The sequence below is a fragment of the Pipra filicauda genome, unplaced genomic scaffold (assembly GCF_003945595.2).
Source record: "Pipra filicauda isolate LSUMZ 115617 unplaced genomic scaffold, ASM394559v2 scaffold113_size4260070_pilon, whole genome shotgun sequence".
NCBI lineage: Eukaryota > Metazoa > Chordata > Aves > Passeriformes > Pipridae > Pipra > Pipra filicauda.
Genome location: NW_024103585.1, coordinates 2,172,450 through 2,244,538, shown reverse-complemented (window position 1 = coordinate 2,244,538; position 72,089 = coordinate 2,172,450). Strand labels below are relative to the sequence as shown.

The following is a 72,089-nucleotide window of genomic DNA, read 5'->3' as shown; positions in this document are numbered from 1 at the left end:
TTTGGATTCTGCAGTTATTGCAGACAAAGCACAGGGGAGGTTGCCAGCCCCACAGTCTGTCCCTCACACGTGGGATAAACACACAGGGGGGAACCTGCCATACAGAGTTTCTGGTTTCCATCTCTCCAGCCAGGAAAAAAAGATGATCTTCTTGCCTCAGAGAATACTGGACTGATACAAGGAAGAGTGGAAGTATTTTTTCATGGAAAATATAGTCAAAGTGGGCCAGCAAGGACTAGTAAAAAGGTACTGTACAGTGAGATATTCTCCCTCTCTTATCTATCAGGAAGGCGGAGACACAAGGATGTTTCAAACACTACCTAGTTCTCAATCGCACAAATGTGTCTTGAGGGACTGAAAAGAGGGATGAACTTCCAGATGAAGGAGCTTATCTGGTTGCAAAAAAAAAAATAAAATAACAATTTTGAAGAAATTGGGGGATGGAATAGCAAGGCTTATATGCTGTGCCTGCAGTTTTTGTGCTGTGTGCTGTCTGGACCTCCCCATATCACTGAGAGGACAATGTCCATCCTGTTTTGGAGAGGAACATTTAAACAGGTGTGTGTGTACCTGCTTTGGACTTTTTTAGAGTGACCAAAGAAGGTAAGCCAGTGACAGGTGTGACTGGGAGGCAAGTTCATGACTGTATTGAAGTTGCCAACTAATATCCATACACTTAAAAGATGGCTTTGACTTTGAGCTATTTTTAGGGTAATAACTAGCTCCTAGTTTTGATCTCATAGGTCCTTTCCTAATATCACTTCAAAGGAGATATTTATCATATAATTTCAGAAAAATGTAGCATTCATTATGAATTCTATTCAGTTAATTAAACTATTTAAATAAATTTCCACTATGATGCCATTTCTTATTGTCATTTTCAGAATATTATAAAACAAAGTTCAAAAAATTTTTTTAAAAGTAAACAGAAATACTATATCATAATTTATTTTAAGAGTTTTTCAAAACTTGGCTACCCTGGGATGATCTATTATGTGTAAATTGCATAATATTTTCTCTCTTTTGATAGAATTTGGAAGAAAAGGGTTGAAGTGGAAAGCTATATTCAAGAATGAATGCACTCCCCCTCCTCCTTCCCTTAGCTTTTATATCTAAGCTGATTCATATGGTATGGAATATCCCTTTGGTCAGTTTGAGTCAGCTGGCTTGGTTGTGTCCCCTGTCAGGATCTTAAGCACCTCCAGTCCCTTGATGCAGGGGGAATATTGAGAGACAGCACTGATGCTGTGCCAGTGCTGCTCAGCAGTAGCCAAAACACTGGGATGTTATCAACACCCTTCTGGCTACCAATGCAAAGCATAGCGCTGTGAGGGCTGCTATGGGGAAATGGGCTCCATCTCAGGCAGACCTAATACACACTGCATATAATTTCATGAACCATACTTTGACAAAGGAAGAGCTGCGTGATTTAAAGTGCTAAATGTGATTACTGTGATTACCGTGCACAAGTTATTTGTGCCTCTGTTTCCCTAGTCAAATATAATTGCAGTTAAAAATGCAACTAAAATACTAAAATACACTTCCATAAACAGAAGGGAGAATTGTTTAGGTCATGCGCTAACGGGTTCTGTGTTTGGTGGTAAGCACCTACCTATTTTATTTTACAGTATTAGCATTTTTGCAGATTTAAAAGCCACTGAGTCAGACAATGATAGTCGTGTGGATTGATTATAACCCCAGGCTATGAAACAGATGAAGTAAATAATCTGCAGTGGTCTTAATTTTGATCTTGCAGAAATACCTCTTCCAAAGTGAGCTTTACAGATATGAAAAAGAATCGTGTCTCACAGAATGAGTTATGTTTGGACAGGGCATGGTGCTTCTGCTGGAGCTCTGAGACAGGCCTTGCATCCTGTCAGCTGCCTGGGTCCCTCTCCATCCTGCTGCAACATCCCTGCAGCTCCCATCCTCGCTCCTCTCCCCACACTATCTTCCTCCATCCCAGCCCCATAGAAATCCTTCTGTGTGTCCTCCTGCAGGCCATGGCTTTCACATAACTGCTTTTCGTGCTTCTGCAAAGTATCATCCAGGACCCACAGTTACTACAGTGCTATTGCAATGTTACCTAAGTATACAAGGAAGATATTAGGTCCACCTGCATATCTGCATGTGGGACTCTGAATCTGATAGAGGTTGCTTGTCACATCTCCAAGACAAAAAACTAGCCCCTTAAGAAATTAATGTACTCAATGAGTTCTACTTTTAATTGCTTTGTAAGGACTTAATTCCTGTCAATGTCAGAAAGTATAACTGATAATTCTAATTCAGTTTACCACAGGAAAATATGTAGTCTAGTTCAAGCTATTTGAATGGGAATTGGGTTTATTTTCACTGCTTTGAGAGATCTTTTGCTATTGTCAGTGCAAAACTATTTTGCAAACTACTTTAGCCAATTGAACTACCTTGCTCTACTTGCTTGCTTGCTTTTCAGTAATATAATATATATGTAGAAAACAGGAAAAAGAATACAAGGAAAAAGAATACAAAGAAAAAGAACAAAAAGAGAGAAGTCTCAAAGCTTTTTCAAATTTCCTGAAAACAGTAATTGTTTATATTTAAACCACATTTTCTTAGAGAATGGCCACCCAATGCATTAATGATTACTGTGGAAAACTTGCATTTATTTTCAGTTGATTGTGTATGCTTTATTTCCAAAGTTAATTTTACTTAAAATGCCCCACATATACAATATATAAGTCCAACCAATTGCCAACCATTGCTGTTATATTTAATTATAATATTATTTAAGTGAACCTGTCACTCCTACGCTGTATTATTGTAAGACATCACCAGTACAAGCCTCGCAGACATGTCAGTTCCCAAGACAGAGTAGTGTCATAAGTCTTAGGAAAAAAAAAATAAAGGAGAAGTTACTCAAGAGCTTGGGGACAACATTAATAAGCTGTATAGACATATAACAATTCTCTGAAAATTAAAAACTCTTTCAAAGTAGTAGGTGTTGCCCACAGCTGCATGAGCATGGAGCCTGCACTAACACTGGAGACCGTCTGCAGTAGGGATGAGGAAGGGTAGTGTGTGTCCCTGTAGCTGGTGAGCTGGTATTTTTCAGCACAGTATGAAAGTATAGCCTAAGTGCCAGCTACTGATAAGGAACCATGGCTCTGGATTACCCTCTAAGCCTGTGGCCCAAAACCAGCCACCAGGCTGCGGATGTCACCTGCACATTCTTTCTGGGCACAGGCTGCTAAGCTCCCTATTCTTTCAAATAACCGCTGAAGCAATGACATGGGGGCAAGGTCTTGTCTCTGTGAAGCAAAACAGCACTTTTTATGCACAGTCCATCTTAGATGGACTTATAATTTTAGATGGACTGACCTCTGGATCTCGAGGTCTACTTTTCTGGCTTAGGTTTCACTAGAAATATATTTTCTGCTAGCTTAATCCAGTGATGAATTTTACTGATGCACAAGCCAACGTGAACTTACATCTATTCTAGTTTATCTGTATAGTCTATCCAAAGGTATTTGCTTGTATGTTCCATGTCACACAGTGCTGTCAGTAGAAAAAAACAGAGGGCAGAATTTCTTTTACTCTTGGGAACTATAACATGGGATAAGGCAGAAATCACAATAAAACCTCCCTGATGTTCTCCAAAATGTGCTGGTGTTTCATTGCTGACTAAAGGAATGTTTTTCTCCTGTCCCCTGAGTAAGCAGATGAGACTCTGAATACTGAGAGAAGTGGATTACTTAGATTTAAAAGAGACTTTAGTGAATAAAAAGGTATTACAGCACAGCTTGACAGAGCTACAAGCTGAAAGGAAAGAGAGCATGTAGTTGTCCTATGAGTATTTCTGAGTTATATGACCCCTTAGGCAGTGCTCGTAGGGAGGAAAATGGGTAAAGCTCTTTCTCATGCACCCCTTTCAGAATAAGAAATGCAAAGGCTGTGCAGCATATCCCTCATGGCATGGTTGAGGACAGAAATGCTGTTTCCAGTACTGAGCTATCTAGTCTAAGCTTATGGTGTCTGGTGGTGTGAATGTTTTATTACAGCTGTTAAGACTACAATGACTTCCTTTCCCCTCAACTTCATTATTGTTTGAAAGAGATGTGGTGGGAGGAAATGTGAACAGAAGCAATCTTGTTTTCATGCTTCTAACTTGACACAAATGCTGTAGCACAAGGTCACTGGCTGGTGCAAAGATTGGCAACATCTTTAAAAGATGGTTATTGTCTCCAGTATCAGAGGGCAGGGGTTTTCTCTCTCTTGTTCTTTCTCATCACTCATTTTTGAATTAATTTGCCATAGAAGGTAGTAATCCAGGAAGCCTCCCTACTTTCTGATATTGTTTCCAGCATCAGTCCTTAGATGTCTCTTTTGTTATGACAATCTCCATATCAGGTCAGCTGGCTGCTTTTGCTGTGGTTTAATGACAGAAGAAAAAAGCAGCATCTCTTTTCTGCCGGGCACGTGCTGTGTGATTCTTGACATGCATGTCCCATCAACCCCACAGGGCTGCTCAGCACATCCTCTCCAGCTAAACTGGGGAGCATTTAGTCTCTTTAGGGACTGCAGGCTCAGGCTTCCCTATTGGATGTTTTTCAGGCAGGAGCACAGCAACATTGCTGTTTCACTCCAATGAGCTGGAACATGGTTGGTGTGTACCAGGAGCTCCTGAGCTCCCTGCTCTGCATGTAGTCAAGAAGCCTGTGATCAAATAAGAAGTGTGTTTGTCCATTAGAAGACAAGAAAAACTGAGAGGGTTTGGAATTTGTATTTCTCTATCCTATTTTTCTTTGAAACTTTGTTTTTAAATAATTTATACTGCATAACATGACTCATTCTTTAGTGCAAGATTGGACAATCTGATTATCAAACTTACTGCTATGTGGGACTCTAGTTCCCCGAGGGTCTTCATCTGCCAATAATCTTAATTGCTATTCTCTGTACTTGACATCTTATCTATTTTCTCTACTATTTCCCACTTAGAAAATTTAAAATGATGACAAGTTAGCTCTAGTATTTGGTGAATGTAATAATTAAGGAGGAATTGGCAGCCACTTCATTGTCAGAATTTTTAATTTTTAATTAAAACTACATTTAAGCTTTTAGTGAGGCATAAAAAGAAAACTTAACCATGGCCAGATCTAAAGCTATGCCCCCCAATTTACAGCTGCCAACAGAAGGTAGCTCTTCTCTACTGGATTACATCAATCAGCTGAAAATGGGATTCATTGATCTTTCCAAAAAATGTCTGGAAAATTATATCCTTCCTCAAAGACTCCAAAGGATTTAAAAAATGAGCCTCTAAATACACTTTGGCCCTGGTCCTGCAGTTTATTTAGATTCTATAGAAATATTTATATTTTGTCTCTTACAATCTCAAATGGATAGATGATGAACTCTATAAATACATGAGACTCCATGTGAGCTCTCTCTCTTCTTCTGTTGCAGCCTGTACCATGTGAATCATCGAATTTTGGTGGTAACTGTTTGTGATAGTTTCAGTCTAGGCCTTCCTGGAGACCAACTTGTAACCAGGAAGGAACTAGGGAAGTGACCAAGGAAGTATCCCATGCTATTCCTTTACGTAAACTGAGGTATAAATAAGCTGGTCAGAGAGACCTTGCTCTCTTCTCTTCCGGCGAGGTTTGGGAACAGTAGGTTCCTATGTTGGTCTTGCTTATCTGGAGCTGAGCCTGCAGCGACTGCTGTTGTCTACCACGCATGAGGGGAGAGTGCTGGGCCAGGTCTGGCTGTCCTGCTTTTCTCAAGGGAAGTGGTAGTGGTGAGATTTTGCTAGTTCTTTATTTTGCTGGTTACCGGATTTTTCGATTGTGCATACCTGGTTTATTTTTGTCCCTTTCTGTCCCTTTTCCTTTACCCTCTTTCCCTTTTGGGAGCAATTTGGGGTTCCTGTGTTCATATGTACATAGTGCCTTAATTGTATTTCTGTGATATATGTAAAATATATATATATATAATATAGCTTTTGCTATTCCATTTTTTTCTTTCTTCTGGGAGGTTTTCTACTGTAGTCTGTGGGGTTTGGTGGAAAGCCAACTACAACCAGCTACGCTGTTTTTCTTTCTTCTCTCTCCTTTTTTCTTTCTTTCTTTACTCTTTTAATCTATTTTCTTTTCCTTCTCACAAATGAATTGTGTTTTACTAAAGCCTGTATATTGGTTGTTTGTGGTACATGTTTTCTGTGGAATGGGTCTCTGTGTTGGGTGTTTTAGTAAGACCCTTTTCTTCAGTTATATGTTACTTGATGTATGTTATATGTAAAACCTTTTACTAAAATGTCTTCATTTTCTCACCAAATTAAAAGAATTTCTCTTAGAGAAAAATGCGTAGTTTATCTCCAGATGTGAATTTGAGGTTATGGCGAACCAAAAGGCATTTAAAAAGTCCTAAATAAAATGTAACCGCTCTGGGCACCTTATGGCTTAAAATCTGGAGTGTAACACCTTCTTTCACAGTTAAATATTTATGCTATTTCTAAACTCTGTAGTCTAGATGAAAAAAGTGTATAACACTTTATTCTTCTGTGAATTTTAGTTGATTTAGCTCTTAAATTAATGACACCTTAGTTGTGGCAGCCTTTGCTCAGTTGAACCTTTGTGCCAATCATTTGGAGCAACATGCTGGCTGTTGATTTATTACTCCTCTTTGCTTCACTGTGAATTCACACACAGTAGCACTGAAGATATAGTCCAAAAAATACACTTTGAAATTGTGTGATAGAGATATATACAAGGTCAAATGAAAGGAAGAGGTACTTCACCCTGTGCCTAGTTAGACCAGAACTTGTTGCTCTGGAATATTTTGGAAGTTTGATAAGTGTTCAAGGTGAACCCGTGTTGGTTCATGGTAGAAAAGTACAGTAAGAGTTATTAGACATAGAGAAGTTGCCTTTAGTGATCTACAGAAAATCTCTATTTCCTCTAATGAAATTTGGCAAGATAATATATACTTTTTGCCAGACTTTTGCTTTCAGGTACTCTTGCAGGTTCCTCAAGCCCTGGTCATTCCCTGTGGAGTTAGCGATAGTCCAGAAAAAAATAAAGATGATGACTGGGAATGATCAGGAAAATAGTATTCTGTTAGAGGGGTTTGTCAAGAAGTCATGATGGATCACTGCACCAAACTAACTTTTAGGTTTTATGTGGTAATTTACACTTACGTTACAGCAAGAGATAAAATCCCACAGATGACTCAAGGAGAGGATTGCAAATAAGGAATACACTTATGGGGACAGGGGAATAAAGAGGAAGGTGACTCAGAAGCAGCCAAATTCTGATGTTATCCTGAGAAGGGATGGGCTTTGCTCCCTTCCTGAGAAGGGAGGGTTGCTTTTCTTCATAGGGGCAACTTGTGCTTAAGGGAAGCTTAAGTTTAATCCATAAGCATGCCTTTGTACAATAGAAAGGAATAGTTGGGAATCGGAAAAGAGATCTGTACTGCCTCATGGTGGTTCATGCAGTAGAGGTGCTTGTGTGTGTGTGTTTGTGTATTTACATTTATTGCATATCTACTGTGACTGTATATGCATATATATAGATATATGTAGGTTTGTGTACGCACTGTATTGCACTTGATATAGAAAATCAAATGACATGAGAAAATATCCAAAGTGGACTGGATCCAAGGTCATCTCAGATGTGAGCTATGCAACAGGCTTGAGAGAAAGGCCAAGGCACAGTGTGTTGGTAGGAAGAGGATCATGTTCTTTCCATCATGCGAAGGCCTGTCCAGTCTGCTGAAAAACAGAGTGGCTAAGCCTTCAGTGATGAAGTTTAACATCCCTTCTTACATTTCTGTTTTTTGTGATGACATTTCTGTGTATTACTGCAAATAATGCTTACTATGTATTTAAATGCTTTGTTCTGCAATCTGATTCAGAGATGCTTTCAAGTGTGCGGCTTGATGAGACTGGCAAAATGAGAATAACCTGTCCTTGATAAGGGAGGGTCAGAGAGATAGGGCACAACAGTCTTTTAAAATGGGAAAATTCTTGCTAGTTTCTACAGATGAAAAACAGTGGCTCTGTAACCATAGAAACATGATGGGCCAAGGATGATGTTGAACTTCTGATGAATTTCTTTTGTTTAGAACAAAATGCAGTTTGGAGGAAGAGATATAGTGTAGATAGGGTGAATTAATAACAGTGCTTTGTGTTCTGTACTTCCTTCCCTCTTAGATTTTGGAAAACTTTATATAGTTATTTTTATTCCATTTTACAGGAAAGGAAAGAGAGACCCAGGGAAACAAAACTGAGTTCCCTGAAGTCACAATGCAGAAACAGGAATAAAGCCCAACTCTTCTCAGGTTGAAGATGAATTAACAGTAATAACTAAAATGCTTGCAAGCAGCTTTTCGAGGGATCCAGTAAAATTTACATGAGATATGACATGATTTCCTGCAAGAAAGACAGTATACTCAGCCTTGCTCTTTGGTTACATTCATACAAGGGGAGATGTGTTATACACCTCTGAACTAGCAGCTCTGATATAGCCAAACTCCGGGGAACTGCTTTGATTTCTTGCCTAAGAATAGGCTTCACTTTCTGCCTCAATGACTTCTTTGCTTTTGATATCCCACATATATAGATATACCTGGGCTAATTTGATGTCCCTACCCTGCTTCAGTCACACCATTAACAGCATGGAGATGTAGCTTGAAACTTTTACTCTGTCCATGACAGCAAAAGACAGGCTATAATCCAACTTTCCAATAGTGTTTGGGGTAGTAACTCTTAAATCTCACCGAGGATTTAGGATAATACTCCACTCTTCCATAAAAGTAATAAACTCTATTTACTTTCTTGTGTGTGTGAGTTCGAACCAAATTTGTCAAAATAGAAAATTGACAAGATAACAGGAACACAGTGAGCTAGTCTGAGCAAGGAGATTTGTAGAAAGCTGGCCAGTTTTGCTAACTGTCAGCTGTCTTACAAGTTGATGTGAAGCAATATTCTCATTAACATAAAAAAAATAGATGGCAGTCTTAGTGAGCACTGGAGATCATATACTGCATTTGCAGAAAATAAATGGAACACTGTGTTGCTTGGAATTATTTGCCAGGAATTTGATCTGTATCCAGTTTCTGAAAATACCAGCGATGCAAAGGCATTTGGTTTCTAAAACCATAATAATTGCACTTAATCCATGTAAGAAATTCCTTCTGTGAAAGAAAATGTTGATCAATGTAAGACTGTAAACAGCCCCTCTCCTGAGATGAAAGAATATGTACATATGCATAAATATTAAGGGTACTCACCAAGCATCCACAGATATGACATATGATAAGATACAGCAATTACAGAAGTAAACAACAAGCTTAGATCCTACAGTAAGTAGCCTTTCAGTCAGTGAAGGAAATAATTTTTCATGCCTTCAGGTAAAAAAGGAGACTTTTTTCTTTGGAATTGTGCCTACTTTAAAGAGTAGCAGCGGATGGTAATTTGTGTTCTTGACAAGTTGTGGCACCCTCTCAGCACCCTCTCGGACGTTAGTTCTTGCAAGGCAGCATACCTTTCCTGGCTGCCTGGCAGATGGGTGCCTCAATGTCCCTTAGCAGAGGGTCACCCAATACAAGCACTCCATGATAAGATAAGAGTCAGGTGACAAAGGCAAGACTTTCAGAGCCAAAATAGAAGCACTTGATGAATTTTAGATTCAGCAGCAGCTCACTTTGGATGATTTGATCTTAAGTACTGGATTGGGCCTTATGGCCACTTTAAACACTGTCCTAGAAGAGTGTGCAGTTTTTTATCTCATACTTAACCTCTGCGGTTTTGTTACTGCTTTATAAGATTCTCTTGAAGTGTTATGGTTGCTAAAATAATTAATAGCTAAATAATCAAATAGAATTTCAAGTATTTTTTGTCATATCCAGACTTACAGTAGAGATCAGGGGTATCAGCCCATTTAGATTATATGCAGTACACTGCTTTTCTTTTGGATCTTAATTTCAAACAACTGGATGCTGCATCTAGGAAGAAATAGATTTATCATTTTTTTAAAAACTACATGTGCCTGTCACACTCTCTTTGAAATGCTAACGGCAATAGAATTGAGAGCTCATTTTCTATTCTGACAGACAAATGATTAAATTGGCCTGTCTATCCCTTTCCAGCCTTTGTTTGAGCTGTCCAGTAGCTATGATGCTCTGGCAATGAAATATGATTTCAGAGGAGACAACTGATCATGGGGGAGCTTCCCTTTGTGCAGACACACATGTGAATCATTATATAGCAAAGAGAATTGGCTCTGGGATACTGCATGTAGCAAGCTAAGAGGCTGATAAGGTCTTTTGTGATCAAAGAGTTAAAATTCTCTAAATAAAATGTTATTTATTTTCTGTCAGGCATGAAAATATCACTCTGTCTTTTCTTTATCAGGTCTGTGAACATGTATTTCCCAGTGTACATCAGATGTCCACTCTGACCCAGCATTTTGACTCAAAGGTCATATTTCCTCAGGGTAGTGAACCTTTTCTACTGTTTTCTAAGAGGCTTTCCTTGCTTTTGTATAATGTCCAGAGTTTTGGCAGCAGTCCTTGAAAACAAATTCGTCTTTTAATGAGGAACATAGGTAGCTGATGCCAAATTTCAAACAGCATATTGAAAAATGAACTGTTTTAATAACTGTTCTACCTATGGAGTGCCACATGAGACCATTTAAATTCTGAGCATAACTGCAGAACTGGACCTTGAATTGTGCAGAGCAGGAAATTCCTTCTGCTCTGAAGATGCTGTAAGGGTAAAAAATGAGCTTGTTTGAAAAACTGTCTCAGTAATAAGAGTAACTAACACACCTTGAAAATGTAAATTAATTTAAGGTAGTTGCTATGAGTTTAGAAAAGATCAGCAACAAGATGTGTGTGTGAGTGCATATGTGTAGGAGGCAGGCAGAAAGAGGGCAACAAAGTGTAATTCATACTCAGAAATGTAGGTCTGGAGGGGGCCTGTTAGACTAATGACTCTCACCCATCTTTACCTCATCTTACTCAGTGCAAGCACACAAAAAATTCTCAAGTTCTATAATAGATTTAAGACTTCTGATATAAAAGATAAAAAATCTGAAAAATGTTAACTGTGCCAGGGAAAGAGTGCAGGGGACCTCAAGTAAGTTTCCAGTGTTATGGCATAGCATCCCATCATCTCCGTTTACTTGGCATATATCTGTCAGAAATACAAGTAACTGTAGTTTAAATATGTTTGATTTTGTTTTTTGTTTTTTTAAATTCTGTTTTAAAGTATAGACCAGTAGGCATTTCTGTACATTTCCTGTAGATTAACATCCTGCAGATTAACATCCTGCAAATTAACATCTACAAAAAGCCATGTTTTATTTATAAGTTTATAGGATTCATCTTGGCCGTGGCACTGATAATTTTCTGTGAAAAATTTTTGCAGGAAGTCTTTTGGCCGGCTGACTTATTTTTCATGAATTTTTAGATGCTTGAAATTTCTGTTCAGTTGTCTCCTTACAGCTTGCAAACATACAAAGTGTTATGTCTGGACTATTCACCAACTGATGCAGTGTTTTCTCCAGCCCATCAGTGCTTTCATTTTCCAGTGCATTGGCTAGTTTCACGTAACTTTTCCCAGTAAAAGAAAAACCCATTAGAAATGTTTTTACTTTTTGTAGCAGACTGTGTCACGTGGTTTCATCAGCCTTGATAATTTTGTCCACCTTATTAACCCAATCAGGATGTGGCCATTTTTTTCTCCTGTTTTCTCCCTTAACTGTAAATATCAGTAAGGAGAGTGTATTTAGTTAGTTCAGTTTTGCTCTGAAATTCTTAAACTCAAAAAATATTTATGTAAAGTTGATCTATTATAACTCTACTTCTGATTTCAGATCTTGGCATTTAGAATCAATTTGATGTGTAATGCTTTTAAAAAGAGCATCAATGTTTTCAAAAAGAACAGTATTATGAAGCAAGGCAATGGCTTCAAAGCTATTATGACAGCATCCATAATCCAGGGGCAATTTCAGTTTGCTTGTATTGGAAGCATTTTAGTACACTGGAAATTCTAATAAAACTCTTGTATTTGTTATTAATCATATCTAGACCCACATGAAGATCTAATAATTTCTGTAGAGATGAGTAAGTAGCATACACAGCTGTGTTTAACCAGTACCATGGGTAAAGCATGTACATAAGACAGGGACACTTTGAACCATCATAACAATCTGAGAAAGACATCATCATCTTGGTCATATCTGTTCTCAGAATAAAACAAACACACTTGAGAAATCATCTGTTTTTACTTAGGTAACAAAACCTTAGACTTCAAAGTGTAAGCTAGTTATCCTCTGCTGCCTTAACGATCTACACAGCAAACATGCAACCAGAGCAATTCAGCTTATTCTGAGATATATCTTTAGTATCAACCTCATATATCATCAACAGAAGGTGCATCTTTTTATCCCTCAATTAGAAACAGAGCACAACATCAGTAAAGACTGAGGCATCTAACATAGAGATGTCACAAATAAATGAAATAAACTTTACCCCTAGTGAACACATTTATGAAAACTGCTTTATAGTTCTAGGTCTCTGATATACAGTGCATCCTTCAAATCTAGATCTTCAAAATGTCTTCAGAAGATCAGCAACGGAATTCATCTTTAGTGTCTTAGTCTATGAGTGGTTTAAATCGCTGTCTACCAGAATATGTGTCTAAATGTAGAACTGATAAAGTCTTAAATTGTAAAGGTATTAGTGATCTATCTGGCATTCCGATTCTTAGTCTATTTGTCCTTTGTCTTATTTTTGAGAAAAAAATGTGGCCAGGCTTTTCTTTCAACTTTTCCAGGAAGTAAGCTTTTTCATGCCAAGAAAGTTGTTATGCTATTAAAAGAATTTCTTTTCCAAGTTCAGGGTAGACTTTTGACATCTTGAGTGTTTCTGGCACAATAATGATTGTATTTGTGTTTGCTTGTGTCAATCAAGATACACTATTGCAATTGACTTTGAATGGTTTTACATATTAGTTCATTTTTAATATCTGTCTTGTTATCTGTCTTAAATTATGAAGCTAAATGTAATTTCAAACTGGGAAACTGGAATTTGTATTTTTGTAAAAGAAATTGGATCAAAAAGTGTAAATACTGCTCATTTTCTATGTTTCGATTTCAATAAATTGCTATTTTTCTGACAACAAAGCCCATCATTCCCAAAATACCCAATCAGTTTCACTGAATATCTTGTTTTCCAGCGTGCAGGTGTGTGACATCCTCTTCTGAGCAACAGATAATAAGAAAGCTCTGTCCTACTGCCCTGTCTTTGACAGTCCAAACAAGGGCTGTGTGACAGGAACAGACACCATCTCTTTATATGACGTCAGTGTACCCTGTGAGGATGTACTGCCTGCTAATGAAGGGCAGAAAGGAAAAATAGACAAGAAAACAACAATAAAAGTTCTCACTGGGTGCGGAAATGAAATCACACAGCAGATTTGTGCAGAGATCAAGGATCTTACAATCAGATAGAAAATCTTTCATAAGTGCTGGTTATTGCTTCTCCCATTATCAAACAGGCAGATATGCAAAAGAGACTTAGAGGAGCCATATATAAAGGATAAATCTAAACAAATCTAGCTGGGCTTCATTAGATAAGCAAGGAGACAGATTATTTTATAGTCTCTGATGTCCTGAGGTTTTTATAGGCAGAAACTATTCAGGCAGTAACATGCACTCAAGGCATTGGTAGCTGTGCACTGAATTGTGGTCTCATGGATATCTGGAATGCATTTTCATGGCCTGACACTTGTACCTCACTGTACAACATTAGGTTATCTAATAGCCTGACCCTCAGAGAGAAATGAATTTGATCCCTTATATCCCTTATATCCCACTCTGTGGGAAGTTTGCAAGAAATTTAGCAAAACACAGTGATAAAGGCCTTATAAATGAAGTTAGAGATATGTAGATGAGATAGACTGGGTTTAACTGTAGCTGATGCCATAAGAGATTTTCAAGGGCCAAGATAATATTTTTTTAAGCAATATCTGTGATCATCTATGCTGAGAGAAAAAGTATCAGGACCTGACAGGGAATATAGTCTGTGAAGACACATCATAATTGACTCTCAACAGTCAAAGCAAAAGGTATGCTCAGTGTCTTTACAGTGATGAGTAGGTGACATGGGCCCTTACCCTAAAGCTAGCTTGGTATGTTCAGGTTCAGGTCTCATTTCAGGGTGAATATCATTCAGGGGAAAAAAAAATCTTCAGAACACAAGCATCACTTGGTAGTATTTCACAGGGGAACAACACCTTATTTAATTCAGTGATCTGGGTAATTCCTCACTCTTATCTCTTTAAAAAATTTTAGAAGAGCAAAAACTGTAAAAAACTTGAAAAACTCCCAAAACAAAAGAACGTCTACAAATCTCCTCTGCTACTTGTTTCCTGGCTTGTGTAATTTTTGTGGTTTGTTAATCATTAGCAAAGGTTAAGTATGTTTTTGTTACTTAGCAACCATGATTGGTTTTTGAAAGTTTTATTTCAAAATTTATCTTGTATTTATCCATGTTTTTGTCTGCTCCTTTTCTCCTCATTGTAATTCAAACTCAATAAAATTTGAATACAGCCACACATCTGGACTCATGATGTTTATTTTGCAATAAACATGCAAAATGAGAACTAAAAACCAAACTGGAACAAGAGAGCCATTGCTATCCATTCTACGTGAGGATCTATTCTTAGTTGGTTTTCAATTTGCTCTGTGATGGCTTAGGCAAATAACCTAGAGCAAAGGAAAAGAGTATTTTTGGTCTTTGTCTTATTTATTTTCCTTTTCAGTGTTTTTGTTGTGGTGGAACTTTGTGGTTTATCAGCTTCAACCTAAAAATGGTAGCCTAAAATTAATTCTGAAAAGTGTTAATAATTTGGGAATTAGTTAAAATATTAGCCCTACTATGTTTAGATTCTGTTCATGTATATTTTAACTTCAGAAGAATATTTAACCTCGTGCAATATCATCATAAAGCTTATGAGCCCAAAGACTTATCAGGTTTTTTCCAAGTATGTCAGTTACTGCAACAAAAGATGTTACTTGTCTCTAAAACGTTTGCTTTGCTTCCACATTTTGTAATATTAAGTTGATCTCCTAGCTTAGCTAAAATAAATGGGAACTTTCCTATTGAGTTTCCTGGGGTCAAAATTTCACTCTGTGAGTGAAAAACTAAGGGCAATTGAAAAAAAAATATCACACCCTGAGGATATGAAATACTAAAGTAGCCAGCTATCACAGCTGCTAAGCTCTTGTTTTTCCCTAGGAGCTGTGAAGCACAGCAGGCATGTGAACTGCACACTGCCAAACTCTCCAGCTGCTCAGGAGGTCCATTCTTGGGAGCAGGTAGGGCAGAAGTTACCTGGATATCTCAGGCAGCCAACATAGAGGTGGATTCCACTTATCATGGCAAACAGCCTGCACATATGTAGAAAGCTTTGGAACAGTGAGTTTGTTATATTCACGAGACAAGGAATGTAAAAAGGGTAGAACTAGAAGGATCAGAGGAACTGTTTCTAAGCTCTTTCTATTTCTCTCTCTCTGAGAGAAGGTTTCTGTTCTTTGTCAATCTCCTATAAGCAAAAAGGGCTTATAGGAGGTAAGCTGAGGCTTATGTCGTTGGAAGCAATGGTGGAAGTCAACAAATGTTGGTGTGGGCAGAAAGGAGTGGATGTCTGAGCCTTTACCTAAGGCTTTAAAGAGCCTAATTTGGGCCCAATGATTGTGTCTTCAATCTTCCCACCCTAGAAATGGCTTTGAACTCTCCACTCCGACTTGGTTGAGAGCAAAGGTTGCCTGATTGCTCTTCAAAGGGAAAGATTCTAGGTGAAACTCAGTGCATAGCAGTGTACAGAGAAGCAGCAGCAGCAGCCACCAGGGCAGTAGCTGGCAGCGTCATGGCTAGCATGGATGCTTTTCTGCTTCACAGAGATGCATACTCCTCACTCTGTGCTCTTGAAGACCGGCTGCTGCCTTACATCTCTTCTCAAAACTTGGGAAGCTTCAGGCAGGTGTCCACTCTTCTCATTCCTCTATAAATAGGACTTCACCTCCAGGAAAACAGAGAAATGTCTGAGAGGGTTTCTTTCTTAATTCCAGGAGTGTTCTGCTATGTTCCCGGGTGGGAACAAACCTGCAGCATAAGCCACCCTGATTTGTCCATCAGTGTTTTTATCCCAGTATTAATTACATAGTCTTTAGGTTATTCAGACCCAGAAAACTGACTTCATGCTTTTAATGTGCTCATGTTTTTCTTCTACGCAGAAAGTAATGACATTTTTTAGATTTAAACACCAGATTAAGTGCATTTTCCAGAGTTTCCCAAATTTACTTTCAGAAACAGCAACTGATATTTTCTTAAAAAAATAATAAGGGGGGAGGAGAAAGAAAACCATCCCTGAACTGACAGAATGCAACAGTAGGAGGGAAGCATTCAGCTGGCAGTTACTTACTTCCTGGCATGCAATTTTAATTAAGAAGTCAGCATGTCTGCTACACAAGCCCACAGGAGGCAGTAACTAAAAATGACTAGAAAAATGTCCATGGATAAAAAGGTAGGAGAATTAAATAATGACACTGTATTTCAGGAAGCTAATTGAATATGTTCATTCTTACTTTTCTCTAGATAAGACCTATTACTAAAGGAAAAGCAATCACAAATTGCTGTATCACAATATGCACAGAAGTACCTATTTTGCCATGTTTCGCAATGTCAGAGATTCACTATTGATCTAAGATAAATCAAAGACAGCATCTTTTTTTTTCTTCTCCGAAGTCATATTCTGAGAGATCAATTCATATTTTTAAACTGGGCCAGAAATCCTTCATTCCCTAGACCATAGCTGTAGTGATTACCTAGCTATGTCAGCCAGCAAGTAGATTGCTTTACATCACTTCCAGTAATTTATCATAAATACATTTTTATCTCCTGGTATGATCATTTTTTCTTTTTCTCATAGACCCCATCATTAGGACATAGAGGCTGATTCATATCCTGTGCTTTCAACAATCATTATTAATCATCTTTCCAAAGAAGTACTGTGAAATCCTGCACTGAAATTTTGTTGTTGGCTCTTACTTTCTCCACTGGTAAATATTCAAATGGAATGCTAAGCAATAAAAAGCTCATGCATCTGCCTTTTTTTATATATGTACAGATCAATCTGAATGGTCTGGGACTAAAAATAAATTTGGAAGGAAAAGCAAAGTAATATGGCATGACTTAAAATTAGAATTACAGGTTCTGTTGAGAAAAAAACTGGTCAGCTAGTCTCAGTCTTTCTATCATTCTGTCACATTCACTTATTAAGATCTCCTCGGTGGGCCGGTACATAATTTGTGCTCATGGCTAAATAAATTGCTGTATGAATATTACAGAATACAATTAGGTCAGATAACAGAATCAAAGAAGCTTTCAAACTTTTTTTTAATTTTTATAAATGCCATTTAATGGGCTCATTATCATAGAGTCAGAGAATGGTTGGAGTTGGAAAGGGCATTAAAGATCATGTAGTTCCAATCCCCCTACCATGGGCCGGGATGCCACCCACTAGATCAGAGTGCCCAGGGCTGCATCTAACCTGGATTAGAATGCTTCCAGGAATGGGACATCCTCAACTTCTTTGGGCAGCCTGGTCCAGTGTGTCATCACCCTCACAGTGAAGTATTTCTTCCTTATGTTCAATCTAAATTTACATTTCTTCATGATAACTGTTGCCCCGGTTGTCCTGTCAACTACAGACCTCAGCAAATAGTTTCTCTCCATCTTTCTTAGAAGTCTTCTTTACATATTGAAATGCCACAGTTTCTCATATATGATGGATAGTTGCTTAGCCACTTCCTCCGCCAGTTCCCTCAGGACTCATAGATGCATCTCATCAGGTCCCATGGACTTGGGTATTTTCAGGTTCCTTAGATGGTCTCAAATCTGATCTTGTCCTACAGTGGAAGCTTCTTTGTTTTCCCAGTCCCTGCCTTTACCTTCTGTGATGTGGACGGTGTGGCTGGAGCATTTGCCAGTGAAGAGAGAGGCAAAAGTCTTCCCTTCATCACCAATGTGCCTATAGAAGCTTTTCTTGTTGCTCATGTCATCCATGGTCAGTTTTAATTCTGTCAGGGCTTTAGCTTTTCGAACCTGATCCCTGGCTGCTCAGACAATCCCTTTGTAGTCCTCCCAGGCTAGCTGAGATTGCTTCAACCCTCTGTGGGCTTCCTTTTTGTATTTGTGTTTGACCAGGAACTCATTGTTCATCTATGCAGGCCTCTTGGTGTTTTTACTCAACTTCCTCTTTGCTGGGATGCATCATTCCTGAGCTTGGAGGAGGTGATCCTTGAATATCAGCCAGTTTTCTTGGGCTCTTCATCCCTCCAGGGTTTTATCACATGCTATTCTACCAAGGAGATCCCTGAACAGGTGAAAATCTACTCTCCTGAAGTCCAGGGTAGTGAGCTTGCTATGCACACTCCCAGCTGCCCTAAGGATCTTAGGATAGATCTCCACCATTTCGTGGCCACTGCAGCCCAGGCTGCCCTTAAGCTTCACATTCCCCATCAGCCCCTCTTTGTTGATGAGAACAAGGTCCAGCATAGCACCTCTCCTCATAGGGTCCTGTATCACTTGGAAAAGGAAGTTATCATTAATGCACTCCAGGAAGCTCCTGGATTGCTTATGTCCTGGTTTGTGGTCTCTCCAACAGATATTGGGTGATGGAAGTCCCCCGTAAGGACCAGGACTTATGGCTGCAGGGCCACTCCTGTCTGTCTATAGAGGGCTTCATCCACTTGGTCTTCCTGATCGGGCAGCCTGTAACCTGCAGCCTGCAGCAGACTCTCACCATAATGTCACCTGTCCCTGCTGCCCTTTTAATCCTCACCCAAAACCTGTCAATCATCTCTTCTATCCCCATAGCCCCAGGCACTCCAGCTGCTCACTGACATAAAGGGCAACACCAGCCACTCATTTCCCCTGCCTGTCCTTCCTAAAAAGTGTCTACCCTTCCATTCAACACTACAGTCATAGGAGTCATCGCACCACATCTCCATGGTGCCAATAATGTTATAGCCCTGCTGTGGGTTAAAAAATTACTTCTGAGAGAATGCATTTTGAGATGAAACACTGAAGAATCGGTAATGACTTTCAGCCTTCTTCTGTTGGACTGCCTTTGTGAATCAGGATTGATGGGATAGTGTTTGGAGCAAGCTGAGCTGTGTGAGCAAGCAGTTATTTGAGGCTGTATACATCTCTGTCTGTTCTGTTTCTTAATGATTCTAACATCATTACTTAAAGTTTTGATGTTTTGCTCATATGAACAAAATTAGTAACAAAGTTGTTTTGGCTTTATTCCTTTTCTTTTTTGTCTTAAGCTAACCTACAGGGAGAAATTTTCCTTTGCTTTTGCTGAGCAGAGGAGAAAATATCCTCTTTTTTTTTTCTCATAACCCCGAGAAATCCAGACACTGACAGAATAGCCTGAAGGTTTCTGTAATTTAAATCAACTGACAATGATCACTTCAGGAGTCACAGACTGCCTGAAAATTGCCAGTTTACTGACTGTCAGTTGCTTCTCCTACCTGTCTTAAGGTACAAAATGCCCTAAAGGAATTGCAGAAACGAATGAATAAAGACCCAGTAATAAGTTTTGTATCACTGTGACATTCTCAGGAGAGTACTTAGAGCCAAAAAATTGAGAAGACAAGAAGCAGTAGGTCTAGAGTTACTCAGTTTTGCTCCAAAAACACAGCTGTATCTGTTAGTGTTGAGGGGTTGGGGTCTGCACAGCCCAGCCATCCTCTGCACCTGCCAGCACCTGTGGGGAACTTTGGGTTGATGACATCGGCCTGGTTAAACCTGCCAGGTTTAACCAATTGATGTTTTTTGGATGCTTATGATAAATAGCTTGAGGCACTAGTTTGAATGAGGTTAAACTTAGTTATTTTGCTGTTAAACATCTTGTCTGAAGCATTCTCTGGAGGGTCTCTCTCCCTTGCCTCTAGAAGCAGTCATTTCAGAGAGCAGAAGCTGTGCTCTGTAAGATATCTGCTAAGTAAAATGAATCTTCAGGAGGCATCTCTCTCTCTCTCCCTCACAACTGGAAGGGAACTCTACACAAGAGGATTAATTGAAAAATCTCTAATGTAGATGGCTAAAATGTAGGGCTAAAGATTTGATGCAGAGAAAATATCACTCCGTTTCAATAGCAGACTTTTAAATGTCTCTGCTCCTATTTCAGTTTGTACATTGGCTTGGTGAATCAGATTTTAATTTTAATTTGAGCAGCAACTTTAAAGGTGAATTACTTACCTTGTACATGTAAAGAAGGGGCCAATGTCCAAATGACACTACAAAACTGGTTTTAATAAACTCAGTTAAAACCAATAGCATGCCTGTAATCTCTCTCTATCATTTTATATGAAGACATTAAATAGTTCTTTAGATGAAATAAAGCTGCCTTCAGTCAGTTTTAATTTGCAACAGAACTGATTCAACTAATCACTATATTGCTGACAGCATGGTTCCTGGCTACATGGTAGGGATAATATTTTTATATGGATGAGCTGTTCTTGATTAATTTACTTGTGATAGAAAGCTCAGGTAGGCCTCTATAACATCAGAGAATGGTTACACTGCGATGGTCTAAACATGTACTCACATACCCGTTCATTTATTATATTTAATTGGTAGCAGATCACAGACAGTGCTTCCTCCTGCCAACACAAAAGCTGAGTGCTCTCTCCAAGGCCACATTAGGAGACTGGGGAAGCCTGGGAGCAGGAGGGCTGTCCCATTAAATGCATCACTGCTAATAGACATCCAGCAGGGCTTGGAGATGACTTACCAGTAGTCTGTGTACATTGTTTTTTTTCTTTAAGGCAAATCAGTAGTAATAATGAACTTGTACTCCTTGGTAAACATTAGTGGTCTTTTGAACTTTTCTTATGGAAAAAAATTTGGACTTTTAAATTTATAAAATTTATATTAAATGTGCAAGAGCTATTTGTTTCTATTCCAGTTCTGGTATCGCCCTTATCTACAATTTGACTCTGCCAGAACATCCTTTTCAAGGATATTCCATGATATTACAAAAACTCCCCTTCTTATTTCAAATTTCTCTCTCAAACTCCCTACCATGAAATGTATTATTTTGGGGGGCATATAGCAGGAACTCATATGTGCCTCTGGACCCAGGTCATTAAATATTTAAATATTAATTCAGGTTATTTTTGTTTTCGTGTATTGTCTACATGAAGTGTGTAAGCAGTCCAGAGGCTGGCCAAGAACTTAAAAAATCAAAAGACACATGAGGGACGGAGAGTCAAAGAAAAGGGAAAATAGGAGAATAATTGCCTTTGGTATAATTTTACAGTTTTTAGATAAGTTTTGAAAAAAATATTGCCTCATTTTCCCTGTCGCTTATGTAACTGTACTCTCTGTGACTGTGAAGAAATTAAAAAAAAAAACCAACAAAAAAAACCCCTTGAGTTAGATGGTCTTGGAGCTTAAAAATGTCAACACTACTACTAAAAGAGAATACCTTTTTTTACAGGTATTTAGGCTTGTCATTTTTAAAACACTCATCCTATCAGGCAGCTGGATCCCCTACAGGACAGGTGGAATTTGAAGAAATGAGTATTCTGGTCTTCAGAGGAAATCTATTCATAATAGATAGAAAGAAAAACACTTGAGCAAGTTCCCAAATATGATGAACAAATTAAGATACTCTTGGGTATGTCCAATTTGTATTATCTGTAAATTTTATCTGTACAAACGCAACATAAAAAGCTCAATGGACTCTATCTTGTCTGGTATTGTTGGCCACTATCCAGTAAAGCACTTACACATTGCTAATTTTAAGGACGTGGTGCCCTGGTTTGAAGACAGAATACCCAGCAGCATATTGGAACAAGATAGGGGGAAGGAGTTTGACAAGCCTTGCAACAAATACTATCCTGCTGCTTCTTAAAGATACCTGTATGTAGTTGATTCAAATGTATTGTTTTACCAATATGTATTGAAGATACACGTAGATTATACTTTTCTCCCCATTTTTTCCTGTGCTAAACAAAGACAGCAAAATTGTTGCTCTCCCTGTAGTCTAACATCCAGATAAATAATAATTCACTTCTGAATATGTATTTGATAAAGAGAACAGAACAGAAGGGAATGCTAACGTGCATTTCTGTTATGTTAATTTTTTCATTGCTACTGTTGCTGAAATGTAGCCATGGTTTGCCAGAATAGGATTTCTGGAGATGCTGTCTATGAATATATGTTTAGTTCTTCCACCTTGTTAGGAACATGTTAATAGATTTTCACATCTGTCATTTGCTTATCATAAATGCCAGCAGTTGCTTCCCTCCCCCCCAATTATTTTTGAAGTAAAAGGATACTTTTCTCATTCATCTTCAACTCAAATGACTAGAATAACAAGAAGAATATACCCTACCAGAGGATTTTCATTTATTCCCAGCAAAACTCACAATTTAGAGTATCTTTCCTTAGGTGAACAGAGAACAATGAAAGAGCCATGTTCTTTCCACCCACCATCTAACCCATGGATGATAAGGATTGTTGGTGTTAAGTGTATTAAAGGGCAAACCCATATGTCTAGAATCTTTAAGGGCAGACAAGACAGACTGTTTGATCAGAAGTCACCTTTAGGTTTTAAGTTCTGTAAGTCACATTAATAGTACTTCAGTGGCTGAAAAATATCACAGTCTTAAACTCCCAGAGAGCAGTGATTCTTAATATGGTGAAAAGAGACTGATTTGTCACAAAATGGGACTATTACATTAAACTCTATTCTTTGAATAAACTGTACTTTTTCACAGAAATCTGTCAGTTGACCATGCATGAGACCCTTTCAGATGTTTTTCATTACAATGGCCTGGTTCTCTTGGTGCTGTATCTTCAAGGGATGTTTCAAGAAGACAGTGTCTTAAATAGTCATAGCTCTCTCTTTTGATCTCCACATGCTAGCACACATCTCTGTGTGAGGGATTTGCCCTGATGCCACCTGGCAAAAGAGAAGTAATGGTGACTGAATAAACAGTTATTAGGACTCCTAGAAATTTGGGATTTGTTCGCTATGTAGCACTTTTATTCAACAAAACATTCCTATTGTTTTGTGGGCATCTGTACAAGATCAGCCGAAACCTAATCCAGTCTCTTGAGGGCTCTCTAGACAATTGCCTCCTCTTTGTGCATGTGCTTGAACATTTCTTTCTGGATAAAAGGAGAGTGACAAAACAGAGGAGAAGATAGTTTTTATAAAAAGTAGCTGAGAACTGAACTCCTAGGAAAGACAGCCAGCTACTAGGGAAACTTACGAAATTCCTTGGTTTAGATGCTGAAAGGGATTTGAGGTTTTCTTTCTTTAAACTGTGAGGTCTAGGGATCATGTCTGGTTTCACTGGCCTCTACTGTCTCAGAAAGAGACTCTCTCACCTGTGGGTAGTTCTCAGTCTGGGGAACAGTTAACCTTAGCTGACTTTGATATTGGTACGCTGGGTAATACATGCTATTATGACATCATCCTCAATATAAGTATGCGTAGATTTAACAAAAGAATATGGTGACAATTTCAACACACCATGCATTTTCTCTGATTTTCACTTTGATGCGATGAAAATATTAATTCTAACTTGAATATTACATAATACTGAGCAACTTCTTTTGAATGTCAGCAATCTCCTAGAAGAATGTGAGAGTTTTTTTATTCCATAATCTTCAATAGTGGTGGTACTCCCAGAAAAAAAAAAAACAAACACATGAAGGTTGAGCCCCTATCTCCTACCTTATGATCCTCTCTTAGCATTACACTGAAAGTCTGTACACAAACTCTTTCCTAGTGAGAGCTGAGTGGTGATTTTTATATTGCTACATGAATATAATTTATTATTTTGTCATAGATCCATTGAACAGCTTCTGATGCAAATATATTTATAGCTGAATATGTAATGTTGCATATTAGCTTCACTTCATTGTAATTAGCTGAGGCAATTAAAATTAACAAAAGTGTGTGTATGATTATTTAGTATTATCTTCCTTGTGTTCATCTTACTGCTAGCTATAGTCTAAATAGTGACATAAGCCATTAATAAATTCAAGGTCAAATTATATTACCTTTCTTAAAAATAAAAAGGAAATGAGCTAGAGGAATTGGAAATAACAGCAAGGCAAAGTTCACAGACCCTAACAGATTTACTAACCTTTATTCTTGAAATGGATTAGTATTCATCATAGTGCTGTGAATGTTTCCTTAAATAATTTCGATGCCATTGCTTGTTCCTTAGAAGCACTTCATCAAGGTTCTGTGAAGTCAGCAAAGCATGGATAAATACAGACACTTATTAGAAATAAAATAAACAAAATTGCTGGTCCATTACACCCTAGGTAGATACCTTTAAGTTTCTGCTCAGTTGTTTAAAGAACTTTCAACATGCTCCTGAATATTTAGTTCAATAATTTTGTGCATCCTGAAGTAGAAAAACATGAAATGACAAAAAACCCATTTAGGTGTCTCTTCACACTGAGAATATTTATTCTATTTCCATTTTAGCAAGATTCCTTTATCATAGGTGGCCCAATAAGAAAGAAAGCAGATAAAGAAAAGCCATAGCCTAAAGCACATGGTTGTCATATGTGAAGCAAAACCAAAACCATAGAACTTAATGTAAAATATTAAACGTTAATAAATTCAGGGATTCATTTCTTTTTTTCACAGGTGAATTGAATGTAAGTACCTCATCTGAATGAAGTTCTCTTTTCTAACTAGCTATTTCTTTCTATCTGGAGTAGTACCTCCTGAAGTTAATAAAAGTATTATCACCTGCAAATGCTAATATGTTAACCAAATTCAAACCGTTGAATTATTTTACCGTGCTTTTTGCATTTACAAGTATGGTTAATACAAGTTCCTTACTTTCTTGGTTATAATCAAAATTACAAAAATATTTCCCCTTTGAATCTGTAGTAATAAGTAACTACAGAAATATTTTGCTATTGCTAGTCTTAGAGGTATTGGTAACCACAGGAAAATATGAAAAAGCCCAAACCAGTTCCTCATTGCAATCAGTCTTTAGCTATTTTCATAATTCAGATATAAGTCAATATAACGTTGGCAATTTATTGCTTGGTCTTGCTGGGAGGCATCGTTTTACGCTGGGGGAGCACATATCTTGGGAAACAGTTCTATTTAATTTGCAACCATAATCAAGTGATGTGATTTTATTTATGTATGAATTTTATTTACAAATGAATTTCAGCAGGATGTGGCTCACAACCTTGGATAATCACGGTGCAAGGGCTTACAACTATTCTTATGAGTAAAATGACTGGGATTTTCTATGGCACTCATCCACTGCTAAATAGCTCAAAACTTCCATTATTGTTGCCTGTCACTAGTTTCTGAAAAGGTTTTTTTACTTTCACTTGCTTTGCAAACCTGAAAGAGACTCACAATTTTACTACACAATACAGTAGCTAGCAGTAACTAGTAATTAGTACTATTGTTTTCTTTCGGCATTTTTTGCTTTTCTGTTAACACCATTTACTTGTCAGGAAAACACCCCAGTGGTTTTGAATCAGAGGTAGCTTGACATCTCCCACATGTGGGCAAAGAAGAAGACCCAAGATGTGCTGAGAGGATACTCATTCTGGAGGTTGTAGTAGAAGCTGAACCAAGTTGAAGATGCCTCCTTGGACTGCAAGCTGCTTGTACTTGTATGTGCTGTCAGAAGACAACCTCCAGAGCAATCCCAAGAGCTGTGCTCCCACGTGACAGTGCAAGGTAAAGTCCATGGGAAGAGGCTGGGCTGGGGTCCTCCTAACATTTAGCTAATTTTGGTTGTGACACAGGAGCATTATAGACAAAAGACCTATTTGGCTGGACCAAGATCAGCTGTCCACTGCTGTGCTTTACTGCCTTTGAAGGAGAATCAGAACAGATGGAAGATTCCATCTTTGATTAGCTAGGAGGGGATTTAGATTTCCTGTGATTTAATCCAATCACATATGCCTAGCAGAAGCAGAAAAGGTTTTTCCATGTAGTCTGTAAAATCATTCTGGAAGTGCAATACAACTTAAGAGTAAAGGGATAAGTGGCTGCAAGAGGGCACTGGAAGTTCAGCTTTAATTATAAAGCCTTAGTCATATTCCACTATTACATAAAGGCTCCTCCACACCTAAGAATTTCAAAAGTGGTGTTCAAAAATATCACCCGTGAGATACTAAGACATGTATTCAATAATTGCTACACTGAAAATATGCAGTGTAATCAGGAAAGGGTTAAAGGCTCATTCAGATTGAAGAATTGTTCTTAATGGGTGCAAAACTCCATCTGCTTTCACAGTGTGAACGGGGAAAATTATGGTACTATCTATGCCATCCATTTCCTTCTCCTCTGATGCATTATAATAGCATCTAAAGAAAGAACTAGCCACCACATGATTTTCTATATTATGCAAACTGAACTTTTCAAATCCTTGAAGAATGTCATTAGAAGTTGTCAGTCTTGTATGTGGATCTTTACTGGTTTTGAAAGGTGAGACTTAGAACTGCAGATTGCAGGTTAGCTTCTTTCTCTCTCTCTCTCCCTTCCTCTATCCCTTCCTTTCCTTCCCTGCTCCCTTGCCCTTATAATTTATTTTCTTATTCCTTTTATTTCTTTGCAATAAGATGCAGAGCTTTTCAAGACAACATAAAGGGACAATTATTCAGAGAAATTGTCTAGGAGAGCAGAAAATGCTTTTCCCATTTGTTATGCATTTAAGCAAGTGCTACAAGAAACAAGAGACTTTAACACTGTTTACTTCTGCTGAGCCAAATAGTCAAAACTATCAAATGCTTGTGGCTTGGTTATCCCAGGCTTACTTAACCTGGAATGCTTATGTTGTGTAGCTTTAGTACATATGTTTGCTTTGCTATCTACGCTCATGAAACGCACACGTGAAGATGGACATCATATAGCATGAATTACAATGTCCGGGGTGAAGAACAACTTAGTGATGCTCTGTGTACTGTAAAGGTTAAGCCTCTTAGCCTGTTGAATCACAGTGAACATTGTTTTAAATCCCACTTTTAATAGAAGGATTTTGTTTTCTTTTTAAAGAAAAACACCTGGCCTGAAGGTCCGGCATCTGAATTTTAACATAGGCTTTTGAACTCTTTTTCATTATTATTTACCTAAAGAGCTATATTCAAAGAAAAATCTGACTGCCTGCTTAGTTCTGGAAATATTAAATTACTTTCCCAGATTGTTCAGATTGATTCCTAGTTTAGGGATCTCTGAATGTCACTGTGCTTATATGTCTCTATGGGGTATGAGACCACAATCCAGCTACAGCAAGAGATTCTCACCCTCAGATTCCCAGGGTGACAGTCTCTCCCCATACCTTGAAGGGGGTCCCACTGTGAGAGGGCAAATGTGTGACTGTGGTCCCAGCTGCCAGCTCCAGAGCTTCCCCTCACAGCTCACTGCCCATTCTATGTGCTTAAAGTTGTCTTTTTGGGGCTCAGAGACTTTTGTCTGTTGGCTATACAGTCTGTCAGGAAGAGAAGGCATCTTACAGCCTGATACCATTGGTCTCTTTTATGATGTAAAAGCTGTGGGTTCAAATTATTCAGCATTTGAGGAAGGATGGTTTGGGTGCATCAGCTTGCTGGTTCTTCAGCCCTCTCATGGTACCTAGTTTTATCCCACTCTGGGAATTTTTAAAATTTAGGACAGCAATCTGAAATTTGCACCCAAGTTTCCACATTTGCCACAACTGAAGATGGCAGAATCTGAGGCCTTCCACCAAAAGACTAAATTAAATGCTTGGAAGTGACTCTTCCAGCCATCCATGTGGGTCTGCTCCAGTATCCTTGACCTAAAATGATTATTTCTGAATAAGAAACCAGGAACTGAGGAACTATTTTGCATAGGTATATACACTGCTTTCTGATTTTGTAATTTCTAATGAAGCACCAAACAGTTTGAGACTGCAATGTATTTATTTTGTGTTTGCAGAGGAACCTACCAGACAGCAGAATTTTTACTATAACTGCCTTTTTAAAGCTAAAAGATCTTCTCCTTTTAAAATTATTTAAAAAGTGGACTTTTTTGATATCCAGCCTGTTTAAAATATCCTCAGCGGATACTCTTCACTGCCATGTATATCAGGTGTTGAGATATAACAATAAACAAGGTTTAAGAAATCTCGGGCACTTTATTGACAAAAAGTTTTCTTCACAGACCACAATTTTAGCTCTTTTTAATTTACCACTGATATATGTCAGACTGTACAGCATCTGGAAAATATTTGTTTTAAAATTAGTACATTGGTATTGTAAAGGAAAGTTGGACGGAAATTGAACATTGTGCAAGTAAAATAACGTACATCAGCTTCCAAAAATAAAAGGCAGAAGTATTAAGAAATGACACTAAACTAAAAGTTCAGTGACTGTTAAAACCACAAATCATCAAATCAACTTTGCAGAGACAAAGAGGTAAGCTGATAACCAAAATTATTATTTATGACTAATAGCTGCAAAGCAATCTGATATATGTGCAGACCTGACCACTGGGAGATATCCTCAGCCCCAGGTGCTCTTGCCCCATCAAGGCAAGCAACATCCTGCTGTGGGCTATCAAGGGCAGGGCAAAAAAGGGGGCATGATTAGACTTCTGGACGTCTAAGGGATCACCAGAAGCCTTCCAGTCCTGCCAGCAGCTGCACATAACATGCAACTTCTTTTCACTGTTGTTATTCATATGCAAAGTGGCTTGGTATCTAGACATAACTAAAAAGTTGTAAGATCCAGGGTATAAAGTGGGTTTTTTTTGCTTCACTCTTCCTGAGCTGCTGTGCTGTTGCTCCTCAGCCAGCCCTCAAGCTATTGGCTAGTTGATTTTAAACAAGCAAGACCCTTGCAGTAAACAAACACAGTCATTTCATTTTAAATGTTCATAGGGGGATTTACATTGCAGGACTGATCTGACTATCTGATTACAACAAGAGGAAATTCAAGAAGCTTTTTCCAGGGTTCACATGGTTTGTGGTTTCTGGTAAGCTAAATGTACATCTTCCAAAAGCAAAATGAAAATATATTAAATAAAGCATGGCCATAGAAAAGGAGAACAAAGACCTGGCACATCTCTCTAATGAAGTGCATGGCAAAGGCTCCTTTTAATTCATCAGGAATAGACCACAAATAAATAGTAAGTCATAAATATTACTTATGTACTAATACAGTAGACTAATCAGACTCATCTGAGACAAAGAAAAACCACACCATTTTATATGGAAATTACGTGCAAAGCAATTTACAAATAGTTTATGTCATTATATATTAATCAACTCTTAACATAATTGTAGGTGCATTTCCACCATTTGTCATAATACAAATTCTGGTCAGAGCAAGGAATACAATAGCAAGATATGTAGAGTGTATTTCTGCTGGCAGTCAGCACAGTGCTCTGTGCCTGCAGTCAGAGCCAAATCCACCTGTTGCATACCCAGAGTGCCACACTCTGAAATTCTCTTTTTCCTCCATTTCAATGTTCTCGGGTGAGAAAGTTTTAGCAATATTAATCCCTACACTGCAGCATTGTTAATTTTTACTTAAAAGGTTCCCAAAAGTTTTAAAGATAAGTTAGCAATAATAACAAATAATTTCAAAGATTGTGTCTGACCCATTCCTTAAACTTCTGGCTAAACAAGTTAAAAATCCTGGTGAGACCCTACACTCCCACTACTACAGACTTGTTTATTCACAACTGGCTTACTTACAGGATGCAATCTCCAAAAACCTCATGCTTGATCATTTAATTTTTGTCACTAATTTGGTACATTATGACACAATGAAATACTGGTCACTGAAAGTCAGTTTATTTATAATTCTGCATTTCATTTAGACAAATTATAAACACATGGCCCAACAGATGACTGACTTTCTTTACAAATCTCTCCCTTCTCTCTTTGCATATTTTTCACTGTATACACCAACGGTAGTGAAAACAGTTTTTAAAAGTGCATCCTTCATTTAAAAAATTGACTCTCTTCTTGTTTACTAAGATACTTAACCATGCTTTCTGTCCTGAAAAAAAGTAATTTAGGGAAATTCTATGGTCTGAATTAGGTGAGGGTTCAGACATGATGGGCTTTTTTGTCATATTATTTATGATTCTATGAATAAACCAAAAAGTAAATAAAATGATCAGCTGAAAATCATCTGGCACAAACTGAGCTTCAGCTCGTACTGCAAACTGTATCACTTAGTACAGTTGACAACTTCTGAAGAGTTCTCTTAAACAGTGCAAAATGTTTATTTTCTTCCATGAAGATGTGTAACTTGAAGAAGGAATACCAGTGTCAAAGCCTGATTTCATGGTGTAGTGCACTCATGGACCTCTGTAGACCTTGCCATATTCAAGGCTAAGGTGACAACAGCCAATTCTGTATTGGGAACATTGATAAAACTCGGGAACAGTTCAGGAACAGTTAATAAATTTCCTTTGGCTGAAAAACAATTGCCACATGATTATAATACTGCAGAGCAGACCTGTGGAGACCGAAAATATCACATCCATTGGGACTGGTAAACATAAGGCCACAAAGAGGATTGTCTTCTCTTTTTCATGTTTCGTTAAAAAAGAAAAAGACAATTTTACAAACAGGAAAGAATTCATCCCAAATAAAAGGGACAATAATGAATCTATTAGCCTAAAATGAATATGTTTGTTTAAAGACAAAATATTTCACAACCAGGACAGTAAAGCGCTGGAGAACATTAGCCAGGGAAGTTGTGCAGTTTACATCTAGGAGAGTTTTGAGATGTGACTAGAAAAATCCCTAAACAACCTGGTCTGAATTCAGTGTTAACCTTCTTTGAGCAAGAGATTGGATGAGAGAGTCTTCTGAGATCCCTTCCACTTGAAATACTCTGTGATTCACTGTTTCTGCTGCTCTTGAATAATCTGGAAATTACTGACAGAATTAGAAGGTCATACCTGGGAACCTTAAAGTAAGAGCATTCTCTTAGCTGTTTGTCCTCTCTGTGCCTGCAGGCCTGCACAAGCCAGGAGCTCCTGCACTGCACATTCTTCTGGGAGAACACCATATAGTATAATCCAAGGTTTGTATCTTGGATTAGTTACTTGCATAAGCATTTCCCACTGGTACCTGACTTCATTTAGCCAAATGTTGCATATCTGTAATCATAATCATTGCTGCAGGGGATCAGTTATCGTTATTTGTATAGTGGCAGCTCCTGATAGGGCTAGTGATGGCCATAGCCTTATTTTGCCACTGCATTAAAAAAAAGTGGGGTTGCCATCCTAAAGAGATAGAAGCCTCAGTCAGGCTTAAAAGAGTGGTGGCATGCACAGACAGCAACTACTTACACAAAACCATCATCATTAAGAAAAAGTGCTTTTTTAATAATTCACTGCAGCTGAATCTGCAACTAGTAGCTAAAGGAAGCATACTACATATACAACAATACGCTGTATTCTGGCATTATAGAAGTCATGACTGACATCTCTAAATGTGCACTATCAAAAATAAATGTAAACTATGTAATCAAAAAACGAGCATTTTTTGGTTGTTGTTTTTACGAAAAATGGATAATTTACACTATCTATAAAAGGCAGATTAAGGTTTACAACTATCATGCAGGTGTCCCAAGGCGTGATCCAAGCTAAATACATGCAGCTTTCATTCAGACTACTAGCTACGTGCTCTTTACAAATTATCACCGGTCTTTCCAACTGGTGATAGTCCTTTTGGTGAAAAACATGTAACAACCAAATAGAATATCATTATTTGAAGATATCTTTGAACTCCAACTTCCATTCTGACTACATTGCACTGTTTTGTGTTTAGAACATTACAACATTAACACCGTTTAGTAACCTTAAACTGGCACCTGTTCTATAGAGATCATGAGCCTGCAGGCGAAGATGCACTTCATTGACAGTTTGAGTGTCAAATCTTCAGCACTCTGTCTTATGGTTTCACTCATCAAGGGGATTTATCTCTACTTTTGGCAGAGAGATATGATGATCATTTAGTCTCCATTTATATAGATCAACTCAGATCTATCAATACCTGTCGATCCAGAGAAATATTAATTTTTTTTACTCTTATTTTCACAGCAGTAACGATATGTTTCAGTGAGGTCTTGGGAGCAGTTAGACTAAACATATGCTTAAGTATGTATTCTCCTTCCAGGTTACAAGATGTTTAATAGATAAAGTGCTGTTTAAGTGGTCATGCTGCTATTCACCATTTTTCTGTGCATTTCTGACAGGTCTGTAAACTATGTGTTCAAGAGAGTCCCCTGCCTGATCTTTTGTTTATGATCAACACTGTTTCAAACAGAGTTTGAATCTAGAAAACAGAAAACTAATATGTTCTCTGACAACCCCCAAATAAAAAATAGCAAGAACACATATTTGAAATAATAAAATGTACATTTCATTATTCTGCTACCCTGAGAATGGGGGCAAACTGCCAGTGATAATGGCTATGCACATTTATTTTTTTTCCTTCACAACATGAAGATATTAAAATTCAGACTAGCTGAACTAGATTAGAAACCCGATCTAACTGTGATATTTAGAAAGTCTAGCACTCTTCCTGATTAGACTTTCAGACTGGATCATCAGTCTCTGGGACTGTGAAATATGGCATTTATAGTAATGTAAGTCCTTATCATTGTGGTGACAAAAAGCATTTTAAGTGACTCACCACATGTGAGAAAAGAAACAAGACTTTTTTTTTTTTTTTTAAAGCCCAGTGTCATTTGTAGATGGAATGTTTGGTAACCAGCTTGGGTAAGTATAGAGATCAAATATAGGCACTATCCATGTCATAATTGCAAGCATAACTACAGCAACTCCGATGATGTTAATGCCCAAACCAGCTTTCACCTGAAAAAGAGGGAAAAGAAAGCAGAAACTTACATCAAGATACTGAAGAAAATTTTTAAAATGTTTAAAATCCCCTCTAGGGACTTTTGTTTAAAACTCACCATGTCCATAACAGTTAAATGACCATATGAAAATACGATGGCAATGGATTGGTAACCAGGAAGGGAAGTGCGAAGGAAGTACAAACAAGGTCCATGTCATAATTGCAAGCATAACTACAGCAACTCCGATGATGTTAATGCCCAAACCAGCTTTCACCTGAAAAAGAGGGAAAAGAAAGCAGAAACTTACATCAAGATACTGAAGAAAATTTTTAAAATGTTTAAAATCCCCTCTAGGGACTTTTGTTTAAAACTCACCATGTCCATAACAGTTAAATGACCATATGAAAATACGATGGCATTGGATGGGTTTGATACAGGAAGCAGGAATGCAAAGGAAGTACACAAGGTAGCAGGTATCAAAATGAAAAGTGGATTCACATGAATGGCTTCAGCCTATTGAAAAATAAGAGAGTACAGCTGTCAAGGGATGCATTGCCAAATTAAATACATAAATACAAACTTCTTATATTACCACAGGTGAACTGTAGATAGAACTGCTAGTCTAAATAGTGAGAAATAACTTTTTTGGTAACTCATTTTTTGAGATTATATCTGAGAATGCTTCAGAGGAGAAAAGATAGTTCTTTAAATTCATGTCTGATGTTTTCTGATTGTAGTTGAGTCCATAAAATAAGGCTATTGCAAAGGCTGCTCACATTTCACAGGCACGAGAAGCAAAAACACTGCAAGAAAGATGATGAAGTTGCATTTGTATGCAATTCGTAGGAGGAATTCAATGAGGGGTTCAATTCTGTTTGATATCTTTATTGGTGATCTGAATAAGGGGATCAAGTGTACCCTCAGTGAAGTTGCAGATGACACTAAGTTGGGTGGGAGTGTTGATCTGCTGGAGGGTAGGAAGGCTCTGCAGAGGGATCTGGACAAGCTGGATCAATGGGCCGAGGCCAATTGTAGGAGGTTCAACAAGGCAACATGCTGAGTGCTCTACTTGGGTCACAACAACCCCATGCAGCACTACAGGCTCGAAGCAGAGTGATTGGAAAGTGGCCCAGCTGAAAAGGACCTTGGGGTTGACAGTCGGCTGAACATGAGCCAGCAGTGTGCTCAGGTAGCCAAGAAGACCAAAGGGATCCTGGACTGTATCAGAAAGAGTGTGGCCAGCAGGACCAGGGCAGTGATCATCTGCCTGTACTCAGCACTACTGAGGTCACACCTCGAGTACTGTGTCCAGTTCTGGGTCCCTCACAACAAGAAAGACATTGAGATGCTGGAGCGAGTCCAGAGAAGGGCAACCAAGCTGGTGAAAGGTCTAACTTGTAAGTCCTATGAAGAGAGGCTGAGGGAGCTAGGGTTGTTTAGTCTGAAGAGAAGGAGACTCAGAGGAAAATCAACAGACTAGAAGACAATCAGTAAGTTTTGAAGAAGAAAAAATCAGATGTTTTGATAAAAATGATTAGAAGAAAGGACTGAATTGAGCTAAGGACAGAAGAAATGAGAATTATGTGTAAAGCACATCTATTAGCCCTCTCTTTGCTGACAACCTGCAGTGTTAACCATTTTTGCTGAAGATGCAGTCCTAAAGAAACTCTAAGAGAGCTGTCCTTTTTAAGAGCTTCAGATCTTCACAGATAGTAATAACAGCATTAATTTTCATGTGTTGAACTGTGCTGGATTTTGCTGGGGTAGAGTTAATTTTCTTCACAGTGGCTAGTATGTTTTAGATTTGTGCTGAGCACAGTGTTGATAATATAGAGATGTTTTTTCCTCCTGCTGAGCAGTGCTTACACAGAGCAAAGGCCTTTTCTACTTTTCTTACTGCCACACTGGCAGGGAAGTTGGAGGTGAGTGGGAAATTGCTAGGAGACACAGCTGGGACAGGTGACCCAAACTGACTCAAGGGATATTCCTTATTATATGGCCACATGCTCAGTATATAGAGTGGGGGGAAGAAGGAGGAAGCAGGAGGATGTTTGGAAGGTTGGCATTTGTTTTCCCAAGTAACTGCTCTGTGTGATGGGGCCCTGCTCTCCTGGAGATGGCTAAACACTCACCTTCCCATGGGAAGCAGTGAATTAATTCCTTGTTTTGCTTTGCTTGCCTGTTCAGTTTTTGCTTTCTGAGTTAAACTGTCTTTATCTCAACACATAACTTTTCTAGCTTTTACCCTTTCAATTCTCTCCCCAGTCATGCTGGCCAGGGAGTGAGCAAGCAGCTGCATGATACTTGGTTGCTGACTGGATTTAGACCACGACATGAACTTTTATCTAATTTTACTAAATTTTCCACATCCCTTGTAAGAAATACTTTAAACCACCAAATATCCAATGCACAATACAGAACAGGAAAATAAACTGCATGAAGTATTTTATGGAGACTTTTAAAAACTGCTTCTTTAAGCAGCTGTATTATTATATGGATGATAGAGCATATTCTGATTAAAAATAACATTTGTTATACTCACCAAAGGAGATAGTATGGGCAAAAATATTGTAATGGTAGCTGCATTGCTGGCTACTTCCGTTACTGAAGTGACAATAAGACAGGATATCAGGATAACCAACCACAATGGTAATGATCCTATAGGGGTCAATTTACTTGCTACCCACTCAGAAAGTTTTGAAACCTGCATAAGGAATATGGCAATATGATTATGTTTAGCAAGTCATTGTAAGAAAAATTTGAAAAATGGTGTATAAGAGACTTTACTCATCTGCTACTTGCAAAATATTTATGTAAAAGAGAAAAACACTGGAAATATTTTCCATATTCCTATCACATATTTTTAAGCCTGTTTTTCTAATTCAGTTGTGCCCTATAGGAGCCCATGCAAACTATATTCCATTTATTTATATTTGTACCTCTGAGATGGTTAGTAGAGTCTTATCAGAAAATGGTAATATGCATATATCAGGCTCCATCACCACAGACTGGGTCCAAACCTGCTTGATTTACTTGAGTAACTACCATTGTTCACATAAGAGGTACTTCAGTGACATTAACCCTAAGGCTTTGGAAACAGTGTGTCTTCACAACTCCTACCGCCATCAGGTTTAAATTACATAAGAAACAGTAGTCATCAGTTGTCTTGGAAGACAAAGGAAGCTTCTTTTTTTGTAAACCTACTTTGTGAACATCTTGAATATTCATCACATTTATCATGTTCAATATTGCTACAGAATAACTTGCTAAAACAAGATAATAACTGAATTCACTGCATGTCTGAGTTGCTCCTGATGTGGGTCATGCTATTTGTTTATCTTCTATAAATTGCATTACCTCACAGCCGTCTGCCAGTGCAAAGCCGCCACCAACGAGAATAGCTATTTCCCAGGGCATGCATGACTGAAATTCCTTCCAAGTAATGAGTGGAGTGTAACCAAAAAGAGCTAGAGAAAAAAAAAATAAAAAAAAAAACAAATCCCCAAACAACATTTAAAAACATATTGACAAGCTCTTGAAATAATCTCTCTGAGGAAGTACTTGGGAAAAATTCAAAGGCAATCATTATAACATGAAGAAAGCCTCTGATGGAATCAACCGTCACTTCCGGGGACAGATCTTTACTGGGGAAAACTGTCACAGCTTGGAGACATAAGAGCTGTAACTGTTTCCACCAGTGGAACATTGGCCCCTTTCCCCTCCTTCCCTATGTGGAAGATAGCTGTGGGATATCAATGAGTTTAATTTACTCAATAAGACTGCACTATTCACAGATTGCTGTGCAAAGGCTGTTTCACTTAAGCTCATTTAGGTTATGGTCTTGCATTCTCTATGAACCCCCAGATCTCATTGATTTCAGCAGCACAATTGAATGCATAAAGAGGACAAGCTAGAAGTATACTTTAGGGAATATTTCATTTTGAAGAGGAAAAGTTACATGATAATGAACTCATGTACTATTTTGAATTTTATAGGATACCTTAATTAAGCAGTAAAATTTTCCAAAAATAAGCCCAGCCCTGCCCATTCAGTCCTGTTTCAAAGCCCGTTGCAGTCAATGGAAAGGTTTCTGCCTGTGGTGATGGGCTGCAGGCAGCAGGTTCCTGCACAGCACTAGCTCCTGCTGCTAACATTGCATAATTGTTGGCACTGACTTCCAGGCCAGGGATGCTTTATATCCCAGTAAGATTTTATCCTTATATTAAGATTTTAGCATTATTACTTAACAACATTCCTCTAACCAGTGCAATAAGTTCTATTTATAGTAGCATCTTAGGTACCTTATTGTAGTAAAATCTTTATAAAAATATACTCAACTGTTTTCGCCATTTGAAGTCTTAGACAATGTTTTTGCTGGAATAATAAAGAACAGGACGCCTATCACTAAGGCAGCTGTTGAATCCATAATATAGCTTTTATACCTAAGGAGAAGTTAAAAAGGAAAAAAAACACATAAATATACATATTCAGGAGGAGAAGAGGAAAAAGATTGAGGAGGAGGATAGAGTAGCAGAGAAGAGCTGCTGTAGACTTGACCAGAACCCTCTATTTCCCATCCTTTGCACCAGTTGATGTGGTGGAAAGAGGCAGAGGTGTAAGGAATGAAGGAGTCAAGCTAAGCCTGGAAAAAAAGAGGGTGGGTAAAAGGTGTTTTAGTTTTTGGTTTTGTTTCTCACCTTCCAACTCTATTTTTAACTGGTAATTAAATTAATTTCTCCCATATCAAGTCTGTTTTGCCCATGATTGAAACTGAAAACCAGTATCCCTGTCTTTATCTTGACCCACAAGCTTTTTGACCTTATTTTCTCCCCTGTCCTCATGCCAAGGAGCAGTGAGAGGGCAACTGGGTGGGCACCTGGCAGACTGTCACAGTCAACTCATCACATCTGTAGAAATATTTTGTGCAGTCCCTCTAAATTCATAAATAAACATCTTGAGTAAGTATATGTTGTTTTGCCACACAGAAAGGGTGACGTTTTTGTAGCTAAGAAAAGGCAGCATAGCTTAATTTTCATCCTCCTATGGCTGTCATTACTAGGGTCATAGTCACAAGGGTCATATTTGTTTTGGTCACTTCCAGTGCCTGAGAACTGTTTGCACTACTGTTTCTTAAGCTAATTCAATATCCTTCTAACTTGTACAGAGTAGCCCTAAGATCAGGCAAGGTGCAAAGCTGAGTTCTAAGGCCATTTTAACACATCCATCTGAGTCTGTTACAGACTGTTAGAAGATGACATATTCCAGTCTCTTATTTCAGTCAAGATGGTCATTAAAAATGAATAAAAATTTTACTGAAGAAAGTTAAAGCAAACATTTTCTTAACTTTTGTTATTTTTTCAATTTTCTGCAAGTTCTGTAAGATCTTCTGAACCAATATACCAATATATTTGTTCTCTTAGCCTCAGACCATATGCTTTTCTGAATATACAGCTACAGTAGGTCCAATAATAACTTCCCAGCAGATCTTCCCAGCAGCTTACTGTTTTGTACTAAATAAGGGTTTTTCACTGAAAAGAAAAAATTTTCTCCTGATTTTATGCTACAAACGCATAATCTGATAGATCCCTTTGCTTGGTTAGGTGAAATTCAAAAAAGCTTAATATGCATAGCGCACTGACACCAAAACCAGCATAGTTTTAGCTAACATTGTCACAAAATGAAGCTGCCATAGAAATTGAAGTGATTCTCTAATTTGTGTCTCCTGCTTCCTAGTGTCTGCCTGCATAGAAAATACATTTTGAAAAAACATATTTGCTATGGTTAAAAAATATATGTTGTTATGGTTATATAGTCAGAGGGTTCTGCCTATATATTACCCTTATCCTAGGACCAGATGTGCTGGGTCTAAAGATCCAAAATCTCCTCCTCTAGGATCCCATCATGCATTCTCTTAAGACTTGCTAGGACTTTTGAAGGAAGGCAAGGTCTGGATACAGAAACAATGCATGCTACCACTTTCTTCTAGGCAGATGCATTTTTATAGAATGTTTGATTTTGTTAAGGGGCCTTGGGAGGTCATCTGGTCCAACCCCTCCCTGCTCTGGCGGAGTCACCCAGAACCAATTGCCCAGGACTCTATCCAGAAAGTTTTTTAATACCACCAAAGATGGTGACCCCACAACCTCTCTAGGTTGCTGTTAAAAGTAAAAAACATTACATGATGTTCAGGACTCCTGCAAGTTTCAGTGTGTGCCCATTGTCTCTCATCCTGTCAGTGGGTGCCACTAAGAAGACCCTGACTCTTTCCTCTTTGCTCCATACCATGTAGATTTAAACATTGTCAAGGTGACCCTGCAGCCCCCTTCCTTCAGGGGTCATTCCTCCCCATTTTGCATTTACACTTTGCATTTATGCTTGTTGAACTAGGGAGGTGCAATTTTTTGCTCACAAAACTTAGCATTCCTGATGCAAAACACCATTCTCAAAAAACCTGCTTGGGACACACACAGCATCCTACCATTAGTCATACTGTTACGAAGATACACACATGATGCCATTCTGAACAGAATGAGATAATATTTTTTCAAAGTACATTTATCCAAGTAGTAATACAATTGCACATACAACATCTACCTGTTTATAAACTGCAAATCTGATTGTGGTATAAGAAAGCAAAAAACTTGTTGATTCAGGAGATCTCACATGACTGCAGCTGAAATAATTGTAGAGAACAGGGCTGTCGGCAAAAATACATAGTGGTCTTGTATTAGAATCAAAGAAATCAATAAACCATGCAAAAAAAAGCATGAGTACATTCAAGCAATAATCTAAGGAAGAAGGAGGGAAGCCCACCTTGCAGGATCAGCTGTAACCAGCTGCAGCCCAGTGTTGAACTTACTGTTTCTTATAAGGTTCCTGTAGTCCTGGCCAAAGGCCACCCTGGAACTCCTCTAATTGAAGCTAATACTCTACAGCCTGGAATCAGGCCCGGACATAGAAGGAAATTGCTGTAGCAGAAATTATGTGTGATCCTATGCTGTCAACAGACAGGGAGGAAACAAGCATGATTCAGCCTAACATGACATGACATGTGATTGCATTACCTTCCAAGGAAAACTTTAGAGGGCATCCACAAAGTAATGTCCCTGTGAAGAACCTGTAACCATGCTTATTCTGGGAATGTTCTGTATTTCCCTGCCAGTGGAAAAAAATCCTCAGACAATGGTAGCTAGGTTCAAATATGAATATGTGGCTCTCTGGACTGAAAAAAATAATTTGAGCCATAAGTCCCATATTTGAAAGGTTGTTTACCATGCCTGTTTTTCAGTATCAGATGTAGCTCTTTAAACAGTGCTCAGTGAACACTGAATTTTAATATGAAGCAGGAAGAGAAGCCAAGCCAGCCTGATTGCTTAGCTAGCTGATTGATTGCTTGATTAGGTCAACACTCCAAAACCCCTTCAAGAATGCAGTGTTTCATACAAGACAATGATCATTAGCTCTGCTGTTGTTATGGGGGGGTAGTAAATGTTCTTTTGCAATTCTTTTGATAATTAAAAGTAAATAATTTTAAAACAATCTTAGTTTTTAATACGCTTTATAATGACAATTTTTGCAGAAAATAATTTTGCTTCATGCTTTAAATGTTCGAAGTGCTACAATTATTCCTGGTAACATCCACTCCCAGACTTTCTGGAAGAGCCCTGGGGAAGGTGTGTAAGTGCATGAATGATGAAAATATATTTAAAGAGAGAAAGCATGATGGATACAGGTTCAATTTCATTTATGACAAATGCTCACGAAAACAAAATTGGAAATTACATCCTAGTCCAACACTGGCCTTTGGGCCATCCAATAATAAATGTTAAATCCGTAAGGACCTAAACAGCACTAAGTCCTGCTCATCCCAATCCTGCAACTACTTCCTACCACTCCAGAGCAAAACTCAGACCTTTATTGCAGAAAAAGAGAACTGAAATTACAGGAAGTACAGCAAGAGAAAGGAGATATCACAGTAAAGTTCCTGTAAGACTGACTGATTATTTAGGAAAAAAAAATCCAGGTGATCCTGGAGAACCTGAAACAAAAAGCAAAACAATGTAATAGTTCTTCGCTTTTTCGTCATTAGTTGAACTGTGATGTTGAGGGAGTTATGTATGAACAGAAAGTAATTTATAGCATTAATTTGAGCTGCCAAAGCAGGGGATGTTGGCCTGTATGCATACTAGTGTGGCTGTCACTAGGTGCAGGAGATCAAAAAATTCTAATCAAAGATTCATTATTGAAATTTCATGTTTGATGAGGAAGTGGGATACTGTGGCATTAATCATTATGCCTTCTTCCTCACCAGGTCAAGTCTAAAACCTAGGCATAATCCTTCTTAGGAGGCACTTACCATAGAATCATAGAATCAGCGGGGTTGGAAGGGACCTCTGAGATCCTCAAGTCCAACCTTTGATCCAACACTGCCATGGTTACCAGACCATGGCACCAAGTGCCACATCCAGTCTCATCTTAAAAACCTCTAGGGATGGAGAATCCACCACTTCCCTGGGCAGCCTATTCCAATACCTGACCACCGTCTCCATAAGGAATTTCCTCCTAATATCCAACCGAAACCTTCCCTGGCAGAGCTTAAGACCATCTTGTCTTACTGATAGCTGCCTGGGAGAAGAGACCAACACCCACGTGGCTACAACCTCCTTTCAGGGAGTTGTAGAGAGTGATGAGGTTGTAGCCAAGCCTCCTCCCCTCCAGGATAAACAACCCCAGCTCCCTCAGCCTCTCCTCATAGGACTTGTGCTCTAGTCCTTTGATTTTATCCTGTAATGGGTTTAACACATTTCAGCTATTGCACACATGCATATGTGAAATCTCTAGAGTTTATCTATACTGTATACACTACAAAGATTTGCATCAACCTGGAATATTTCTGAAATATTGCAAATATTTTCATTTTTTAAAACTGAAAAGAAAAGAAGGTATGTAGTTAAGACACAGTACAGTTCTTGCTGCTGTATCAAAAGAGACAACTTACTCTGGGAAAAGTGAAGACCACCCTGGGATGAAGCCAGGATCTCTGGTGAACCACAGAATGGTCATTAGAATGAATAGGACAAGTGTAACAGTTTCTGGGTAGCTACAACAGAAACAGAATGAGTTATCAATTTTCTTAAATTCACACTTGTATTTAATTGCTCTTGTTTGCAGATTTATAGTTTGAGATACCTCATTGGTCCAAGTTTCTTATACTCCTCCTGAATCACCCGTGATGAGGCCTCTTCTCTAGCTGTTTTCTTCTTGCTGCACTTGAACATGTTTTTAAAACTGGAATGTAAAGCAGCAGTATTGCTGAGTGTATATTAGTGTATACAGAAGAAAAACAAAAAGTCTAACTTTTCTAATATCAGTTACCAATAGCACTTTACAAAAGGAAAAATGTCACTTTACAGTACAGTATCTCCAATTCAATTATCACAAACTGAGCATATTGGAATTAACTGAAAAAGTCCAGTGGGAGATTGACAGAGGCTGCAACAAAACGTGTCCTATTCTTGACTAGTTCATTTGCCCAGGAAGCATGAAACTTTTATCATGGAAACTAATTGAAACAACCAAATATATAACCTAGCTATTTAATGAAAGTCATCTATGACTTTGCTTTACTTTGTTTTAGAATGAAAAAGTTTTTATCACATGAGTAGCCTGCAGAGTATTTGCTACAAGCTAGGTTTTCATTCTTGGCTAAGACTCTTACACAGTGTTAAAAAGAACACTACAAATCAAGAAAAATGACCATCAAGAAAAAGAAAACAATATATGTTCACATATAAAGTGGTAAGCGTGCGATGACTCTATCTGCTTAAAAATAGTCTCACTTTTCATCTCTCGCACTGTAAGTAGCCATGCAGTTGTGGAAGATTGCTGTCCCACTTATCTCTCCAGATGTTAGTGAACTTATGGAGAGCAAGGCTTTGAAGAATCAGCCCAAAAGAAGTATGTCCTATCCAAAACCATAAAAGCCCAAGCTCTGTGGAAAGACAAAACCCCTACCATACCACCACACATGAACTTAGAAGAAGCAGAAGTTTTTTACTTCAGATTTACAAATATAATCAGTTTATAACTCAGATAAAGTATTAAAAACAATCCCTGACTCCACGAAAGGGCATACTCCTGACTGTGAATCTTCCAGTCAGACCAAAATGTATAAGATTTCAGTATTCGTCTGTCTTGCAAGCATGCATTATTTAATGATGACTCATTTTTGATATGGACTTTTTACACTGAGCTAAATAGTCAAGGATCCCTATTTTAGAAAATTCTTGTTCCATCCAGAGATCAAGTCATACTAATCAAGGACAGAAAATCACTGTTGCTGCATTTTCTTCCTATTGAACCTGTTAAACCTAGATGCAGTATTTACTCCTGGTGCAAATTATCTTTTATACCAGTTACCTTTAGTTTTATTGATTATACCATTTACTTACTCAAACCCAAGGAAAAGCCACTGGAGCCAGACCCAGGACAGCAGCAGAATAATAACTCCGATGGGGAAGGAAAGGATAAACCAGGATCCAAAATTGATGCACTGGCAATCTGGGTAACGTCTGGATGAAAGTAAAAAACATGTTCAGTTGAGCTTTGCAAAGGAATGAAGACTTGTGAGAAGTGCCAGAATGTACTGCTGCAAGACAGCGCTTCTGGCTGGCAGAATGAGGTGTCCTCTGGTATCCTCTTCCTCACCCTCATCCTTATCTTCATGACCACTACAGGAACTAGCTGTGCCAGTTATTCGATCACTGGATCAGCAACAGATCTGGTGATCTGACATGGACTGAGATGTGTCTAACCTGAGTTCAGTAGGCAAGGGGGGGGCCACTCGTTGATTAGCATTAAGGACCATTAGGACTAAAAGGAAACAGAAGTTGAAAGAAAACAGTTCTATGAGATGAGACTTTAGCACAAGAAAATAAATGAAAAAGCTTCCAATGAACATAGAAGACAACAGTGGAGATTTGTATTTTTAAAACTTCTGTAAGCAATTCAAAACTGATTAAAATCAAAATTACTATTACTAATTTCCAGGAATGTTCATTTGCTAGGTGGATTGTCTCTCCAGTCACCTTGTCTCTTTGAGGCTGTCTTAACCTACTGTTACAGATGTGGGCCATTCAGCCAGAGCTCTCCCTGCCATGTGATTTCATAAAAAAAGGAGAAAGGGGCTCTGGTTTTCTGCAAGAAATTATTTTACTCTTGAATGTGAAAGATGCTAGAGAATCAAAAGAGCAGCGTAATGAAAACCTGTTTTACAATTTAAATTATTTTACTCTTGAATGTGAAAGATGCCAGAGAGTTAAAAGGGCAGCGTAATGAAAGCCTGTTTTACAATTTACTTTGTGAATAGAAATTACTCTTCCCTTGAGCTCCTTCAACTCTACTGAATGAGCTTTTAATTCTAAAGTCAGAAAATTCTAATCTCTTTAAACAGCTTCCTCCTTGATGCAAAAAAATCAGGTAGAATGGAAATAAAAATGTCCAGAGAGAGTCTCTAATGACTATTTCTGATTATTAGCCAATCTTTTATATTTCATGTCTTGCTAGAAGGAAAATAATTCTGATGGTTACATAGGTTTTTGAAGCTGTAAATGCTTATCATAAATGCTCTCTCAAGCACATTTTCGGTTTGATCTGTATTTGCTATGATGCTTAGATGTATTGCAAATAAAGTGCTAACAGGGACAAAACCAAAAGTCCTATCGTCTTCTTGAGGTGATGCTCTAAATTGCAACTGTACATAATGATGAGACAATGAAACTAGAACAATTAAAAACATTGTACTATCACATTATTTATTGATTACAGGGCTATGTACCTTTTATTACATGATTAGCCATATCAATTTTTGAATTTAAAAATTGCAAGATAGGAAAAATCTGACATAACTGTAACAATTTAGCATTCCATCATTTGCTAAAGTGTTTATGGTCTTTCCTGAAACATATGTGATAATTTCTTATTGAGCAATAAAACAAGCTCTTAAAAACTTTATGCTAAAAATTCAATTCCATCATAATATGTTAATTTATTGTGTTTATATTCCACAGTAGGTTTGTACAGGGCTGAATATTTGTGTATTTCTGCTAATCTGAATATTGCATTTAGGTATTCTTCAACTCCCGACCAAATACTCCTCAGGTAAACAGAACAATCAGTTTAAATGATTTTTCAAAATGATCTATTACATAATACTGGTTGGATTACCTGCTGTTGGATTATCTACTACAGGTCTTGCCTGAGGCAAGGATGGACAGGACACACTGAACTATTTATTTTCTAGACCTATTCCCTCTGGAAAATGAAAACACTACAAATGCAATCAATAACTGGTCTTTAACATTTTGCTATGTGCAATACAAAATAGTGGGCAGAGGGTAACCAAAAGATAGTACTTTATTTTACTCCATTCAAAATTAGAGTATGCATACTTCTGCAAATAAATAGTTTGCAGAAAAAAAAAGTTCAGCAAGAACTATTGGTTTATCAAGAGCTTTGGAACTAAATCTGCCATTTTCTTTTCAAAGCAGTTCTACTTAAATATGAGAAGGAATATTAAAAAATGATTTGGAAAACCTCAAAACAAGGTGTTCCACTGAATGCAGGTTTCAGACTGGCTTGAAATTATTTTCTTTTTCATTTATTAATGGACCTAAATTCCTCATATCAACAATGCTTAGCCTCTTGTAAGTCTCTCCTGATGGTCTTTGCTAAGCAGACCCAGATTTAACCCCTGCTTCACTTAGAAATTAATAACAGCTCTTTACAACCTAATAGTGCCTATCTTATTCATACTAAGTAGCGCCTTCCTTCTCAGACAAGCCCATCTTTTTCCATGCAGCTACTCAAATAGTAAAGTACTACTTAACCAAAGAATGGTTGTCTTCTTGTATGTGTTGGCAGATCATTTATAGCTTTTCTCTGTGTAAAGCAAATACAACCATGTAATTTCATTTTCTGTCTTTAACAAATAATTTAAAAAAGCAATAGAATCGAGTAATATCAAATCAAAGGGTAAAGTTTCTAATGCATTTTAGGGGAACCATGTGAGAGATCAAGAATAATGTTAGAAGTCTGGATTAAAATGAATATAAATAATATAGTCTCTTACGAATTGAAGTGCTCAGTAAAAATCAGATTAGTCGATGTTCCTGCGATTGTGGTCAGCCCTCCAATGGTAGCAGAATAAGCAATACATAAGCACATCACTTTGAGAATCCCATCGTATTTGTCCTTTCTGCCTTTTCTCTCTGCTTCAGCAGGTGGTAGGTTCTGCTTAGAAAGTATATACACCAATTAATATATATGAAGGGCTCATCATGAGGCACAAAAATAGGATTCAAGGATGCCTTAGAAGAGCAAGACAATTTGCTGGTAATACAGCTGTAAGCAGTGTGGTTTGGTTTGTTGTTATAGTGGTACTGCAATTATTCATGCAAAGGAAAAGAAGGAAGAGTCAAATTCTGAAGTCCTTTTCCTGATCTGTCTTTACTGAGACAAGAACTTCCTTTATATATACTGATATATATATATACACACTGTAGATATCAACTTTGTACTCTGGTGAGGTTGGTTTAACTTGTGTAAAATACATTGGGAGCACAAAACCACTAATGACATGATTATGTAAGCAAACTGTGTGTGTATGTGTGACTACACATATATCTCTTATTCACGTGAAACTAGATTCATTGCTACCTGTGCCATGTTAGGTGTTGCATAAAAGTGAGATTTAGGTTAAAACTAAGTTACACTATGTAATAAAAAGACACCTTAAGTACCTGTTCATTTCCTTTTTCGTTTTCATTTTCAACTGTGCACACAGTACTAGCCACACTGTTGTTATATCTGGAAAACAAAGGCATGTATTGTAATAAACAGATATTCTATTTAGAAGAATTCTTAGAGCAGAATTTAGTAAATTAATAACAATTACCCATTAATTTGCTTTTCTTTCCACTCAGTGCTTTCACATTCTTCTATGTGTTCTGTAAGACAGTGATGCAAAAACAAATAAGCATTTAAAGGAGCAAAACTGGAAAGGCTCCATCAGCATGTCCCATTCCATGCAATCACTTCACATTGTCCCATGAATACATTTGTAAGTGCCAATCTGAGAAACAGTTGAGTTGTTCCCTATTCCTTAATGACTCCTATTCCCAGAATCTGAATCCTTTAATGAGGAGAAATCTTTCTAACTTATAATCGAACCATGTAGGAAACCAGTTTAGATTCATTTGTTCTCCTAGCATTACTCTAGACATTAAAGAGCTCTTTTCTTGTGCTAACATTTAATGCTCAGTGTATCTATAGCCTGCAGTCATATTTCAGACATTCTACTAGACTGATAAGTCAGTCTCTCCCCTTCTTTCCTCCTCTCATGAAACTGCCATCTTCTGCACCTGTTTTAATCAATCTTTGTGAACATGAGAGAGCTCACACATGGTATTCCAAGAGAAGTGTCACAATGAAGCGTGCAATGGCAATAGTACTTCTCCAGCCATTTAATTGTATTTCATGTGTTTTTTACTGCTGAGTGAGGGCGGGCAAGAACCGAAGCTGCAGCGCGTGCCTACCGTCCAGCTCCAGTGCTGGGTTGACGGAGCCATTAGAGCAAGACATCTCCAGTGCATCAGCTTCTACTTCGGCTCTGATGATCTGCTGAGCTACAGCCTCTACAATTGGCATCACCATGGCAGCAGCAGAGGTGTTGCTGAGCCACATCGACAAGAAAGCACAGCTAACCATGAAACCCAGCATAAGCCTGGAATAGGAGAGACGAGTCTGTGACTGCTACGGTAACATCTCCTATCACCAGTCTATTTAATATAAATGGAAAATGTTTTCAACAGAAAGCTTGAAACACTAAAAATTTAAAGTCTGTAATTGATTTTTGAGGAAGTCTATGAATTAAAATTGATCAAAGACACTGAAATTACCATATTTTAGTGTTAAAGGTTCAAATATGTTGTCAATTGAAGTAGAAGCAATAATGTTTATTTACAGAATTATACTATATTTGAGCCATCTTTGAAGAAAGAACACCGTACACGTCATGAATTCAACACTGCCAAGTCCATCACTAAACTATGTTCTTAAGTGCCACATCTACACATCTTTTATTGTCCCCAGGGATGGTGACTCAATCACTTCCCTGGGCATCCTGTTCCAATGCCTGACCAACCTTTCACAGAAGAAATTTTTCCTATTATCAAATCTAAACCTCCCATGGTCCAACTTGAGGCCATGTCTTCTCGTCCTATCACTTTTTACCTGGGAGAAGAAACTGATCCCCACCTAGTTACAACCTCCTTTCAGGTACTTGTAGAGAGTCCCCCCTGAGCCGCCTCTTCTCCAGGCTAAACAACCCCAGCTCCCTCAGCCACTCCTCATAAGACTTGTGCTTCAGCCCCTTCACCAGCTTTGTTGTCCTTCTCTGGAAATGCTCCAGCATCCCAATGTCTGTCTTGCAGTGAAGGGCCCAAAACTGAACACGGGATTTGAGGTTTGGCCTCACCAGTGCCGAGTACACGGGGACAATCACTGCCCTGGTCCTGCTGGCCACACTATGTCTGATATATATTTGTTTCTCCAGAAGAATGCATAATGAAAAATCCAGAAGTCTCCTGCTATTCTACTTTCACTGCTGCACCCCCTCATGACCTCTAATGCAGAAACCTCCTCCAGTGGTATCTCTACCTTGAGCAGGATGAGTCTCCAATGTGCACAGGCTGGCTGGGGACTGCTGTGAGCAGCAGAGGACAGCTGGTGCAGAGAACAGCACCACCACTGCCGTGGGCACCGCTAATGAGCAGCAGATGCTGAGAGATGGGTAGATCCTCTCCTTCACCAATTGTCTTATCATAATCTTATTATCCCTTTGTCATGATCAGGAAATGTGATGAGCTAGTTATGAAGGATACTGCTTCCTCAGGGTTACAACGCTCTCTGTGGAGTTTCACAGCATATTCTGAGTTGGAATATGTGGGACGACCCGCAAGGATCATCAAGTCCAACTCAAGTGAATGGCCCATACAGGGATCAAACCCATGGCCGTGGCATTATTAGCACCATGCTCTAACCAACTGAGCTAATCTCAGGAGTTACTCTAGGTCTCCTCAGCAGCTGGCTGCAGGTTGGATTACCCACAGTAAGTTCCCCAGCAATGTTCAGCTTAGCATGGCACACCATCCACTTGTGTTCTCCCTTCCAAGATTTTGGCCAAAAGGTGAGAAGTCAGCTTTAGGAGTGATCAACCAAATAGAAGTCGAAACAACTAAATCTACATAGCTCAAGAATACAGCCAAAGATAAAGGAAGGCAGTAGAAGAAGATTGTAAAGAGCATTTTGTCAAAACAGGAAGCTACCAGTTATCAAAACATGCAGAACCTAAGCAAAATAACTCTGATATTTATAATTAGGTCAGACAAATCACTGAGGAATAGAAATAATCCAGCATTTCCATGAGGTGCTATTAGTTAGACCATCTCGGTTTTTAGGCCTGGGGTTTCTGATTTTCTGACCTTTTGCTTCCTGTCAGTCTGTTTCCTGGCAAGGAGTCATGAATATGATATATTCTGGGAAGCCAAACTTGCTCTACAAATCTTATCTGCAGCCTTACTGGTGTGCTGACAGGTGCATCTCTGGGCCTAAACCTTTTCTGCAAGTTTGTAAAGCAAGCAAAGAGTTTTCACTTCATAAGATATATGATGATAGTGAGTAAGCAGAGAGTGTGATTTCATTTCCCTCATCACCTCATCCATCTGGGGAAGTTCTTCTCTTTTGATAGTTTTTTCATATGTAGACAAAGGAAAAAAACATAAGTAAAGACATTGTGCTTAATGTGTTTTTCCTTCCCCACCACCTGTTTAGTTTTATGATTTTTTTTTCCTCACTGTGCATTTGAGGTCTTCTTATATTTTTGGGAATGTCCAGAATTTTGAAAACACTATTGAAATAAAAATTAATAATCAGCATAAACCAGATTTTATATTGAAGACATTGGGTATGAATGTTCCAAACACCATCAAGAAACAGGACCCCTATATTATTCACAAATTAACCATTCTTTTTGTCTAGAAGGATCCTTATTATGAACGGAATCACTGAAAGGGAACTTTCAATTAGGACCTCAGCAAAATAATAAAGTGTCACCTGGAAATCAATCATATCAAGTCAAATATCTACTTTGAGGAGAAAAGAAAGCCTGAATTTCTACTACTGAAAAAGCACTAGGCAATTATTTCTGGAATACGTAGATTTCCACAAGTATTATTTCCTTCAAGACATTGTTTAGCACATACCATGCAGGCTTGACACCCACCAGCATCACCATTCTTAAAGCCACTCTTTTGTGCAAATTCCATTTTTCTATTGATGTTGCCAAGCAAATTACTCCAATCAGCAGCAGATGAAAGTCTTTAAAATAAGAAGATGCCACCTAAAATAAGAAAAAAACCCCAAAAAACAAAAAATCCAACCAACCAAAAAATAAAACCAAAACCAACCTTTTTTTTTTTAATTAAATGATGAATTTCTGACAGTATTTGGTATTATCAATTTAATGGAAAAAATACAGTAATATTATATACTGAAATAAATATCAGGAAAATTTTTTGGCTTAAAATTAAACTGTTAAGTTCATTAGAACTGTTAATTTCATTTAACCAAATGTTGCAAGAGTAAATGCACGAAAGTGCATATTGTTAAAACAAAATAAAAAATAGGGTTTATGATAGAACAACCTAAAATTATCAGTCACATCTCACATATGGACTAAATCACCAATGAAATGTTGCTTTTATTACTTTTGTCACTTGTTCAACAAATACAATAACAACTTTAAACATAGAGTACGGTGTCATCACTTTGACATGAAGATGTATTTTGCATATGGGGTTGCACTCAGCATTTTGCATGGGGTCATTAGTATGACACCTCACGTCTGTAACATTAAGATATTTTATATCTAACTAGCATTTTTCTATTGACTGGCATCTAAGCACTCATAATATAGAAAAAAGTGTTAAAGACATACAAACAAGTCCTGAGGACAAAGCATGTAAGCAAATTTTGAGGCAGAACTACTGTGGTTGGCACTCCATGGATTAGCCTGACAGGTTTCAACATTATGCATTTCTTTCTTTGAAGTTTTGATCCTCAATATCCACAATATAAAAGAGAGGAAAAAAAGATTTACCTCCTTGGATCCCATTATACCAAACAATGGGAACATAAAGGCAGGGAGCAAAGCTGAAACAGCCAGTGGCAAAGCTTCTGTGAGCCAAAAGATGGCAACCACAAACAACGTGTATGCACATTCTGCTTCCTAGAATACAAAAGGCACCAACAAAAATATGAGTTGATCATCCAGTGGAAAAAATCACAGCTATGTCAATAGAGAGATTCCCCACACCCGGAAAAAGTATGAGTCAAGGGACCTGATTTTTCTAAGAGATAGCAAAATTATTTAAATTCTACGACTTAGGAAAGGTAGGGGAAAAGTCAGCTGCCTAATCCTTCAAGGACAATTAATCACATAGGTCATTCTGGAGCATTCTCAGGCCATGAATTACCATAAATCACAAACATTCTCTATATGCAAGCAAGCCTTTAAGCCTCTAGGAGAACTCACAGTCAAATTTTGTCTCTCCTGTAATCAATGAAGTTTTTTCATCAATATCAATAAGGCAAGGATATGATCTAATGTAAAAAAGCTTTGTGCAAGACTGACAAGAAACACAGCTGTTGTTTTTAAGACTTGTAATTTTAATGACTGTCTTTTATTTAAACTCCTGAAAAACAAGAGTTTTTTCTTTTTCTTTTTTTTTTTTTTTCCAGGAGAATCTTTTTCAATGCTGCCTGTAAAATGCAGGTGAAGTGAGTCTAGTTTCTTCTAAAATCCTAGAAACTTCTTTTGTGTGTTTTTGATTTATATTTATGCTTTTAAGGAAAATGGCTTTTAGTGCCACTGGTTAGGGTATGAAACTGCCCAACAGCAGCACAGATGATTTGTACTGGGAAAGGGAAAGCTGAATGATGTGGCTCTTGGAACCTTTGACTGGTAAAACAACAATGTTAAATCTAAGTCAGTCAGCTATGGCTATCATTTATTTTTTGAAAGAAGTTTTTGTTATGTATTAAACAATTTGAAAATGTCATAATTCATCTAGCAAATGTTCATCTCACTTAAGTCCTACCACATTAAGAATTTCCTGTGAGTTTCCTCCTGAAAAGGAAACTGAAATATTGAAACTGTGATGTGAGTGTGAAGCATGTTGCTCTGTAATCACTATCTGTGATGCAAGCATTTCTGAAATTAACTTTCATGTATTGTCACACGTGATATGTATGATTATGTATAATGCACATGTGATAACGCATCACGGGAGAATTCCATTTCATTCTACTGACATCAGAGCTATACCAAATAGAATCATTAACAGCATCTTTAGATAGCTGTTTCATCAGCTTGGAGTTGCCACAAGAATTAGTGAATGCCTGAAGAATTTATTCCAAGTAAAATAAAACTAAGATATCCTGCCACAGACTTTTCTTTATCTAGGAACCAGAGGAAATTTATCAGGTCATTGACTTCAGTCATTTACTATCAGACAGTACAATATGTGATGAACTTAAAATCCTTCATGAAACAAAAAAGTAAATGCAGCTCTCTTCCTGACAGTTCATCTTCACTGTCAATCATAGAGAGTTGTTTAAAAGTGTCCAAAAGGTAATAGCAAGGACAGGATTTTCAATGTAATCTAGATGATGTTAAATGGGAAAAGCATTTCTGAACAAGAAAACAAGTATATGACTCAGAGCTTCATGAATGCAGTACAGAATTTTACATTGAAGCTGTCTTCTCTACAATTCTATGCCAATACACTTTGACCAAAAAAAAAAATCAAAATGAAAACATAATGAATTTATTCAAGATCCCTTCCAACAGAAACTATCTATGATTCTATGAATCTTAAAAGATCTGGGAATCTGTCTTTACATACAGGTGTAAAATAATTACGTCTCAAAACACGTCACTTACTTTGGTTTTGATGATAAGTGGGAGTGGAAGTAAAAGTAGTGGAGTGAGGACAATGAGCAGCAACCTTCGGTAAACCAAGAGGTAGCTAAGAATCTTCATGGTTGATGGTTGGTAGATGAATTTTCCTGCAGAAACTGCCAAAAAACTGGTCTGACTTTAAATAGCTGACTCTGATTAATATTTTTCCAAGCTATCACCTTTAGCCATTGCTAAAGCAGGCCAGTAAAGCAAGTTAAAATTAAATCTTGATCTTTATTGTTTTAGTGAGTTTATTAACAGTAGGTTGATAAGATAAGTGTTCATCATAAACCAAGGCTAGATGTCAACTCTGGCAGGACTTTCTCTCCCTGCCCTTCCTCACAACAAGTTTATATAATTAGAGCAGGTTTTAGACAGCTAGAAAACTAAAAACTTCAGGTGCTCTCCCAGTCACTGTCGACTTCAGCAAGAAGTCAAAACATATAACATACATAGAATATATATTCAAAACCAATTGTGACATTGTGTGAAATCATATGCAAGATAATTATATTGAAAAGAATTAAAAATTCTTCCTTGTCGTCTCCATCTGTGGAGATATTCAAAACTTGATTGGACAAGATCCTGAGCAATCTGACCTGAACTTTGCTCTGCTTTGAGGAAAAGGTTGGACTAGAGAACTTACAGAAGGCCCTTTTAACCTCAATTTCTCTGTTGTTTCTGTCTGTCTAGAATTTAAACTATATGAAAAAAATTGAGGGGAGGAGGGGGTTTCTGTCTTGCCAGGCAGGGAGTGCATGATAGCTCATTTTCTCTTCTCTTGCAGAAAGAGGATGAGGGTTTTTATGTACATCATATAAAGCTTTGAGGAAGGCTAGGAGTAGAAGAGTTTTTGAGGCAAAAGTAAAAAATAAAAAAACCCTTTTGTTTGAATTTTCCTGTTTTTCAATAAAAGAAAACTTGGTACAGTCTTTGTAATACAACAAACTAGCATCAAACAAAGAACAGGAAAAGATAGGAAAGAGGCTTGTACACTGTCTATGGATGAAGATCAAAAGGGGAAAGAACACAGTGTTTTGTGCTCAGGATCTTACATGAAGCAGAAAATCGGAAGAGGAGACAGATGAAGAAGTCTTTGAGTTATCTTCAGGACTATCCAAAGGCCAGGTAATAAAGGTGGATTTTTACTATCCATATAACTTTTTGATTATAAGAATCCATGTGTCAGGGTACAGACAAACCAAGCGATCAGATTGCCAGTGTTGGGTACAAATGTCTGGTTTCCGGAAGGTAGGACTTTGGTTATGGGAAAGCAATATTTCATATCTAACTGTCAGGAAGGAACTGACTGAAAAACCAAAGGTGGGAAATAACTTGGGGATGAAAGTACTAATGAAATAACAGCCTTTGCTACTGGGCAATTGGGAAAAAAGCTTTGACACAACCTAGGGAACTGAGACTGAGACCTTCTGAGAAGATAATGTAAGGAATTAAAGATGTTAAGTGAACCGGAAACTTTTGAAATGGACTGTTCTAAATATATAATGACGAAACTTGTTTAAAGAGTTCAGGAACAGAAAGCAAAGAGAGACATTATGTGCCTGTATCAGGAAATCTCCAAATATCCAAAAATAAAAAAGAAATTGTATGATATCTGGAAAACATTGCATGTGCTTGAGGACTGCTATAAAGGAATAACAAAAATTTAGACTAATAAATTCAGGAGGATTTTGATGTGAAATATATTTCAGTTGGAGATGTCAAAGAAAAGTTCTGTTAAAATGTCAGAACTAAGAAGAAAACAGAGTAGAGTAAAGGGATTTAGTAAGCAAAAGAGAAGACAAGCTGCAGACAGTGCTGGAATATTCAACACTTTCTTTGCTTGAGTCTTCACAAAGGTAAATGACAGTCAATTAAATTAATTTTGACATGAAAAAGGGAGTGCACTGTGGGCACAGTGCTGGTGGGAGTAGTGAATATTTAGATTTAATATATGTATTCAAGTCAACAGTTCCAGATGAAATTCACCCATAATTCATGGGTGATAATTCATACAGTAATCTGAGAAATGTTTTAGAATACATTTGAATACATCTTGTTATGCCATATATTTAGAAAACTGTGTAGTACTACAAGTTCCTAGAAAACTGGTCACATAAATGGAAACGAAATATGGCTAATATGTCACACAAACTCAAACTAGTTTTCTCTTTTTATGAGACAACTAACTTAATGACCAAAGATGTAAATTGCATGCATTTTATTTTACTTTAATAAACTTTTTAGGTGAATTAAGGGTAATTCATAAGGATAGAAATAATGCTGTAGGGGAAATTGTGTCCGTGTGCCCAAACGATTTAAAAAAAGTTGTTCTTGAAGAGCAGTTGCAAATGTTTTATATTCATACTTAGAAGACATTTCAAATCTGGTCCTTAAGGGGTCTATTCTGCTTAATTTTCTAGCCCATATTTTTATTAGTGGTTTGAATCATAAACTAGCAATCAGCAGGACAAAGATTAAAATAATACTTTCTAACCAATACTAGATAAAAACTGCTTTTTCAGCATTCTCTATAGCAAAATGCTGTGTGGAGATAGGGGTGTACATTTCAGAAAAAAAAGAGAAAAGAGGAAAAACTTCCAGTATTAATTCAAGTAAAATATTTCTGATGGAACAGTAGAAATAGTCCTGCAGAATAACCATTGAAATTCTCAAGCTTGTCTGCAGGTCCCTGGTCTGAGACCTGCAGTCAGCCACCACCAGAGATGGCCAGGGCAGAACTAGGAGTTAAACCAGAGAGGTTTACTTCCAAACTTATGCTGAGATGTTTCTGGAGCAATCAGGCTTTTACAGGTAACCTGAGAATGGATCAATACTTAGGTTGTTGATCGATACTTAGGTAGATAATGAATTTGCAGTGGAGTAAGTTTAGTGAAGGAAGGCTGAAGTCTTTCTGAAAGACCATGGAATTTGGCAGAAAACTTTCCTAACAGGTAGGAAGAAGGAACAAGCGAGGGTATACAAAGCTACTTACAAGAACCCTAAACATACAGCTCTGCATGTGAAGAGGAAAGGGATTCTAATGTGATTTGAGGTGTTACTGAATGATTATGAAAAAAATAATAAATTCAGTTTGAAAAATAAGGATGTATTTGCAACAATGGAAAAAAAAATTAAAAAAGAGGGGAAGCTTGTAGGCAGAATGAATGTTTCTTCTTATACTACCCACTGTTAGTTGGTCTGGGTCAGTATTGATCCTTTTATCCCTAGCCTTCTGGGAATGCTTAATTTACTTTTGTTATGTCTTGAGTTAACTGTGGACAACTCCTGTGTATTTTCTCAGTAGCTGAATTGAGTTTTGTGGTTCATCTTTTCACATGAATGATTCTTTTATGCTGAAGCTTTGTCTGGATAGCTGTATTAGCAGCTTGACTGAGGACTACTATTTCATACTTGAAGAAGGGGGTGTGTGCTCAAAACCTCATCATTGTCTGGAAGCAGAAGAAGTGTTTGAGAAAGAGGAAAGAAAAATTCCAAAAGCTGATTTTTCCATAAAACAGATAAAGATCAAAGGCTAGTATGAAAGATCCAGTTATGGGAAATGAAATGGCAAGATGGGCATCATCACACCCCAATAGATATGATCAATAAGACACTAGTCACGTCCCCATTGGTTAGAAAAAAAAAGAGAATCTCAAACTTTCATAGGCATTATGAGATTCTGTAGAATGTATATTCCATGTTACAATCAGCTTATGAGTTTTCTCTATTGAGTGATCTATAAGAACTCTTTTGACTGAGACTCTGAGCAACAACAAGCCATTGCATGGATCAAACAGCATATAGTTCATGCAGTAGCCCTTGGGCCAGTCCATACAGGACCAGATGAGAGAAATGTGCTACTGCCAGGAAGCATGACTCAGCTGGAGTCTCTGGCAGAAAACACCTTCAGAAACCCAAGGTCAGCGTCAAGGGTGTTGGAGCTATGGATATAGGGCAATTTTCTGAAAGACCTGACAGTTGATGAGTAATGTGGAAAATAACATATGATTTGATTTGCATATAATCAAGAATCATGTGAACCAACAGAGAATGAGCCTTGCAAGAAGATAGGCAAATACGGCAATGACCCAGCCTGAGCCAATAATTAAATATGTCATCTTTCCTGTCCTGAGCAACCACCATAACACATGAAGCCCAAGTCATGCATTAAAGAACTCAAGGGACATTTTATGAACATTTTACAGGGATGATCCATAGACTAAAGGAATGATATCTGTGTATATATATCATGTGACAGGAAGGAGAGGGGTGTTTAGTAAGGTTGTATTGTAAGACTTGATCATGACATACATTATATGGACTGAAAGGTGGAGATTGCACTGGGGTAGATGGATTTTGTTCATAGTAGCGTGTGTGGTGCTGTTTTGGATCATGTGATGTTTTGGAAATCTGACTAAAAATGTAGATAACACACCTGCGTTTTGGTTATTGCTGGGAAGTCTTGACACAGCATCAAGATATTCCCGCTTTGCCCTCCCAGCAGGTAGGCTGGGGGTGTTCAAGAAGTTGGGAGGGGACACAGCAAAGGCAGTTGACCCAAACTGATCAAACAGGATATTTCCTGCCACATAAAATCATGCTTAGTAATAAAAAAAGAGGGGGAGAGGTATTATAGGACGGCAGACATTGCTCGGAGGCTGGCTGGGCATCAATCTATTTGTGGGAGGTGGTCAGTGATTACCTTTGTGTTAATTGTTTTTTGTTTTTTTTTTTGTTCCTCTTTCCTTTGCTTATTAAATATTTTCAACCCACAGATTTTCTCACTTTTGCTTTTCCTATTCTGTCCCCTGTCCTACTAGAGTCAGAGCTGGCGAAAGAGGTCAACCCACCCCACCTTGTCAATGGCCTTGTAACTTCCATTACCTCTCTACCATCCCATGCAGTTATCTTTCGATTGTCACGGACACAACGGTAGTATTAATGTACAAAGCCAAGAGGAACACTTTAGTTATGCAATACTTCACGGGAATTTCAAAGCATGCAGATTTTAGTACAACGTTCAGCAGGGCAGGATCTGTAGAAATGTGGAGGGGGAAAAAAGTCAATATTTCCTTGTCAAAGGTTGATCATGTGGGATTAGCAGAATGCCTTTACAGAATGAGATAAGTACTATTTTAGACTGGCACTCTAATCTAGAGGGAAAGTATTTTTATACCAATATATGACTAACTACTGTAACATAAAGGCTATTACTACTAGCAATGTAAGACGAGTAAGGTACTGCCCAAAGGGAAGAAATCAGAGGAAGAACAGTCAGGGCAAAGAAATGTTATGAAAGAAGATTCTTGAAGACACATGAAGGATTTGTGCTTATACAAAATTTTATTAATTATTCTCAAAATTATATGTATTGATAACAGAAATGAGAAACATTACCAAAAAAAGGTAATTTTTTTATATAAGAAGAACTTGGGACTGGAATTATGAAATTACCATGTTTCAAACCATGTAGGGGACAGAGACAAAAGCTCCAGAAATGGCCTGAGTAAGTACTGTGGTGGGATTCACTTCTAATTTTGCACAGCTATATTTAAATTGGTCATCATAACCTTTGCTTCACAATCTACAGAGAAATGTGAGTATGCCCACCCTCCTTAACTGAGATGCTTATACCAGGCTGAGGTGAATTACAGTGTTTCTCTACACTGACTACAAAAAGCCTTACACAAGACGTCTAACTTTTAGGTGTCTATGCTGGGACAGACATGTTTTATCCTGTGCTTGTTTGGGAAAAAATCTTAAGAAGTTATTGGAAGAGAAGCATATCTGCAAAAAGACTTGGAGCCCTGAGCAAAGAAAAACTCTTTTTTCCTTGGGTCTTACAGTTTAGGCCAGTGGATATAGCGTCATTAAACAAAATGATATTGGAATTTTAGACTTCATTATTATTGAATAATTAGCTTTCACTCCCTCCTCATCATTGCAAAAAATGGAAGACATCTCTGATCTTATTTGTGTATTAATTTATCTGTGGCTAGGATCAAGAGGTTTCATTATTGCCAGAGAAAAATTGAGTATCTTTAGTAAGAACCCAACATTGATCGCCACCTTCTGAAAGATATCAGTGAGAATAAATTTTTGCTAAACAGAAAGCATGGACATTAAGTCACAAGCACTAATTTTCCAAGATCTTGCATATTCTGCAAGGTTTTTAACCAGCTCAGAAAATTCTGCCTGGCTGTTTCCTGTTGTTGTTGCTCATCATTTTTCCTCAAAACATAACAATGATAGGAAAGTGCTGGACCTTGATCAAGATTTTCTGCTCTAAAAACCACAACGGAATCAAAGCAACAAATGTTGAGAAAATGCAATAGCATATCTAAGATTTAGCACTTAGATGAAATCGCACCCTGAAGTGTTCCCATTTCTAAGTACGTATCCAAGATGATAACAGACAACTGCTCCAACAACTCTAAATGCTCTAAAAACTCTCTAAGTTAGTAAATCTTTATAGAAATGCAATTTGATGTATTTTTAACTGTGTTTTTCCATTTTTCCATTGGTCTTCGTTTTTTAAACTGTCTCCTAAGGAACAGACTCTTCTAAGCTTAGTAGAATGCTGTCGGGGACAATGAGATTTGTATGGAAAATGTGGTAAACAATCAGAACAAAAGTACCTTTCTGGAATTTTAATAGCACGAAATTCTGAACAATATGTGAGATTTCTCTCCAGATTGAAGATGGAAGCTTCAGAAATAACTGGGGTGTTGTATTCATATGTTTTTGACCTGATATGTCAAAGTGTGGCTGTTAAAAAAAACCTAAACCCTACTTTTTCTTTCCAATTTTCCTTGTATTTCTGTTTCTATATGACAGAACTGCTGAGAAAGTGCTCTTTTGAAGAGATTATTGACAGTTTTTGGAGAAGCATTTCACAGAAACCAGATTAAATTAATTTTCATTATGTGATGAGAGAAGAAACACATTTCATACCTACATTAAGGCTATATTTCTGAATGGAAACAACCTGACATGTTGAATACATTTCCACACTCCTTACTGCATAAAGGCAAACAAATGGAACAGAAACAAAACCCAGTTTCTTGACACTGAGAATTTTAAAGACTAAAAAGTTCAGTCTTCATTGCAACCACCTTCCTTTTCATTTTGAATAGAAACCTGCTGTGCCTAAAGGACTAGTGTCATGATTTTTCAAGATGACCTGCAGTCAGAGCCATTTTCTTTGAATCAGTTCAAGTGCTTCAGAGATTTCTATACAATCTTCCAAATTTCTGAAGCAGAATACTCTCTTCCAATGACACTAGACAGCACAGAGTTCCTCCAATATACTCATTGTTCATCCTGGGTTCTCCATTCCTGTGATACCTTCCCACTGAAATTACTGCCCCATGGCACAAAGGAATATTTTCCAAGCCATACACTACATATAAACTTACTGTTCCTGTAGAAATATAGAATACAAAGGAATAACAGGATTTTTAAACAACAAAGAGCCCTGGTCCCTTATACCTGACTCACACCTTGTAAGCTTAAAAAGGCCCAGTTATTTGAGACTCATTATACTAAGTCTGTCTCTACATCAGTCTGCTTCTCCCAAACAACTTCTTGAAAACGCTTCTCTTCACCTCTGAAGTAGCTGTAAGCAAGTTAACTTTAGAACTGAAAGCAATTTAGCTTCATCAACTCAATATTGTGCCTACAGTAAACAAGGTCTGCCAAGAGTGTTTCCTGAATGAAGCATGACATTAACCAGGTAAGTCCAATTCCACAAATTCAAAACCCATCCTGGACACTTGTCAGGCAAGCCTGATACTCAGCTTCCACAGCATATTATTTACTTGGCCAGGATCTCTGTTAAGTACAATCCTCTTGATGAAGGAGCTTCCATGCTTCCAGTTTGTCCAATGTTTTGCTCCACACTCATTCCAGAGGCTTCACTGAATGCCTCAGCCTCCTCTACATGGTTGTCCAATGTGGTCCTTTTACAGACAACAGTTGTATGCCTTTTGGCAATTGATACTTACGCTCCTACATTTTGACAACTTCCCTTGCCAATAATCAGTATGCAATGAAAAAACCCTGAAGCCTTCAAAAACTTTCCATTTTCCTTTGTGTCCTGCTCTCTGACTGAACAGGCAATAATACCATTCTTTAGGAGACATATCCTCTGGGCTGCTGTCATGTGGCTCTGGCATAAAACCAGAATACCTACCCTGAAGTATTTATAGGCCTAATTCACCATTTAATAACTTTTTGCCTCCTTAAAATATGGCCTCATGTTTATTCTTGTTGAATGATGGCCAAGTAGTTGGTGCTGTGTGAATCCAAGGCTACTGTGTGCACCAAAAGCTTGACCTGAAGTGGATCTGCATGGACAAGTCTTCTTACTGGAAGAGACACTCTCAAAGCCTAGGCGAGTCCATGAGCACACGAGAGTGGCTACAAGGCTACAAGGACAGATCTGTTTGCCATGCACTGTGGTCTAACTCTCTTCTGGAGTTTTTAGCATAGCCTTTTCAGATCTCTTCCTACTGGAATGTGCACATTCTTCATACAACAAGGTGATAAAGATTGTGCTTAAGTAAACACAGATTTATAAGACTCTTCATTTCATGAGGTGCTAATAATATTCCTCAAACTTACAAAATATAGGCTTGGCAATGAATTTCAAAATATATGTCTGAAAATAGTGCACAATTGTTAGCAAATAATCTAAGCTTCAAAAAAGCAGATATCATCTGATAAAACACCATATTACTCCTTTGATTGTTATCATTTCAGAGGAGGAATTTTGTTTTAAAATTAGTTGCACAATATGACTCCTAGATCAGGGTTTTCATTTTTGGAAGACTACATGTTCAAGGCCAGGTTGGATGGGGCTTTGAAGAACCTGGTCTAGTGAAAGATGTTCCTGCACACTGCAGGATGTGGACTAGATGATCTTTAAAGGTCTCTTCCAACTCAAACTATTCTATGTTTACTTTTATACAGAATGTAAAAACAGCAGTAAAAAATCTGCCTGGAATGGCACTATAAAATGTGTCTTTGTTTGCAGGGGATTTCCCTTCATGGCAGCAAAATCTCACTTTTGTGGTCTTCCATCAAATAAAATGTGAGTCAGTAGTACCATAACGATATGTGTTGAGAAGCGACATGAGAAGGAAAAGTATTTACATCATTTCAACAAGTGTTTGCTGGCTTTTGGGGTTTTAATTGGGTCAGGTCATGACAGCAAATTGGAAGCAGTAGAATTATAACTTGTGTAGTTGATGTTGTGTGTGTATTGATGACATGCTAATGCCATCAACCATGCTGGCTTTTGTCTAAGATGTTAGATCTGTTATTGTTGAGGAAAGATGTTAAGCATCCCAAATAATTTGATTTATACTCAAAGAAAAGTTCAACTTTCACTTCCTTGGAAACCACAGAGGATAAACCATGGCAAAGAAGACAACCAAATTGAATAAAAGTAATTTGTAAAAATTATGTAGGAACTTTTAATTGATCAATGTAACTATATGAAATTTCTCAGTAGTGTAATCATTCTAAACTGATCATTCCTAGACTTAATCTTATATTTTTTAATTTCTTAGTTACTAATGACTTTAACAGTTTGTTTCCTTTCAGTAAAAAATATTTTTATTTTCATTTTATTGATACACTTTAAAAGCTCTTACATTTAATATTCCTCTAGCACGTAAAACTTATGGGAAAATAAATGCTTTTTTTCCCTTCAGATGACATTTTTTTGATCAAGTTTCTGTTGTATTAACTATATACTCTCCAAATTCAAGTCATGTGAGTGTAATTCCATTTAACCTTTTGGAATGTTTTAGAATTATTTATTAGATCTTCTCCCATCTTGGACCAAAACCTCACATTAATACTTTGTTCTCTGAAATGGTATCTGTTTTTCATAAATATCCATATGTAAAAACACACGATAAAACGCATCTTATAATGTGTAAATGTTGGACCTCATTTTACTTTTGAGTTTGGGAGCATATCTTTGTCAATATTCTTATGTACTTTTTGTCTTAACAAAGTTTACCAAACTGCTAAATGACCTCATCCAGAGTCTTCACATTGACAGGAATATATTTTAGCTAAGTTTCAGTCCTGTTTTCCCATTTTTCTTCAATTTTCTCTCATCCTTTGTCTCTCTTGAAACTTTCAGGGGTCAGTTCATCATCAACAATAAAACTGTGACAGTCTTTTTTGTCCATAAGGTCAAACCCAGATCAAAGCTGGGCTTATCTCAAGATATTAATTCATAATCTTTCACTAATTTTGGACAATAAAGGCACAAATATATTTACTCAGGAATTCTTTGCAATCTTGACTTTCTCAGAAAAAAATTCTATGACATCTTCCAGGAAAGCAAACCACACAAGTGAAGTCTTGGAGCTAGGTGAATATATTCCTCTTTTTACTCATTCATGGGAACTCTGTCAACACCCGGTAAACACTGTACAAGCTTGGGTTGGCAGTGTCTTCTATGCTGCCAGGAGACTGAGCGCCTTGATGGTAGTAAATGTGGGCTTGTAACATGCCCCAGGTCAAGCAGTCCAAGTGAAATGGACCAGGCTCAAGGAGTAAGCTGCTGCTTGAAGAAGAGACTAAGGACTAGCACACATTTCATATCTCCAGCCCCATTCAGCATGGCCGAGGAAATTTCCTGTAAATACATTTCAGGCTGAAACTGCAGCAATGAGAGAAGTCTGCAGCCACACAACCTCCACCGAGGTGGAGTAAGTGGGTAGAGACAGTCTCTGCTCTCAATTTCACACCTGTAGCCATCTTTATTACAAACTGAAATGAGTTTGTAATAAATATGTAGAAAATATGTTTTAAGAACAGTCCAAAATGCAGATGAAGTGCTGGGATGTCTGCACATACATAAGCATTGTCCCATTGTTTACACAGTCCATACTGAAAAACCTATTGCTGACGTGTAAGTGAAAGGCAGTTCAACTATTAAGAGTAAGTTCTGCGTGATAAGAATGCATTTTCCTAGATATTGTTTTTATTATCACAGGGATTCTCTGACCGAGTAAGGGAGTGGCTGGAAAAAATCACCTCAGAAGCTATTTTTGAAAAGGTTAATGCTTCTGAGATAAAAACCAACCAAATGCAAATTCTCTCATATCCACAAAATTAATCCACATGAATTAGCAGATGTCTTCCTTAACTTAGATAAGGAAGTTTCATTGAGCTGGGGAGAACTCCCCTTAATATATCATGAGATAGGCAACATGAGATTTACGCCATGTTGAGAATGTTTTTTTCTTTTAAAAAATTGGTTTCCTGTGGGATACAAGAGCAGTGTCATAATATCATATTTGTATCAGTGTCATTTAATCAACAGTGAAGGAAAACATGTATTTCAATGAAAATATATTTCAAGGAAAACAGTGGTTAAAGACTAAAGTTCAGATGTGAAATCACACTTTAAATCCCAGTTTGAATCCTGTGTATTAAGTAATGCAGAAGAGAAAAATATTAATCACTCATTGCTTAACCATTAATATTTTCTTTTAAAATAGATCAAGCTCAGAGATCAGGTCCAGAGTTGCACTGAACCATATTTTAAGGCTCTTCTAATTTGCCCCATTTGAATTTGAATCAGTATTATACTCTTATTAGCGTGAAAGATCAGGGAGCACTAATCATGAGGTTTGGCTAGCACCCATCCACTTCTCCCTTATTCTGAAATAATTACTTATTTCAGGTTCAAAGCAAGCTGTAAATTAATATTGTATGGTCATGCCATTTTTGTGGAAAGATTCAGAATTCTTCATAGTTGAACTTAAGAGGACATATAAGAAATGCATAAAGATGCCATTACTTTGTTATTAGACATAATTCTGAGCCTCCCAGAGAGCCCTGGATCCCCCCAGCTTTGTGCCAGCCAGCTCAGTGCCATGAGGCTGAGCTGCCAGCCTCCGGGGTCAATGGGCTCATGCAAGTTTACATCAGTGGTGGTTAAGGCTTCTTCAACAAGTGATTTCAACAAATTTTGAGAGATGGATTTACAGCACATCACCTATTACCTTTGTGCGGCAGATATGAAGTGGGAATAAATGACTGTAGATCTTGTCATATCAGTGACAGTGATGCACAGAAACTTGTTAAGGTATCCAGGCTACATACCCAACAGCTGCTGCCAGTGTCAATACCAGCTGAACAATTTAATTTTGGAAACACCTCATGCCTCAGAAATATGTGTTCCTCCTCTATTAGATTTCTAACATGAAAGATTTTTTTGCTTTTAATCTAGCTTCAAGTGTGATTCAAAACAAAGGTAGGTTTGTATGTTAACAGCTCCTGTGACCTGGAAACATGAAGTCTTTGCCAGCTCTACTGACCCACTTGCCTGAAGGATCTGCTTACATTAGGGAAGTCAAATCACCAGATCCAATGTGTGTAAATAAGGAAGAAAATGACAAAAACATACTTTACAGATCAGAAAACAGAAATGTCTTTTATGGTTTACAAATCAACAGTATTTCTCCTCATTTATATGAAAGGCTTCATTAGCTGTATATTTCCCATTCTCAAGAAGATATGAAGGAGAAGGAGGAGAGAAATGCAACACCACAAATATGTAAAGTATGGCAATCTGGAATTCCTTACTGAAATTAGTTACGGAGAGACGCTAATCACTGTACCCTCTAACCTGGCTTCAGGTCACTACCTTTATTCTTAATCTTTGCAAAGATTAACAATCAGTCAATTTACATATACATAGCTCTGTAAAAGATTTACAGGTTCAGATTGTACGAATGATCTCCAGATATCCCTGAGAACTTCATGTCTTTATGGTTCTTCCAAATTAAGTCCTGGATTATGGTCTCTTCCCCACACCTCACCCCAAAAATAAAATGAAATTCATCCAACCATAATGGAAAAATAATTAAAAATAACACAAAACCTTTGTATTTTGTTCTGACTTTTTCAGAACAGGGTCATATTTTTCCTAAAACATATCCTGAGTGATTATAGCTTTACTCATGAAAAAGGAAGAACATAACTCAGGGAGAAAAGTTGTATTTTTGTGAGCTGCTGGGTAACAAGGCACAGCAGCACTGGGCTTTCAAGGACTGGATTCTTACAGAATGAACTAAACCGCAGTAGCTTAACTTCTTGGCCAACTGTTGGATACACTTTAAACAAATTGTCAGCATTTTAACAAAATTAACCTTTTCTTTAACTTCCTGTTGTGTGACACAGTAACTTTCATGGAAAAAAACCGCCCATAGAATCCCTGGTCAACTTCCCTTATGTTACGAAAATTATTGTTTCCTACCTGATTCAACAGTTTAAAATCTCACTAGAATACACTTATTCATCAATACAAAGAAAATACTTCTTGAAAACAAGAATTACATTGCCAGCTCTGGTACTCAAAGTCAGATTGATCCAGCACCAGCTGTTTGGGTTCTTTATGTCTGAGTCCCCGATGAGGGCAATACAACTCCCTTTTTCTGTCTCCTGTATTGAGATTGGCACAAGTCAATGCTGGCTCATCCCAAACATCAGCTTTTCCTATGGAACATCACCACTGGGCTGGCTGCTTTTCCCTGAGAAGAGACAACTGCTGCTTAACAGCAATCCTTGGTGAGCAGGTACATCCCTCCTGCCTACCCAGAGCGGCCAGCAGGGAGCAGAGGCCAGCTCCGCAACCCTGGTCCAGAGGAGGGCCGATAGCCTGACCTATGGTTTTCGAAACCAAACCTGTCTCTTCTAACTAGATCAAGAGAGTTTGGAATAGAGATTTCTGCTGTGCGTGTTAACAGCATCCACTGAAAGGGCTCCCATTTCGTTTAGAGTGCTTGTGCTCTAGCTATGTACAGATAGTAAGTACTGCTAACCCACTATAACCCGCTCAGCCAAGTATGTTGAGTGACATGATGTCTCTCTTAAAGGATATATTTGTTGTGTGTTTATGCAGACGCACACCACTTTCCCCAGGTATTCTGAACAATGACAGTGGGGGGTTAATGAGAGTTTCTGTCAGATTCTGGAAACTGTCCTGGCTAATCAAGCAGTCTGCAAATTCCTCTGTCACAAGGTTCACTGCTTCCACATTCCTTTGCAGAGTGTCAGGGTGATCAACAACAAGAAACCTGCTGCTGCTGGTTGCAGAGAAACCAAGGAGAGAAATAATTTGTTATAACAATTTTGTCTTCGACCAGGCTCAAATTAGTGTTGTTGGGGATAGGGAATAGCTGGCCACAGCTGGGTGATGAGACTGAAAGCAGTTCACTGCATTCAAGCCTCCTCTGTAAACTGCTTCCTTATAGGTCTCCTCAAAGGCCACTGAGTGGCTTTAAAGCATTAAAAACCACCCAAAACAACAACCCAAACAAACAAACAAAACCATAAAGCAAACAGGCTTTATTGTGATATAAAGTGAGTCAGATAATATTTAAAAAGAAAAAAAAATCTACTTAAGATGGTAATAAAACCGAATATATAGATTTTAGCTTTTTATACATAGCTCTTCAGCTCCAAAACAGTCCTTTATTCTGATCTTGGTTTAGCTAGTTTTGTGGCTTCCTGTTAATAGAAAATTCTGCACAGCCTTTCCCAATGTGGACAGTTTTCCCTCTGTCCCTGTCAGGGGCTAGCCAGCTGCTCCCTGCTCCTTGCAGGAGTTCCCACCTCTGAGCTACATGTTCCCAGCTCTGTACCCTGCTCTCTTGCTAACCATCCCTGACAACTCGTGAACCTGCCCAGTCCCTCAGTACACTTGCTTGAGAGCAATTTCCCCCATCTTCCCTTCTTTCCAGCTGGCTGCAGCCAATTAAGGTGCTATTTGAATGATCAGCATAAATACATCTGCAGCAACAAAGCAAATATTAAATACGCCTAGTTCAAAATTTCTCATCTGTGTGGACCAGCTGGCTTTTTGGTGGCCAGTACTCAGGATAAGATTAGTTAGACCCTGCTGTTCAGCCTTGGAGGCAAAGGGAACTGTGCTGTCCACAGCGTTGTTAAAAGCCATTAATTCTGTTAATGTCTTCCTCACTTGGTCTTCTTTCTTGACAAGCCATGTGGCAAACTCGGCAAACTCAGCTCTGGAAAATACTTTCACAGAGAGGGCAGGCCTCACAGAGATCCCACCAGGTCTGTGCTGTTACTGCTACATTTTGGTCACCTCACAGTCTGCTTTGCGTCCTGGCTGCCTTCTCCAAGGCTGAGATGACACACATCAACCCTTTTTCCTGCAAACAGACTGCAAAAGGACTGATATTGTACCCTGAATTTGAACAGCATCACCAAACTTTGAGAGAGGCGCATGCAGACCTACAGGGATATCGTGGATATGGTCATTGCAAGTAAAGCCTATCCCTTAATAATAATAATGATTAAAAAAATTAATTGATTAAAACTCATTATCAGAATAGGGTAAGATGCAAAACAACATTCTTCTTAAGTCCATGACCTCTGTTATCGATACTGCAAATAATGGAGCTATAATTATAATAATTAGTGACAAAACTCCTTAACTATGCAATTTAACATTGACTAATCTCTATAGCTCAATGGACTTGGTTTATAGCTAGTAATCCATGTGTTGCAAACAGTGGCTATGTCAAATCAGGCAGTGGGGTGAGTCACAGCTAAGAATAACCGAATACACACATTGCACTCTTCTTAGTTGAGTTTCAAAAGGCTGTATACAGGATTCCTTAATTTCCTACAAATTTACTTAATTTTAACTAATTTTGCATTTATGTTATTTTTTGCCCAGGTTGCTCTTTGCAGTAGTTCTCTGTTGTTTGCTGTAGCATGATTTGACAAAAGCTTCTTACAGAAAAGAGCTGACAATGGACTGCCAATACATTGCAGTAAAACTGTAGTTTATAGAAAGCACATGCTGTATTTGAAACATAAACGTGTATAAAAATCAAACTTACAACACAGCAACATGAGCAACTATTTGTAATACTCAAAGTTTCTTATAAACTCTGCTATTCTAAAGGTAAATAGAATTTGAAAGGTAGTAAACTATATAAGTATAAACATTTATACTTAAAAGTAACATTTATACTCATTAACTCATTTATACGTTTATACTCATAAACTTTATAAGTATAAAACATTTAACACTTAAGGCAGGGTTTGGTAAGATTATTTAGGGGTCACACAATGCACGCCTAGTAAATAATGGGAAAGAATTCTTTGTTAAAACTTCTTAGTAATCTTCACTAATGTACATTTCTGTTTGTCTTCTCACACCCTTATCACAACCAAAGGGCTTCCTTTTTTTCTTCTTCTTTTGAATGGAGAGGGAAGGGAAGTACCTTATGTTTGTTTATATCTCTTTTGCTATAGATTCTTAATTATTAGTTCTTTTTTGTTACAGCTTATACATATACTCAAGGAGCTTACATTGATCAACTCTTAGTCACTGTTGTCAACAAACTCACTAAAATATCCACCAAAACCAAACAAAAAAATATGAGATAAATACAATCAAAGCAAATCCATTCAGAATGTGAATGACCATTCATGGTATTCATTCAGCTCTAGTTATCACATATATACTTTCCTGCCTCTGGGCAGTGAGCTAAGCTTTGTTCTCAGTATCTGAAGCAACTTTTTCACAAGAAGAATGAAGTTTTCCAATGTTTCCTTTTTTCAACTCACTTTTGTCATATCCTATCATTTCTGTCTCTCTGCTCTCTTTCCTTTCTATCTGCTCCTCCATGGACTTGCTGGCAGGCTAAATTACAGAAAAATCATAATTAAAAATTATTCCTTTCCCTGCTTCACAGAACACAGTCCTTACGCTCAAGTCATTTCACCGCAGTGAGAATTTTTTCACAGTCAGGCAAACAATATTACCTCAGGAGAAAGGGAGAAGTTTTCAAACCTGGCTTTTCAAAGGACTCTGCTTCATTAACTTGTTGAAAATCTTCAGGCTTCACAAAAATTGAATCCTCCATGTCATTTGTCCCTAACCGCAGTACAAAAACATCCTAATAACTTTCATTCATACCTCAGATAATGAAATATAACTATTAGTATTGTGGTCCTGAGGTTCTAATGTTTACTAGGCTTGAAGGATTACTTGCTTAAATGGTGTTTGAAGGAGAAGGACAAATTTCTCCTACAAGAAGAGCAAGGGATTAAATGTATCTCATTTTTTCCACTTGGAACTTTAAAAAGTCTTTTGAATACAGGACTGCTTACAGAGCTGCTCCTAATTTTTTTCCAGTTCACATACAATTAAGAAGTCAGAATTTCTCTAATTTCAGCAAAATGTATAAGGAAACAATATGTGTTGGATGCCCATGGATCTCATTCTATTACTGCCAAGGAAAACCACCATGAGAGAATAGAAGAAAATCAAATGTTCAGGACACATGAAATTATGAAAATTGTTCCTAATACCAAAACCAATTAGATAGTAGAGCCGATATTCAGGGAGGTTCATGGGAGTGCTAGGTGGAAGCAAGGTCTGAGGACAGACTAAATGGTGGTAAGACCATGACAATGACACAACAAGTTTTTGCTGTGGCTCTGCATGTATCTGGGTGTAGCAATGGGAAAGCAGAGACAGCGTCTCTGTGTCTAAGTGACAACAAGGTGTATGGGTTGAAGTTCCACCTGAATGTGAGGAAGAACTTCTTTACTCTATGGGAGACTGCACACTGGAACAGATCGCTTAACTGGATGTGATCCTGTGTGCTGTGGTCTGGGATAACCCTGCTTGAGCAGGGAGGTTGGACCAGATGACCCACTGTGATCCCTTCTGATCTGACCCATTCTGTGATTCTGGTAGATTTACATCTATCTATCTATCTATCTATCTATCTATCTATCTATCTATCTATCTATCTATCTATCTATCTATCTATCTAAAATTTCCTGTTGTTTGCTCAGCCAGTGGCTTCTATAGCAGCCTTTGGGTTCCAAAAAATTTCTGTAAAGTAGCCTACATATTTATCTGAATAAATATGATCGAGGGTCTAGTTTTCAAGAATACTTTGTTTTTAGACCAAACTTCATGAATTTATGCAGTTAGCTTATGGCTAAAAAGAGACAACCTCCTTAAAAGGAATACAACAGTATTGTGCAGTTTCTGCTCTAAAACTGGTTTCCATTTTTGGTTCTCCAAATTAACTGTGTTAAGAAAACCGTCACATGAACAGAAAGCATGAACAACAGGAGAATGTGGCAGGAAGGACGTTGCAAGGTATTATGGGAGATGTAGTCTTTGGTACTCTCATGCATGCTCAGTATTGGGCTTGGATGTTATTGTTTGAAGGATCATGAGACGCGTTTAAGCACTGTATTTAAACCACGGTCCTTTGCAATAAAGTTAATTCTGCTCTGGCACTCGATGGTGTCAGCAGTGGGGTTTGTGAAGCAACAAGCACCTCAAATGGTGCCCGAACAGGGACTTCAACAGGCACCAGGAACCAGGAGCATTAAGCTGTGGGGTGCCTGCTTGGGGTGTGTTCCATCTAGCTAGAATCAAAAGGAAAAAGGAAGAATTCAGCGTGCTGGGTTGCCTTTGCAAAAAGGACAAAAAAGGAAGAAAAAAGGACAAAAAAGGACAACCGAGCTTCAGCACGCAGAGGTAACACAAACAATCTAGCTAAGATGGGAGGGTGGCTAACCCATGAGGAGAGGTATTCTCAGGCAATTAAACGGACAGCTGAAGCAATTAGCCATTTTTTAAAAGAACAGAACAGAAATATAGAAAAAAGTAGACTATGGGACTTACTGTATTGGATTTCCACAAATGAACCGGCTCTGCCTTTAACTGGAATTCACCAAGTGCTATCTTAGAGAAAAATAGGGAGCAGGTTAATTGAAAAAACAAGAGAAGGTGATATGGAAGCTTTCAAGAACTTAGCAGCATGGAAAGAAATTATGGTTGCCTTGAACTCACATTACAAAAGAGCAAAAAAAGCCGGGACAACAGACTTTTCTACCCCCAGCCCCACTGCAGCCCCAAACCACCCCCGACCACATGGCAAAGCAGTGATGGTACAGGGGGAATTCCATGGTGGGGGGAGAGAAGGGGGAAGGAGGGAGCCCGGAGCAGGGTCAGTGCAGTCGTGGTGGGTGGTCTGGAAGCACATGGTGC

At 37.9% G+C, this 72,089-nt stretch overlaps 1 protein-coding gene and 1 long non-coding RNA gene across 5 annotated transcripts; both read right to left on the bottom strand.

Annotated features, from left to right (window-relative positions):
- Window positions 1–23,084: 23,084 nt before the first annotated feature.
- Window positions 23,085–23,461, bottom strand: LOC120323678. Its single transcript, XR_005564353.1, has 2 exons — window positions 23,343–23,461; window positions 23,085–23,238 (listed from the first exon to the last, which is right to left on the bottom strand). It is a non-coding gene; the product is annotated as an uncharacterized LOC120323678 (long non-coding RNA).
- Window positions 23,462–28,133: 4,672 nt separating this feature from the next.
- Window positions 28,134–53,088, bottom strand: SLC13A1 (solute carrier family 13 member 1). 4 transcript variants are annotated; one of them, XM_039383629.1, is made up of 16 exons: window positions 52,976–53,088; window positions 51,131–51,259; window positions 50,235–50,371; window positions 47,508–47,695; window positions 46,868–46,919; window positions 46,713–46,779; window positions 46,043–46,206; window positions 43,365–43,484; window positions 42,103–42,201; window positions 41,912–42,013; window positions 37,252–37,355; window positions 36,271–36,380; window positions 35,456–35,617; window positions 33,289–33,426; window positions 33,126–33,187; window positions 28,134–32,867 (listed from the first exon to the last, which is right to left on the bottom strand). In XM_039383629.1, exons 1-16 carry the CDS (start codon window positions 53,072–53,074, stop codon window positions 32,786–32,788), a joined length of 1,815 nt encoding a protein of 604 aa, XP_039239563.1. In that variant the 5' UTR covers window positions 53,075–53,088; the 3' UTR covers window positions 28,134–32,785. The 4 variants fall into 4 exon arrangements, with proteins under 4 accessions (XP_039239563.1, XP_039239569.1, XP_039239573.1 ...); XM_039383635.1 differs by having other exon boundaries at window positions 46,043–46,203; XM_039383639.1 differs by lacking the exon at window positions 33,126–33,187 and having other exon boundaries at window positions 28,134–32,929.
- Between the last annotated feature and the right edge of the window lie 19,001 nt (window positions 53,089–72,089).

Excerpts from the sequence above, each read along its gene's own strand:
- SLC13A1 (XM_039383629.1), bottom strand. The coding sequence starts at position 53,074 with ATGAAGATTCTTAGCTACCTCTTGGTTTACCGAAGGTTGCTGCTCATT. Across the intron at positions 51,260-52,975 it reads CACTTATCATCAAAACCAAA|GAAGCAGAATGTGCATACAC; the intron begins GTAAGTGACGTG and ends TTTGTATTCTAG. Across the intron at positions 50,372-51,130 it reads GTATAATGGGATCCAAGGAG|GTGGCATCTTCTTATTTTAA; the intron begins GTAAATCTTTTT and ends TTCTTATTTTAG.